Source organism: Alexandromys fortis, unplaced genomic scaffold, assembly GCF_014885135.2.
Source record: "Alexandromys fortis isolate MF-2015 unplaced genomic scaffold, M_Fortis_MF-2015_v1.1 scaffold_24, whole genome shotgun sequence".
NCBI classification, from domain to species: domain Eukaryota; kingdom Metazoa; phylum Chordata; class Mammalia; order Rodentia; family Cricetidae; genus Alexandromys; species Alexandromys fortis.
The window spans coordinates 5132057-5198557 of NW_026067906.1; the positions used below are offsets into that span (position 1 = coordinate 5132057).

Sequence of the window (66501 nt, forward strand, 5' to 3'; positions counted from 1 at the left end):
GGGGGAGGGAAATGGGAGGCTGGGAGGAAGCAGGAATATTTTTTTTTTTCAAAAAAAAGAGTAAGAGTAAGAATCTTTCAAAAAATTTCAGTAAGTAAAATAAAACTGAATGTAAAGATTTGCAAATAGAAGGGGTAATAAGGAAAGCAGCTAACCTTGACTGAACAACAGGAAAACTGAAGCTGCTAATATTTCTTTACACATTTCACAGACTTCAACCAAGTAATTTTCAAACCCGTATTTAGGTTGTTTCCTTTGCAGCTTTAAAGAAAGCCCATAGGATAAAACAGCAGTTAACACTTTGATTTTGAAACTCTCTATCTTGACTGGACATTCATTTCTTTATTTATTAAATGCTCTGCCACAAAATCATGGAAGAGAGACAACAAAATAAGTATGAGAAGAGTTGGGTTCAGATAAAACTTTATGTTTTGTGATACTTTACAGTTATTGATAAGAAAATTTTCCAGGGAAGTGATTGACCCATGCAAGGTTTTATCGTGGGAGAAGAGGGATTCTTTAGGCCTCACTCTTGCTGAGATATTCCGTCAACCATTGTTCTTGTCCAGTGTCTACTCTCACCTACCGCACCTTGACCACTCTTTCATTCATACGTATGTATAAGTTCGCCTATCAAAATGTCCTATTATCTTTAATGCATTCATTCTACTAGGCTGAGATAGCCTGACAAGACAACCATTTTGCACCTTTCATAATGTGAGCCTCCTTTGTGGCGAAAATTGTATTTAAACTGAGGCCGTTGCCATGATGTGGATCTTAATGCTATGCATCTAGAGGAGTCTGGTAAAGCCTTTGAAGTTCTCCTTGTATGTTTTTAAAAATAAAAAAAAAAATTAGATGCTTAGTTCTCATTTTAAAATGGAATGGTTTTGGGGGGCAGGAAAGATGAGTCAGTGATTAAGAGATCATGGTAGGTAAATGTGATTGTCTATTTCCTAAGCTCTGAATTCTATGTGGAAACATGCCCCCACTCTCTTCTCATGTATAAATTATGACCTGTCCTCATGGGGAGCTTTTGAATGTGCGTGGGAAGTGTTCAAAAACTTACAATGTCTCAGCAGCCTGTAGAGGGCTTCCTTTGGCCTTCTACTGGAAAGAAACCTGTTAGGTTTTTATCAGTGAGCACAACTGTTCTGGGTTGTTCTAGTGAACCTTTAAAGTAAGTATCAAAAAAAAAAACAAGAAAGAGAGACTATAAGAATATACTATGCAAAGATGCACATATACCATTTCTGCGCCTCTGGACATAGGAACATACTGTAAACAGTGTTGTGATGAGAGATTCCAGTGACATCATTTGTTTTTAATTTGTAGTTAGGAAATTCAGATGGTACATTTAACTTAGAAAATCAAAGCTATAAATGATGATGGGAATATGATGACTGGTCTTTCTTCTTTACTTATTTTATTCAAGATATTGTTTAGAGACTGAGATGGTTAGGAAAACTTTATTCCGCCCTCTATTATTTGCTCAGTATAACAGAGGCATTAATAAGATCCTATTTTCCAGTTTCACTGGATTTTTTTTTTAACAACAGATTTCCAGGATAAATGATGGTGATGTGTTTAATTTCAAAGGAGACTTAGGAACTGTTTTTTTGGTTTTTTTTTTTTTTTCTTTTTCTTTTTTTTTTTTTTTAAATTCCATGGAACCAATGAGATTGTCATATGAGCCTGGTGACCTCAATTAAGTTGGAAGAGAAAAACAAAAACAAAACAAAACAAAACAAATCAAAAAGTTGTCTCCTGATCTCCACACATGTTCACATATCACGTACACATAGAGACAATTGTAAAACTTCAAAATTATAAAAAAAACCTTCTATTTTGTACTCACTATACTCTGAAAAAAAATACCACATTTAATCAGGTTTTTTCCATTTTTGTCATATAAAAGGGATCCGCTGCACAGTATGTCCCTGTCTTTATTCCCATTATCAGCATCAGTGAGGCTATGTCTTGACTCTCATAAAATATGGATAAAGAACTTAGGGGCTAAGAATAAAAAGATTATTTAATATTCCAATTTATCAAACAGATTCTGTTGCAAATTGGTTAGATTATTCCATATAAAACTTGTGTAGCTATAATAAAATGCAACATGTGTTTTTAATGTCTAATTTCTCAAACTAGAATTGGATTAAAGAAAAGTTACATTTTAGGTAATGAATGTATATTTTCTATTTTAATCTGAAAAGAATGAGAATTTGGCCTAGATAGTAACCCACAAATTAAGATCATTTCTGTCTTCCTACTAAATTAGTAAGGAATATAAGGTATAGTTATTTTTAATAAAGCTGTACGCAATGAAATTATTTATATATTAAATGCTACTTAAAGGGTGAAGGAATGTCAGGATCCCTGATGAATTTTAAAAAATTGAAACTTTAAGCAGTTTATGTGACCACTATAATTTAGTTTTTCGCTTGTTTTCTCTGCGGCATTATTTAGGTGCTGATACAGTACATCTGCAGTATCCACAGACAAACTCATGAATCAGCACTGCATGAACCCAGGGTCCGGCTGTTATCTGTGTTATAGGAGTTTAAACAAGGACCTGGCATTTCCAGATTAGACAATGTGAAGATGGAAAAGAAAACCATCTTTATATAAAGGGTACTAAAACTGGTTGGTGATGATGCACACCTTTAATCCCAGCACTCTGGAGGCAGAGGCAGGTGGATCTCTTTAAGCTCAAGGCCAGCCTGGTCTACAGAGCTAGTTCCATGACAGGCTCCAATGCTACACAGAGAAACACTCTCTCAAATAACCAAAGGGGGAAACAAACAAACAAACAAACAAACAGTACTAAGTGCAATGTTCTCTCACACTGAAGCAAAAGAATCAACAGCAGATGGAGCAATAGAAATAATGCATTGAGGGGCTGGAGAGATGGCTCAGAAGTAAAGAGAAGTTCCTGAGTTTAATTCCCAGCAACCACATAGTAGCACACAACCATCTTTAATGAGATCTGGTGTCCTCTTTTGTACTGCAGGATATATGCAGGAAGAACCCCGTATACATAATAAATAAAAATCTTTAAAACAAAGAAATAAAAAAAGAAAAAGAAATAATGAATTGAAGTAACTTATATACCCAATTTCAAGTTTCCTTAACATTTCATAGGTTAGGTAACTCTCTTAGTCTCCTGAGATATCTTGTCAAAACTAAAGACAAAGACTACAGGACTTTTATTTTTCCACTTTCTTAAGTCATTATATAAAAGAATATACTAGTTCACTTTAATGATAAAAGAGATATTTTCAATATCCACAAACATTTTTTTCTGAATTTCATTTAGTTTCATACTTAAGAACATGACCCTTATAGAAGTTCTCTAGAGATAACATTTCTTATCCTGATGTTCAATCCTTACCTGTTAAGAAAAAAAATGTTTATAAGAAACATCTTTTAAATCACTCACGCAGAAAAAAATTATGTAGAAGAATTAAGTTGCAGGAACCAACATCGAAGAGATAATACTTAAACCGAAAGACTCAATCGCCCATACTGTCAATAATGAATGCGAATCTCCCTCTTTCAGCTGTTAGGTACATAAGCTCAACATTTGCATATACAGTAAGTATCAAGAAAGTAAATGAAGCTTTAATTTCAGTTTAGAAAAAAAAACACAGGAAGGAAGGAAGGAAGGAAGGAAGAAAGGAAGGAAGGAAGGAAGGAAGGAAGGAAGGAAGGAAGGAAGGAAGGAAGGAAAGAAGAAAGGAAGGATATCCAGAGAAGGTGTTTTGCTTCTTAAATTATTTTTCTTTAGCTTTTTCCTCACCTATTAATTCCCAAACTAATTTTTGTATATGGTGGCAATTAAAATATATAATAGAATTTCTGACAGAAGGAAAGCGTGTTAGCTTATTAGCGCTAGCCAGTGCATGTGTGTCTTACTTCTCTCATACAATACGCATCTTGGTTGATGTCATATGCATTAGGCATTTGTCCAGGAAGACTATGAATTCATGAAGGACAGAAACCATCATTCTACCATAGACTTCATTAATCCAAACAGTACTTCAAATCCTTTATATGTGAGCCTCTGATATTATATTTATACAGTATAGCAGAGATAAAACATCAATTGTAAAGTTATTTTGAATTGAAAAAAAGAGCTTCCAAAATTTCAATCTAATTGCTCAATATAATATTAAGAAAAAAATTTAAGAAGTAAAACTAATAATTGGTGTGAAACTCATCCTTCATGCCTTTTGCTTTTCAAATATATGCATGCATGTATATATTATATACATATAATGTGTGTATTATGATGCACAGTCAAATATATGATCTATATATATATATGAAAAGCAAAATACCATATATACATGTATATGTGATGTCATCCAAGAAGTTGCAAGATCTAAATCATAAAAGAAGAAAATAAAATGAACATTGTTAATTTGTGAAATGTTTAGCAACAAAAATTTCAGTTTCTACTTTTAAATTTCCAGTTCCCAAATTCAAATGAACCGCATGAATATAAAAGTCAGTCATTTTCTTCTGCAGCATGAAAGATGGCTCACAGCTGTTTCTAGCCCTCCTTTCACAGGGCTCCTGCATTGGAGCCTAATTCTCAAGGCCAAAGTTGAACGAGTTATTCTTGGGAGCAAAACTAAAAAGGGAAAGCACAAAAGCCATAAAGAATGGAGCCACGGGGAAGTCAAGGAATGTTTGTTTAGGACATCGCTCATCTCCATCATCTGCCTGATTTAAACTTTTATTACAAAAGCTGCCTAATTACTGCAAATATTTTCCCACTAACAAAAGACACTTCGGGGATAAAAGTAACTTTTCATCAAATTTAATTTAAAAAAAAAATATCATGTCTTCCTATTCTCTACCCAAATTAAGGCTTTGCAGAAGATTGTTCAAGTCCATAGGAACCACATAAAGATCCTAACAGAGTACAAAGGTAGAGGATGCTCTGATCTGAGCCATGCAAGCCATCTTCGCTTCAATTAATTGACTTTGCCTTTATGAACTTAAGAATCTTTCAAAGGGGCTGACATTTCACTCATATGAAAAAGCTTGGAATGTGACAGAGGAAAGGGAGGAGAAGTAAATCAAAGAAGTGAGCAATTTTCCAGATGCAATGTATTTTTCTTCTGCCTTCTCTTAAAAAAAAAAAAAAAAAAAAGCTAGAAATGTTGGAGAGCCTCCTGACATCTTAATTCTCTACGCAAAACACAGTAGCAGAAGTGCCTGACCCACAGAGCGTCAGAACCAGACAGGCATGCATCTGAGCATGTACATACCCACAAAGCAAACCTTAGTTCCAAGCTCATGTTCCTTTGGTTGAAAAGTTACCCCGAATTTGCTAGATGTCTGTGTATGTGATTCAATCAACATCATTTTAGCACAAAAACAACATCATATTTGCTACCGTATCTTTGTTTTAATCACTAAGTCGCCATTTTCATGCTGGTCTCTGTACCTAGAAGTTGCATTTATAAAACCTGTCCAGTTGGCTAGACTTTAAATCACACCAGAATATTTCAGTTGTCACCTTTAGCCATATGCTTGCAAGAAACCATCCTCAGATATTTCATGCAAATACCGATCCATTCAGAAAGATTTCCCCCACCCTGCCGAGTAGAAATTCACTAAAACATTGAAAGGTTAAAAAAAAATCTTGAGTCTTGAAGATAAATTCTGAGCAACAGAGTATATGACCATTGTGTCTTGGAGCCATAGAAGGGGAAATGGCGTTAGTTCTCAAAGCCCCCTGGTTCAATATTGCCTTTTTCCCCCAGGGTTTTTCCTCGTTTATCAGGCATCATTTTACAAGGAATTTCTTGTTATCCACAACTAGCATAAATCAATCTATCACAGAAGGATTTGTTTAATACATTTATTCCTTTAAGAAGTTGCATGACCATATTTCATTGACTTGTACAATAGGAAAAAAAATCTTACTACTAAAACAGAGTTTGTGGAGGCTAGTGCATGGTAAACCTATTTAGTCCTTTCAGGGGTCCACTCCTAGATTTTCATGTTAAATAATAACAACTATTCATGTGAGCTGGTCTCACTGTATATCTTGACCTTTAGCCCATCCACACACAGCAGCTTATTGTGGTATCCTTTAAATATGAGAAATAAGAATGTTTTACTCTGCTATTAGAAGAAAAAATAAAAGAGTACTGTATGTTACATGGCCCATGAAATATTGGCGGTGTGCTCCTTCGCCTTCATTCTCAGAACGGCGATACTGGAAGACCTCCTTTCAAACTCTGGCTTTGTTTCGAATGCGTGTCCGTTGGTAGCCCCGGAGAGAAGAGAGTCAGTGAAAAAATTGTTGAGGGGCATGTGACCGAACTGGTTCTGGTGGTTTGAAAACCCCGTGTAACTGGAATCTGTCCGAGGCGAGTGAGAGTAAGGTGCCATGCAGGAGGACGCGTCACGTGGTAACATGCATGAAGTAACCACAGAACCACCACTTGCATTTCCTGCCCACAAATTGTTCTGAATCTGGAATACATGAAACAACAAATATTACATTCACACATTCTCACTTCGGCACCATTACTTTCCTTAGGTTTACAAACTGGGCTTAGCTATTCACTATTTGACCCTATTATAGGAGCTCGGTAATTTCTTTCAAGTATACAAAACAACGACTGGAAAAAAAATTATTGAAAAAGTCTTACAGTTTATTTACTATAATAAGTCAACAAAGCTTCACACAGAAGCACAGAAAAACTCCCAGAAAACAAAGTTTTCGTGAAATTTTTTGTTATAGTCATGATTTAAAATGCACATGAGCTATTTAGTCATGAATCATGGCTTCTTTTCATGCGTTTAGGGAAGGAGCATAAAGCATGATCTTAAATTTAAAGATAATATTAATCTTTCTAAACACAGTGATACGTTGGAAACTATAGCTGACTTTTACACAGTTTTGTCTGAAATGATATTTTTCATTGTATTCATTCAGAAAGTCCTTTTCTGTTTCCTTGCTCCTTGTGTCCTATATCGACCCTTCAAGAAATTGCTCCGAGATTCTGAAATATATGTACTTGAGGCATGTGTCCTACATTTTATATATTACATGGAGAATTCAAAACTGACATGTGTAATGTAAAACACACTTAGAATTCTAAAACATCAACCATGACCAAATAATAGAAGTACAGGTAAAAAAAAATTGCAAATGTTAGAATGTCCTGTGAGAAAAATTAAGGTACTGCACATGTAACAGATGTCCAAAGAGAGGTACGATTTGTGATCAACAAACTCAACATTCATATGAATATATATATATATATATATAAAACAATTAAAGAAAACCTTCAAGCACAAAGTTGTCAAAGTTAATGGCATATAAAAGGAACACTGCAAAGACTTTTTAAAATGAAAATTAAGTAAAAATATCTCATTGATAATAGGCAGAAGCAACAACAACAAAAACAAAAAACAGACACAGACCAAAGAAATTACTGGGATACACGTGGAAAGTCATGACGGGTGAAGAGGGCCAAAGGAGGAGTAGAGACATTTATGTGGTAGAGCCAGGCAGGGAGATGTAGTCTCGAGAGATGAATAAACCAAAAGGAGGTGCCTTTGAAGGGTGCTGTGCTCTTTTGCTTTGTTTTATGAAACAGAGACTGGCTCTATAGTGTAGATATGCCTAGAACTTGCCATGTAATCCAGGCAAGGCTCAAATTCCCAGTTTTCCTGAGTCAGCCACCTGAGTACTGGGATTACAGGAATACACATGACTCCAAGCGTGTTACTTCCAACAGCCTGATTATAATACATTTAAACAAAACATCGCACCAATGTGTATTGTCACCATATCTGGCTTTCTTCTATTTTTTGGCCATGATAAAGAATCATGAATGATTTTGACACATATGAAGTCTTGTAATTTGCATATCCCAGGCTTCTACATATAGCATCTGATATAGTCTTACAAAACCCGAGTTGAATAGCGCTCTATGACAACCTATATTTTTATCAATATATAAAGAGAAAGGTATTCATAAGTCTAGCTCAGACTGATAGACCAGTTACTCTGTGACTCAAAACTGAGTGGGGCATTTGTTTCCCAAACATAAAAAACAATGTACACACATGATTTTAACACTTTTGTAGGTACCTCACAAAAACACTTACTGAACAGCAATACTTATTCCTGTGCTGTTCTAAAATGGACTCCTTATGAAATAAATTTAAATTTTTATTTTAAACATGTATGTCACTTATGTATAAATATAAATTCATAGAGTTGACCGGTGTACCTATGTATAGATGTATATAATTATTTGCATATTGATTAATTCTTAAATCACCATGTGCTGTGTTGTTTTACTGTCTGCTTATTCCTCTCTCCAATTTCACATCAGACACAATGGTTGTTGGGCTATGTATTGCAAACCAACAAGAGGACTGTTTATGTCATTACTCCGTCAAACTAGCTATTCGCAACATTCAGTCGGACATTGTAAAACATTGCACAACCCACAATCACATGGGTGAAAAAAAAAGCTTTCAGAGAGGAAGGTAAACTTGTTTGCTTATTTAAGAATGAATAGTAATGGGAAAATTTACTCGCCTCTCTTTATTAAAGTGTTTCTTAATTCATAATGTCACTAAAATTTATTATATTCCACATGCCTAGAAATGTTCCCAACCAGTTACACAGTAAGAGGAAGGGGTAAAGGCAACTAAACAATCCATAAAGTTGAATAAAGAAAATATTTATTCTGAAAAGAAGTAACATTAATCAACTTGTAAATCTTAAAGAAAATAAGTCTGTAATCTATTCTCGTGAAAAACTAGGGCAAATGATTTTACATTAGCATAAACTTATCTGAATCTGATCAAGCAAATGAATGCATTATTTGTGATAGAGAAAATTTCTAACATGTAGGTGTATTTTCTGAGCAGACCAAAATGACACAGCCAATTACTCACAGCAATAGTTTAGTTTGGATATGCAAATATTCTGAAGAATTTGCAACTTCATCTCCTGCGCAGAGAACACTCAGGAACATTTTCTAATAGTCTTTCTTCACGCTGTCTCTCTATTCCTTTTTACTCCCATCCCCAAAGAGCCTTTGTTTTAAAAATATAATTTCAGGAATCTATTATGTTTCCATAGCAAAACATCAGGTGTAAATTATAAGGTAATATACCATAAGAAAACGTGTTTTTTTCCCCCCTAAAATATTTCCTCCGGGTATTCCCATATCTGACAAGGATGGCTAGGATCTAGTGATTGACAGCTAATAAACGTTAGTTAATTGCCATGTCTGTCATAAACTACAAAGACTTATTTTAGCACAAATACATGGGTGTTACAATCTGTCCTTTTTAGAAGGTAAGTCTAAAAAAAAAAACAAAAACAAACAAACAAATAAAAAACAGAGACCTGAGACTTTTAGCTCAACTGAATGACCAATAAGGTCAAATATGACCCAAAGAAATCAAAGATACTAAAATAATGTGACTATTTTTGAAAGTTATAAGTGCTTATTTATTTGTGCATATCTCCAAGTTTGTAATTCAAAGGTTCTGCTCTATGATAGCAAATTGAATGATTACTGCTCATTATTATTTTACTTCTCTTGGCCTTGAAGACAAATCCTTCATAGAATATACTATATGATTTAAATGTTCCTAAGAAAGTGAAATTTAAACAGACCAAATACTGAAAGTATGATAAAAATTTAGGAATTCCTTGTATTAACATAGCTAATGCACGTTTATGGTTGGAAATCTAAATCGTCATAAAAGTAGAATCATAACCAAGATCATATTCAGAGGCTTCTATCTTGCTATCTATTTTTACCAACTGTATTTTTTGTCATCAAAAGTTATTTCCCATCCCAGGTGCATTTAGGAGGTATTTAATCATTATGTATGTGGTATCAGATCATGGAATCACTGAGCAATGAAAAGACTAACTCAGATAAAAATGAGGACACAACTTGAGTTCCTACTTAGTAGCTCTAATTTTAATTTTAAAACACTGAAAATGGTATATCAAATACAAGGGTTTTTGAGTCAATTTCCATTTCTAATTCTTAAAAAATATACGTATTGGGTATACAATGCAATGGATTGAAGTTAAATTATATATTCACCAGAAAATCCTCTACTAAAATAGTTTCTCTCTTTTTTTTTTAAATTAAATTTCACCTTGGAAATGAAAACAGGGATTTGGAAGTAAGTGTGCTCTCTCCATCTTGAAATCACTATTATATGCAGCAGGATGATACTGACAACATGAGGAAAAGCTACACAACTCTCACGTCACTGAAAACATAACAGCACTGTTTCTTAAGAAACTGAATGCCTAGTAACCTTCAAAGTAGCATCATATAAATGTCTTTAAAATATTACTCTAACAAATTCTCTGACTCAAATATGTAACAGTTGATTCTTTGTCTTTGATTTTTGAGTACATTCTTCTTATCTTTTATAGAATTTGTAATAACTGAAGATGATTATTTATGGGAAATCTTTCCATATCAAAATTATTTCAGTTGTGAAGGAGTAAATAACAGAATTTACTTTCACTATTTTATTTTTATGAGGCAATTATGTGCAGATAGTACATTTTCCAAACATTTCTTATACTGTTTCTTCATCAATTTCGGTGTGTACATGAGTTACTCTGATCTAACTGTACTTAGTTTATTCTTCATAACAATTATTTTATGAAATTCACAATTATGGTAAAAAGCTAAAATGACCATTTATTCAACAAGTTGACTTTATGCAATGTAAAAATCTATAATATGAAACAAGTATGCACGTGCCTTCATTTTTCCATGTTTTCATTCTTATCTACTCCACTTTGGAGTCAAATATTATCATTGAATATATTCATTCGCGCCTGAGCAAGTTTGTTAGTTTTATTTTTTTGCTGGTGGTTTATTTGTTTCATTTTGTTTTCCTTTTTTTTTTAAAATTTATTTATTTATTTATTTATTAAGGATCCCGCGATGGAGCATGGACTGTCCTGTCGCTTCCTATGTAGACCCAAGTTGCCCTCCAATTCAGAGACCCATCTTCCTCTGCATCATGAGTGCTGGTATTCAAGGAATGAGCCACTTGGCGATTATACTTATTTTTGAATTGCTTTTTATTTTATGTTAATATTTTAAAATATTTTTGAGATTAAAAGAAAATACATCACTTTCTTCTTTCCTTTTTCATCCTCCAACACTTTCTATGTCCCATCCCTTGATTCCTCCCAAACTCATTGCTTTTCTTTCATTGCTGGTGTGCTGTCTCCACCCACCACCTCCCCCCCACACATTCACACACTGTACGAAAGACAAATTAAAATTTTATGTTTGTCATTTTTTAATTAACTTGAATTTTTATACAATTATTTTTTAATAGCTATGACTTTCATTTTGAAAAATCTATAAAGACATGAGGAATTAAAAATAGCATTTGACCCACCAGGGCAGCAAGATGAGAAACCATGTCAAAATGATATATACTAATTAAATTAAATATGACATAGGGAAAGTTACAAATCATAAGTGAAGCAATGTTCTCATAGCAGAGAGAGTAAAGTGCAGGTTTTAACCCACATATCTGTTCTAGTAGGCTGACCAAGCTTTATTTCCTATAGAACTATTCTCTGTTCATTTTTATATTTCTTCACATATTTTCCTCATGTATTCTTGTAAACTACTTAATTAATTGTATTTTTTCTTAAGATATACAAGTGGTGAAAATTATTTAAATCTAATGTAATAACTTATTCTAAGCAATAAAGAAAAGCCATAAAATCACATTAAAATATTGTTTGACATTTGAAAAAATAAATGTAATTTTTCATAATTTAAATAGTGTGAATTACTTCTTTGAGTGCTATTTTTCTTATAAATTCAAGTTTTTAATATTTTAACATAATTAAAATAATAAGTTTTTAAATTAAAGATTATATCTCTCGACTTCATGAAAAACTTTTAAATACTAACACTTTGAGGCAGACAATATTGATAAAATATCTAATGAAACTCATAAGTTGTTTTTAGCATATATAAATGTATATGAAATATCCTTCATGTATATTTTTGAAATCTTATATATTTATATATTAAACTTAAACAGTAGCTTCACCCATTATAAAACTATACTTATTTGGAAAACATAGAATACCTTGCATTTTTCTGACTCTAAATATTACAGTTAGTGAAAGTTCTGTACTACCAATATGGTTTGCTGTCATAATGATAATATGCTTTCTCTATATTTGGTTGCTGTATCCTTCCATAACTGACTATCACATAGGTATTTCACAGACTAAAAACACTCATTATCCAATAAACCAAACACAACTTTATAATTAATGATAGTGAAATAAACATGATTTTTTTTCCCCTAAGTCCTTAAGGAGTGATTTTACTCTGAATGAAGTTAAATACTACAGTTTTAAGAGAATAGGTAGGCGCTTAGAAAATAAATATTGACAACTAGTGGCTATAAGATTCACCACCAATTAGTGAGAGTTCATTGTGTGCAAGGGACTGTCCTAAGGACTTTGCATAAACCATTTTGTTCAACGCTCACATATGTCTTGTGAACTTTTATCCTCTTACTCTAAGTGAGGAGAAATGTTCCTAGAAGTTAATCCATTTGCCAAAAATCTGAAAGTGATTAAGAGGCAAAGTCAGGGTTTGAATGCAAACCATTAGGTTAACCCTAAGATCTCCTCACCTCCCAGGATTCAGCGCCAAAAAAAGCAAGTAAGCAAGGGCTTTTATTGTTGTTGTTATTCAGAAATCAATTGAAGCCTCAAGATAAAGGAAATACCATCATCCCTCATGGTGCCAACACCGCCTGCACTAGTCCCCGAAAAACTTCTATGTTTACAAATAAGGACTCAAAAAGAAACCAAGGAATTACCCAAAAGCACCTAGCTACATAATAGATACTTTATAAAGTAAATGTTTCTCTGATCCAAATGAAGCCCAGCAACATGGAAATAGCAACCTTTGTGAGATTAAAGGTTGGCAGAAATTATTTAAACCTCAACAGAAAATACCTCCTTCTTCAAAATTATTATTATTATGTTAATTATAAATAAATGAGGATCTAATGATGATAGGTTCTTTCTTGCTCTAAGGCTAAAGTCATTTAAGTCTCTCGTTAACTGGGTCTAGTTGCTGTGCAGAAATGTGTGTGTCACCTAATTTAAACAATACCTAGCTTGTGATTTACCTATAGATCAGAGAATTTTGACCTAATAATTTACATACCTTCCATGCCTAAACCAGCAACTAACATGGATTTTTTTTTGATAAAATGTAAAGAATATGGGGGAGGGGTCATTATGATGAAAGGGGGTCTGGAAATCTTTCTCGTCTATTAAAGAGAGGAAGCAAGGAGAGGTTAATTGCTTAAACCCAGACGTGCTGCTTCTCACAGAGACTGCAGAAACAATCTGCTTTGCTTAGCACTATTTTTGGTCTAATAATGAAAAATATTGAAGTAAACCAGTACTTGCATTAACATCTACTGACTAATAATTTGTTTACTGTCACAGCAATACAGAGGTGATTAAAGAATGAACTGTATTTTTAAAAGACTAAACTACGGGAAACAAGAAGACCTTCCATACTACATACTTCACTGTCTCTGAGAAGGTTCTAATAGAGAGAGGACTTAAGAGGGTCAAGGAGGAAATATTTCTTGGGTGGGGATGGAATTCTTTTAGAGAAAAAGAATCCACACAAGCAGTGAGACTGTTCTTAGTACAATCATGACCTGAGCACCAAATGATTTAACTTGATCATAATATTCCCAAATGGCAGCTGATATTGTAGTCAAAACCAAGGTACTATATATTTGTCTTTCTTTCTTTCTTTCTTTCTTTCTTTCTTTCTTTCTTTCTTTCTTCCTTCCTTCCTTCCTTCCTTTCTTTCTTTCTTTCTTTCTTTCTTTCTGTCTGTCTATTGTCTTTGCATATGTATATATATCTACATATGTGTGTATGCGTGTGTATATATGTATGTATATAGGTTTTCCTTTTAACCTATGTTTGTGGGTCCCTGTGTGAAGGCATGTACATGTGAGGACAGGTGCCCACATCACTGGCACCGGTGAGTCCTCAATCTTTGATGCTTGGGAATCAATCTCAGGCTCTTACCAAGCCAGTTCTCCAGCTTTGAGCTCACAGAGATCCTATGATCTCTGCCTCCTGAATTAGAGGTGTGTGCACTATGCCTGGTTTTAATGTATGTGTAGTAGTTGGTTGATCAATTGGTTGATTGGTTGGAACAGGGTTTCTTAAAGTCCAGGTTGACTTCAAACTCACAGCTAAAGATGGCCTTGAACTCGTGTTCTTTTGGCTTCCGGATGCTACTCAGTGCTGGGATTATAGGTCTGAGCTGCTATGCTTAGTTTAAACGGTCTGCAACACATTAAAAAAATGTTATCCTAATGTATGTGACTCTCGACATTATACATCATCTTGTTCATTTGCAACAAAAGATAAGCAGATTTTTTTTTTAAAAAAAGAACTTATCACAATCCAAATGGAATCAACATGTTTAAAAAATATTTTGCAATATTGTTCTACTAACTTGAAGTTGAAAAAATATTTTGCTTTGCAAGAAGAAAGTCACATAGATGACAAAAATGACTGCTTTGTTATGAGATGAACTTAGAAGACAAGATTGCAAACATAGTCCTTGGTGCCTAGCCTCAGATGACATGGCCTCGCATGAGACTATGACAAGAAAGAATCCAATTGCCTGGGTTAAAGTAAACCTGGTTTGTTCACTTTTACTGATATTTCTAGAGTGATATTGCTACTAAAAAATAATAAAAACCAATTGAAATAAAAGTTTTTAAAGCATGATACAAGTAAGTGTTAGTTACTGTTTATGTCCTATGTAGACATCTTTCTGTTAAATACAGTGATTTTTGCTTACTTTAAAAGACTACATTTTAAACCATTTTTGTTTCCCTTGTATTTCTGTGTATGGTTTTGCTTCTCTGCCAAATTGTTAATTCTGTATTTCTGCCCTGCCTCCAACATTTTCCAGTTTTCAGCCTTTCTTGCAGTTTGTACATTCCCCCCGCCCTGTAATTAGTAACAGTACCAAATTCAATGCTTTATTGCGCTAAGTTGTTGGGTTCTATTTCAGTGCCTATATCTCCTCTTGTATGTTTCTGTTTTCAAGCTGTATGAGAGAAAACATTTCCTTTAGGCTAAAACTTGGGAGACCTAATTTTCACATAATTTTTTTCAAAGAAACTAGAATACGTCTATTCCATTCTTTATGTCGAAGGAGAATTCTACTCTGGCTTTTGCCAGTTTTATTGTGACATATGCTTCATTCCAGAATTTCTAACCATATAGAAAAAAATAAATGGTTTACCAGTAAGATAGGATAGTATGAGAGGTTGTCACAGTGCTCATTATATAAGCATTTATTAATTTCTCTGGTAAAACAAATTTAGCACAATTCTTCTGTATTCCCATACTATAGTATGGCCAATTTATTTAAATGGCATAGAAGTTTCAAGGAGAATAAGAATAAAATTCCCATAATTTGTGGAAATTGAAAAATAAAACCATTCGGTGTACACCTGGGCATGCATTATTCTCTTCCTGCCTTAGCGATGAGGCTAGCGTATTGATTAACTGATGTTCAAAGCTGTGAGATACAATAAGTCAATGACAAAATAACGCTAGAAGAAAAGATGGTTAGTCAGTTTGTTAGACTCGCCCCAAGATTTTAATTGGTGCCAGGCCCAATTCCAAATGTTTTATGAAACAGCAAATAAGAAAGATGAACCAAAAACACAGTAACCGACAGCCAGGAACGCAAAATAGGAAATATAACTAGGCCAAAGGCAAAGCAATGATGACAATCAGCAGTATTCAAAATGAGGGATTTCAGTCAAGAACTGTGTAGAATACAATTGTTTCAGTTCTACTTGAAAACAGTTCGACAGCTAGTACCTTTCCCTTCTAAAATCTCAAATTTAGTAGCTTCAATATGATGTAAGTTATGTACTGTCATAATTATTTATTATTTTGCTGGCTTGGGGTACATTCCCTGCCTCCCTAAAGAAAATCGCAGATTCTACAATGGAACTCATGGCTCTTTTAGGATTGTGTAGCTGGTAGCTCAAAGACTTTAATGTGTTCACCAGGAAAGACAGTGTGCTGAAAGAGTTAAGTTGAGCCTTAAACCACCATACACACAAGCAAAATTAATGGTCTCAGCAGGCTTTGTGTATGCGTGAGTGTATGCGTGAGTGTATGCATGTGTGTGTGTATGTGTGTGTGTGTGAATAAACGCAACAATAAAAACTCAATAAGAATTTGAGAGTCAATGAGGGACTTGGGAGGAATTGGAGGGCAAGGTAGGAATGATGTACTATAAATATAGCATTCTAATAAATTATTTAAATAATATGTTTTCAGAAAGATCTTGTGCAAATGAGCCGAACATGACTCTGGTTAAATTTGGGTTTTATCACAAGTGAAAGTAAATGTATACTTCCTATTTCACTGCCTCATATTTCCTATGAGAGAAATGAAGAAAACTAATATCCATTATAGATGGCGGTTACTTTGGCTAAATAGGTCCTTATTTAACCCATTTAGGACATGGCCTGGGCAGTACATAAGGGTCAGGAAGTGATAAAAACTATAAGGTATGGCAGAGCTTACAATCCAGAGTAGAAATGTCTTCATAACATTTTGTTAAGAAATCAACTGTCACGTGAATAATAGGAGGTTAATGAAATTTCCCAAGCTCTCTGGCCATAAGAAAGCAAATGATAGCCATGGTTTAAACCAGGAAGTAGTAAGGTAACTGATTTCAGATAAGTTTGGAGGAATGTGGCAATAATTCAAAACATTTCCATAATACTGGCCTCTTGAATCCTGCTGGGGATAGCCTAAGCCATGGCAGTTGCTCACTGCCTGCCCTGTAGGAAACCATCCATGTATTCATGGGCCAACTCCTTGGCACAGCTAGGCTTGTTTTTCCTAACATGAGGGAGCTAAACTTGGCATTCTCTGACACTTTTTTTTAATGTGCAAAGGGACACAATAAATTTAAAGAATTATATGCAAATGTGAAGTTCCCCAAATCCTTTTCAAAGGGATTTTTAAAGACAAAAGAATATTATCACTAGAGGACTGAACTCACATGGGGAGCTGAGAATTTACAGTTGAACAGAATGGCTGTTCTCACATTCCAAGCTGAGATAAACTTGTTCCTGGAGTATCAAAATGTTTATCCAGGATACATCTCATATTGTTTCCCTAGCAGCATCTCACAAAGCATGTATCAATAAGTAACAAGGTATAAAACAACACAGACCTTGCTCCAGACAATCCCCATTACCCCTTTCAAACATGAACAAAGCAGCGTAGAATACCATTATTCCATATTTAAAAATTATAATATGATAGATTTGAAGATGAGAAAACACAGGCATGTATTGATTAAAAAGTGAGAAAAAGAAATACAAATGTTTTTATGAGCTGTGATTAGAGTGTTCCCATTATAAAAAACATCTTATGGATGATGACTTTTATACACATGTCTCCAGATTGTAAAGTACTGAATGTGCTCTTGAAACAATGAATGACATCAAATCTGAAAAAAATAGGTTGGTAAAAAAATAATTTTTTAAAAAAAAATTTTGAGAAGTAAAAGGTCACATTTAACAGCAGTATTTTGTACTTTGCACAAAATTATAGCCAGGGAGATTTTATGACAGGCAACACATTTTTTAAAAATCTAATGAACAAAAATAGCCTGGATAATTAAATTGTTCAATGAAATTAAGATATATCATTAAATATTATTTCTCTTTTATCCAATGTATAACAACCCCCCCCAAAAAAATCCCAAAGGGCACAGATCATGGAATATTTTTCAGTGAATGACTCTGAAAGAAAGAAATAAAAAAAAATCAATAAATCATTTAGTAAATAAAAATGTGTTAAGCATGGAAAGAGTTTTCTGGAGGTCAAAATTCCACTCTTCACTATTGTCCTAGATCTAGTAAACCCTAAGGTCACCCTCTGAGTGAGGTCACACTCACTCTCCTTGATGAGCCTCTGTGCCATTAGCCATACCTGTGGGTAGCTGTCAGTCCTTGGCAAAACTGATATGTCGTAGGTGGCAGCAAAATGGCTTTTAGCTTGCTGGATTTGGCCATAACGTTCTCTTTTCCTCCACTTGGCCCTTCGATTTTGAAACCAAACCTAGTGGTTTTTTTTTTTTAAAAAAAGAGTATAATTTTAGCTGAAGAACATTCGGTAAAGCAAATTTTGACATTAAAATTTTCATGCCAGAAAGGAAAACCAAGTCAGTACAAAACGAAAGCAAAGGAATTTCTTTTCATCAGAACAGGATTCACAGGTTTCGCGTTGTCTTGTATTCTGATAGGAGGCATGGTATGTCCAAGAGGTAATGTAACTTAGTAGAAAAAGTGGGGTTCTAGACAAGCTATTTTATGTATCTGTGCCTGTGTTTTTATTTGTAGAAAATCAAAAAGGAATTTGTGCATATGGTCATTCTTGCTGATATATATATAGAATCCTTTTTTTCCTCCAGCCAATTCATAACCCAATTATGATTTTTGCCTATGGACAAATTTTCTTGAAAATGTGTCATAAACAGAAGACACTCCTGAGATGAAGTTATACTTAAATGATCTTACAAAAGTCAAAGACTGCTATTTTGTCTAAAATGATTGGCAACAGTAATACCTTGATTACTTAGAAATAGGAAAATGAGGTGGCATATGCTGTGGAGTATCGTAGGGCTGACCCGTGAAGTGCAATCAGCTGACGCTAAACTGTGGTTTTAAAACACATAACTGTACTTCTTAGACCCGATTAAAACACTTATAGATTGTAAAATAAATGAGGCAGACAGAACCATATGTCACGAATGCCTGTGAGTTCATCTGCTTCTCCCAGGTCATTAAATGCCTTTTACGGTTTCTCAAATTATGTCTTAGAAATCCTCCTTCACACAACGGTATCCCTGAGAGGAATCCTTACTTCTCAGGTCTTGCTCTTGAATTTTTAAAATTCTAATATTGCAGTATTCTAAAAGGAGAAACAGAAAATTTTATTTTAAATGAAAAACTTTGATAGTTTTGAATAAACACCATCTAGGCAGCATTCAGGAACCACTCAGTCTTCTTTATATAACTACATGCAGGCTCTAAATGGTTTAGAAAGACATTGAAAATCAAGTATAAATAAATATAAATTACAAATTTTTTTTCACTAAATTTTACTTGAAATTTGCATATGCTTTTCAAATACCAAATTCTAATTTTGTATATTTTATACCATCACAGCCTTTGCTGTCTGTTAATATTCGGTTCAAGGCCTACACACATATTGCAGATTATGGTTTGAATAGTGTTCTGAAATCATCAGTCTTTTAATAGCTACCTGTTAAGTATTATTCCCAAGTTGCATTGCTAGTATCAAATAGTGCCCATCATTACTGGGCTATGAGGAAATATGGGGAGAACACATATTTTCCTGGGAAGCACAAAGACTACACTGAAAAGCATAAGTGCTTTCTGTCTCCTCCCCTGCTCTGTGACAGTCTTTAAAATGGGCATCCATTTGCACACGCCTGTAAAATGCACTACCTGCACTAATACGGCCAGGTTGGCTCGCTCTGCAAGTCCTCAAAGAGATATGGATCTGTCCTGAAGGAAAAACATGCAGGCAACAGCTAATCAGTCTGCATGTAAACATATTTTTCTATGGTAACAAGTATAACTAATTTAAATAACAGTCACGGGACAAAATCACATGCAAGACTGCTGCTAATACTAGACAGTTCCAACATTCTTCATTAGTGCAAACTTTAAGATAGAATCACCCTTTGCTTCAAGAATGTTAAGCATAACCTTCTGTCTGTTGTCCCTGACTCACCCCATGTGGTCAGAAATGACAAATGGACCATACAAGTAAAACTAACTTCATTAACAAAGGAAAAAAAAAAACAAAATTTGTTCATCTTTCTATTTCAATAATTGAAGAGAGAAGGAATTCAATAATGTGGTAAAAGTATATAGAAAGGAAAAACGCCTTTTGAATTATTGTTGCCTTTCAAATTTGTACTTATTACTTAACAACTAATAAAGTGTAGTTAAAAAATATCAGCTTTAGCCACAATAAAATACTGCTGAGAAGGCAGGTAACATTTTATCCAGTATAAACTTTTCTTTTAATTCTTTTTTACAAGAACTTTAATGATTTGACTAAATAGCTAAGAAATATAAACAAGTACATAAAAATATTTAAAGTACATTGTTAGTAATTACTCTGAAAAAATGTACACTTACCTAGACCTTAAAAAACAAATATAATGGTATGCACTTAAAATGGTTGGGGCAAAAAATTATAAATGAGTCATTTTACATTTCTTAAATTTTATTATTATACATAATTATTTAGAGTTAGTATTATTATTTCATTTTTTCCATCAGAATAATTCCAACCTAAATAAAGATTTAGATTTATGGGCTAGTATTTGAAAAGTCTGCCAATAATTCATATATAATTAAAAAACAAAATCATAATAGTTGAAAATAAACCAAAGATATAAATTAGATATATTTACTTATTAACTAAAGGTAACTATGAAATTTGGGTTCTGCCTTTTAAGTTTATCCTTTTTTAATCAGAGATATGGTACCATATTCTGTTCTTTTCAATGACCTCATTTTTAAGTTTCTGGAATAGCTCTGGTCCCTCAGCTTAGTGAGGGTCAAACTTAGTACAAGCAAAATGAAATTTTAATGGGCCGGTTTGCTCACACACCACTTTGGTCCAAACAAGATTTCTTATTCTTATATTAGCTCTCCCTGAAAGGCCACCAGCTGGGACCTACCTGGACCCTGGCCTCAGTGAGCTCTGTTCTCAATGCGAGCTGTTCTCTGACATATACATCCGGGTAATGGGTTTTTTGGAAGACCTTTTCTAGTTCCTCCAGCTGCAAACTGGTGAAGGTAGTTCTGTGTCTCCGCTTCTTGCTGCTGGATACATTGCTGTCACATTTGTCCCCAAGTTCATCCAGTTCGCCCTTCTCGGGCATCCCTTTCACCGGAGACATCCTGAGGTTGTTGCAGCTGTCCATGGCTCGGTTCAGCTCGGTGTGAAGGGGCTGGCCTTCCACTTTGGTGATCCCATAGTTTACTGTACTCGGAAGGGAGAACAGGAATTCTCAGGAGAGTGCAAGGTACTTTGATGAAGTAACTAAGGCAAACTAATTTCAAGCACCAGAAAATAGGTTGGCTAATAACTTACCAGTATTCTCTCATCACACGGTGTGCAAGGCATAATTATTAATTCACTGTTGATCAGGCTTAAAAACAGTTATAAATATGTACACGGACTAATCATTTGCTAAAGTCCATAGAACTGTTTTATATGGCAAATGTACTGCTTATGCATATAATTTATAATCAGATTAAAATAGTCAAGTGAAAATTTGCCCCCCAGACTTAAAAAAAATTCTAAACCACCAGGACTTTTGAAATATGTACAAAACATATAGCATATGCTTTTATTTTGTGCATAAGATAAAATTAGACTACTGATTTTTTAAAAAGTGACACTTCAAGTTTAAATAATACCTATCTACTAACACTAGATCTATCTCCCACTCCCCACAAAATGATGCTGAGCAGAGATTTCCGTTAAATATGATTTCTGTTACAATTCACACATTTGAGCTCGTGTCTGAATTTAAATTTCCTGCAGAAAGCGATCTACTAATTTTTTTTAAATCTTAGCTGAAGTTCATTTAATAGAAATGTATAAGATTTAAGTGGACCAACCCATCTTTACATTAAAAACGTCTTGCATCCCTTAAATATTTCATACTTCCCTTCCATTTAACTCCTGTCTGCTTAGGTCAGAAGGTCTTTTTTTTTTTTTCCTCTAAGAACGCTCAGAAATGAAAATTACAAAAATAAAGTAAAATTTAAAACGGCGTTTTGCACTCTGTCAAGAGTTATTTTAATTTCAATGATCTTCTTGAGATCGGAGAGTTCAGGCTTGCAATAGAACAAGAAACTAACTGTAACGCTAAAATTCACAAATACCATGAACTTTGGAAGCAGGAGCGATTTGGGGTTTGTGTTGTTGTTGTTGTCTTGTAAGAAAAACAAAGGCAATCCAACCAGAACACTAATTCCCAACCACTGATTGTACTTTTTTCATTTGCTTCTTTAAAAGGGGGTGGGGGTTGGGTTGGAGGGGTGGGACGCCCCATAACAGTTTGAAGAACCTTTTCATGAGTTCTACAAATGTATTGAATTTTACTGTCTATATAATTTAAATTGCACATTGATCTTAAGCAAAGAAAGAAGCGATGTAAAATTAAATATGAAGAGGGTTATGACTGATGAACAATAAGGTTTTGTCTTAGCAGACAAGAGTTAAACCGGGAACTGCGGCAATTAGAGTTGGGGGAGGGGAAGCCGCAAGACGCTGGGGGCAGGACTGGAGAAAGACTGGCTTTTTTTCTCAGACATAGCCGGTAACCATCCGTGTTCATTTTGTTCATTGTTTCACCGTTAAAACTCTTCCAAACAGTGAGAAGATCGCTTAAAAGTTAAAGAAGCACTCCAAATCAGTCAGGATTGCGCTCTCCCCTTTCCCCGACAATTTAAAAACACTGTGGAATTTATCTAACAGTCAGCGCAGGCCACTATAAAACCATTTGGAAAAATCCTGTCAGTTCAAATGGCTTCACGCACGCATCTGAAAACACAGACGCGTCCGCCGAAATGCAGCCAGGAAGCCAATACTTTCTTGTATGTAAAAATGAGCTGTTCCAGTCTTTCCAGATAATCGACTGAATGCACTTCGGTATTCGTGTTCTCTATCGTATGCGTTTCTTTTTGTTACAACCGAACAAGTGAAACGTCGTCCTCCGCACTGAATAAAATTAGTGGGCTATGAGATTCGTTTAAAATCTGCGTGCAAAGTATCGAACGAGTGAGCTGCCGAAAGAGTAAATGCCTTGCCAGATATTTGAACTTCCATTAAAACAGAAGGCGGAGGCTTGTTGTAAATATTTCACACTTGATTCGTTTGTTATTTTAACGCAGCCCGCTCCTTACAGCTTAGGGGTGGAGTACACACTTTGATAAGGAAAAAGTCCTCTTGGAATCGTAAACCCGTTTTAGCGGTTGGGAAGTGAAATGAGAGGTCTGTACTGAGCTACAAGATAGAAAGAGATAGATGGTTTGTTTTGATAACATTTTGACTTGGGAGAGACTCTGGCATTCAACGTTGAAGACTCTGTCCAGAAGCATTCCAAAAGGCTCTTTAGGTGGCATTTTTATGTGGAGTAAGATAAAAGTAGACTACGCAGAATCCGAATACGAATGATGTTGTCGGGAAGGCTTTGCTCAAAGCCAATGTGACTTGATGTTTAAGAAGAATTTGTGTGTGCAGGTTGCAAACGCAATAAATAAGTAAATAAAATCCGCACAAATCGGGAATGCACACAAGCTAATAAAGAGCAACAGAAATATATACACCATCTTTACAATGAAAATTTCATCACGTCTCAGACACTAAACCCAGTTTTGTTTTTATTTTCTCCCCACCTAAAAGAGTTCAAAGATTTTTGATTTCCAGACCACTGTGACGTCCAGTGATGGATTTTGCGTCCTTGCGCCCTGGCATCCCGGCGGGGCGGGGATCCCAAGGAGGCGCGCTATCTTGACTCAAATACTATCTTTTTACCTATACTGGGGTCCTGGCCCCGTCCAGTTTTAGATTCTTTTGGACAGCAGGATGGGGGGGGGGCGCTCAAGATTTAGCCCTGGACCAGGGTGTGGTGCTGGAGTACCAAAGCGTGAGAAAGTGCGGGGCCCCAGGCTGCCTTCTTTGGTCCCCCCCCCCACAGTCTGGATCCAAGCTCCCCCATTTCTTCACTATGACCCTGCAGCGCACAGCACTTTGGGGAAGGACAACTGAGGCTGGTGCTAAGGCTAGAGCCCCGGCCCGGCCACCCGGAACTAAGGATAAAGGATGGGGTTGGGGCAGGAGCCCGGCCCCAGTGACTTACCGCTGCTGTCCTGACAGGGCGAGGTCCTGTCCAGGCGCACGTGATGCTCAGCTCTCGGCAGCGGCCCGAAGGCCTGCACGCATTTGCCTGCCGTTGCTTTGCCGTAAAAGGACTCATTGTCCAGGGTCTCCATAACGTGCTCCAACGCGCCTCCTGTGCCCATGTAAAAGTCACTGTTTTTACTTGGCGGACTTTTCAGGGCAAACTTCTCACTCAGAAACTCCATAATCCAGGAAGGCTGTTCGCGGCTTCTCGGGGCGCGGAGGCTGGAGGGCGCTGAGGGAGGAGGGAGCAGTGGGCGGGAGGAGGGAGGGTCAGAGAGGAGGGAAAGGGAAGCGAGCCCCGCGACGCCAGGAGCTGCCCAGCTCCCAGCCTCTTAATGCGTCCCGGCTGCAGAAGGGACACCCGAAGTTGCTTTTATATCTTGAAACTCAGCTGGGCTCCTCCGGCAACCTCCCAGCCCTAATGAATATGAAAATAGGCAGGGACTAACTCCACCCCAGGGCTCCCCCTTCTCCCCCCACCCCACCCCCATCTTCCCTACTCACCCACCCAGGGCAGGGCGCGCCCCGGCCTAGTTCAGACAGACAGCTTCATTTCAGACAAATGCCAGGAGAGACAAGGTCCCGACACCCAGAAAACGTAATCGCCTCAACAGTGGACTGGCATTGCAGAAGAGCCTGGTGAGAACGCACAGTGGTTAACCCTCCACTCCCAGCGCCCTGCCGGGCCATCCCACCCTCCACCCCCCAACACCCGCTGTCTTCCCCGCCCCCACGCCAGCCACTCACTCCCAGAAGATTTAGAGGCATCTTAAGAACTTGAAAGGAAGTATTGCTCTAAAGAGCTTTTATTTCATCCCTAAATCGTTTACGTGGAAGATCCACATTAATCTGAGCCCAAGAAGCCGGATACAGGGGCAGCTGTTTAACTGGGTTGCTGGTGGTAGAGGGGCCGAAGTTGCCTCTAACCTAAAAGGCTGGCGTCGTGGCGACAGGAGCGCTAGCCAAGGCCCCGGTCTCCAAGTTTGCTGTGGGATGCTGGGGCTTGTGGATGTGGGTGGCATCGGGTGGGAATGGGAGGTTGTAAGAGTCCTTGAAGAGACCGAATTTTGCCAATACCAGTCAGCGTCCCCACCTCTTCGCTTAATCTACGCCTTAATTACTGAGAACAAAATTATTTCTTCAGAAAATTCATAAAGACATGTGCCTCCGGAAAAGCCCGTTCTTACTGGAGGTCAGAGGAAGGCTCATCACACAAAGTATTGTGATGTGTGTGTGGCGGTGTGTGTGTGTGTGTGTGTGTGTGTGTGTGAAGGCCTTCAGAGTGTTTTTAACAAAACCGTTACTACTTGCAGTTCTCAAGCGTTGGGGAAGCGCCTTGGTAAAGGGGTGGGGAAGTTAGTGGCTCCCAGGATTGCTTTTGGACGCAAGGTTGCAGGCCCAGAACCTTTGGTCCAGCTGAAGGAGATGCTAGGGCGTGTGAAAACAGCGCTTTAGAGCTGCAAACCATTCTGCTTGGCCTTGTGCCCGACTTCAGCTTCTGAGGAACCCAGGGCGACTGGGGAAAAAGTGTTCGTTGCCTTGGCACATACAAGATCACCGAAGCTTACAGATTTGGTGAAGCTCCCCTACAAACTGTGGACGAGGGAGGTCTCTGCTCACCGGTCCTGACGCGGCCTTTCCCATCACAGGCCTTCCCAGCGGGTGTCATTTTCTCCAGGTTCCTTTCGCTAGAGTCATAGACACTTGGGGCAGCCCTGCCGCAGCGGGTGGCCTAGCCCCGTTCAGAAGAATGCCCATTAGCAAGGGTTCGGATTTCCACGTTCTTCGGAGTTCTCCTGACCCACGCCTCACAGGTGAGACTCTCTTGGATGCCCAACCTGGCCAAACTTGGGAAGATTCCCGGCACAGTGTGCGCCAGAACTGCTGATTTGCACTGTGCCAACGGCGTGGCTGGCGATGAAAATGCAAATTCCTTCGAACGAAACCGGAACAGAAGAGTCAGGAGCAGCCTTCATATTCGCAGTGCCTGTGGTCCACGACAGACAGTTCTCCCAAGGAGCGGCTCCTGTGGAGATTTGCTCAAGACACTGTTCTGCCTTTTAACACCGTCTATTAGTTCTTAATTGTTGTCTCGGGAGCTTTAGCACCAAAGGCAAAGTGAGGAATCTCAAGAGTAGTCAAAGAAAAGCCCCCTGGGTACAGCGCTTTAGCGGAAAAGCGAGTCAAGACTCCAAGCTGGGCACTCTCTACCGTGAGAGGCCAGAGTTGCTTCACCTTAGCTGGAACCAGTGGAAGAGGGGAGGAAAGGCCCAGGAAATGTGTGCGGGAAGTCTTGCTTACAAAAAAAAAAAAAAAAAAAAAAAAAAAAAAAAAAAAAAAGATGCGGTGTTCTTCTGATTGTTCCATGTGGGCGGAGGTAGATTGAATTTGTTGGCTTGGCAATTTTGCGGGATATCACCTCTCCCTTTTTACTCTATCTTACCTCTAGGTATTTTCAAATCATGCTTTGCCCTAATAAACACGGGAAAGACGGAAAGAATAGACGTTTGTTGGGTCTTTCAGATATTCATAGCAGCAAGCGCTCCGCTCCCATTACTGATGAAGAACTATGTCGAGAATTCCTAGTTATAAACTTAGCTCTGTCGTACAGCCATGTTGGTCTGTTTATAAATATGCGTTTTAAGGGCTCCAAATCCCCTGAAAGACATTCGGTGTCTTTTAAATCAAAGACATATGATACCAGCTCTCCAGGACTTGTATACCAATAGAAGTCCCAATCCGAGAAAACTGCAATGTAGCCCAGGTCCCCTGGTGTCTTGAAGCCTTTTCCACCACATTACCCAAGCCCACTTCTGATTGAAGAGGTTGAAAGGGTGGGGTAAAGGTGTCACCCTCCCACTTCAGACTCCCGAAACCTCCTGGAAACTCAAATCTATTACACGGAACCCCTTGTGTTTTGTGACACGCAACCACATATGCCTGTAACAGAGGAAAGAGCTAATGGCAAACTCCCATAACGAATGCATAATCTGCAGTTGTTGGCAAGAAGGTGGGTCTTTGGTTGCCAAGCGCTGCATTAAATAGATTTTGAGAAGTTGAGATAGAGTTTACAGAAATGACACAGCCCTAGCCATTAGGTCATTAACATCTATTCAGAATACTAATTAAGGCAATGATAATTGAGTTGTTTCTGGAAGTCACAAGAAGGTGAGATAAAAATGGGACATCATTTTACCTGTTTTTTTTTTCTGCCTGTTGGTTTGAGAGATAATGTTGGAAACAGACTGAAAGTCTTTGATAAATGCAACTACTCCAGACAGATCTAGCGTGGGTGCTAACTCTCTTCTAAAATTGACTACTTCTAGTCTTTGCCTCATCCCAACTCTCCCTGATTTGAACCACCTAATGCCAATGATGGCTGGGAAGGAGGAACCAGTTAATTAGGTCAGCATTTAAGGGGTTATATTTTTCCTCCTCATCCTCCCTGTCATTTCCAGGTTCACATTTCAGGTTCTGCACTTTTCTTTGCACGTTCAAAACTGGTGACCTGAACTCAGGACACACCTTGCTTCTTTTCACTTCACCCAACAAGTCAGTCTGAAGTAGGTTGCTGGGCATCTTTATCTCACCTCCTTTTTCTCATGTTTGAATTTTGAGGGTAGGCTACCAATGGCGATGGAGGACCATTGGTTTTTCTTTCTGAGCCTGAAACCATTCTGGATGGTCTAAGGATTCTAGCACTTTTAGATCCCTGGAAGTTTCATAGTTTCTGATGGAGCCTCAGCACCTGTGGAGGACTTCAGGAAGGAATGTATAAAGTAAAGAAAGCAAGGAGATGAAGGGAGTTAAGAAGACTATTTGGGGTGAAAGTCTGGGCTGTTCTCTCCTCCAGTAACTTAAGATGTGTTGCAGCGAATGGAGATCATTCCTCTGGCATCAGGTGTGGGCTAACACATCTGTGAAGATGACTGCTACTCCCTTCTGAAGTCATACCTAGCATTCATTACTTTTAGAGAGCTAACTGTTGAAGCTGGCAGTTTCCCCTATAGAAATATAATTTGGGTATTTATGAAATTGTCTTTATTTGGCTTTCCTTCGAGGAATAAAAGTCAGAATAAATAGATGAGCTAAAGTATTTGAAAATCCCATTGATAGGATTATTTTACACTCCCCTTCAGGAGCATCTAATTAGAACATCGAGGCGAGTGATTGACCTTATAGGGCAGCCTCATTCACTTTATACTTAAGAAAAGAGAGAGAAGGAAGTCCCACCGGTAAGAGATGCTCTGAGTCATGCTCTTCCACATGCAAATGCATTTTGGGAAAGTTAAGATATTTCTATTTACATAAAAGCTGTAGAAAAGGCAACTTGTGGAACTCTTGTTTCTTTCTCAACTCATTAAATGAAATGCCATGTTTGTATACCAATAATGGGCAGGCCAAGATAAGACTCCAGAAAATTTAGTTTTAGCAAGGTCTTATTGCAGAGAGTATTTGGAACTTATGAGTAAAGCTTGGATTCCTGGGACATGCATGTATGCTGAATCAGGCAAAGTACACCAAATGCAGAAATGCAACGGTCTGTAGAGTGGGGGAGGAGCTGGCAAGAGAGCAACTCTCGTGAAAAAGGACTAAAATAATTGAATGTCATGTTTCATGGCAGGAAGCCAGGGGCCTCCTGTTTGTGTATGCTCTGCTGCTGAGTTTCTTCCCTGGCTCTGTCTTCAGCCTTCCCACAGTTCTGCAGAAATAATTGATACAGAAATATATATTGCATCGGAGCAACTTCGTAGTTTTCACACACACACACACACATTTAAAATATGTGTCTCAAGTTATAGTAGCCCCTGGAACTTGCCTAGAGACCTACAGACAAGTGTGGAGCTTGTGCTATTTGTGAATTGAATCATGTACAACAGTGACCTGAGTAAAAAAGAAATGACTCTTGAAGACTTTCAAATGTGCTGTTACAAAGCCCTCCGACACTAGGGACTATGCTCCTCTTGACTTCAGTGCTAATATTATTTGGTATCCCAAATCAACTCATGAGGTTTCAGAGAGCTGTATATGTTTCTGAGTTGCAGCTGGTTTCAGCAATAGCTTTGCACATAGTTGACTTTTCTTCAAAAAGAAGGGATGGGTCTAAATTCAGTTCTCTGGTTCTACAGGAGCCAAGTCAAGTGTGAAAATCTCAGGAGATGATTTATCCTTAATACAAATGATTTGACTTTTTAGCTACTGGTTATATTAGAGGCATTGTTGATATTCACTAAAAAGTGTGTTTTATTATAAATGCATAAATGGTAGCTGAATCATGATACACTATTTTATTATATAAAATACAATATCTTTGATAGGGATTATAGAAATAACTTTATTTCTCTCTAAAATTGTGTTCATTTTGCTAAATGACTGAATGCTGGAGTTTTTACATCACATCTATATCTTTAAGGGGTAAATAAATTCAACTGAACTCAAGTCACAGAAACTAATTGCACTAGTATATTATTAACTATTTAAAACATACTTCCAAATATCTTCTTATTTGATAAGTATGGTGTTTAAACTTTTATTCAGTATATTTTGAGATTATTTTCCTTACTGATTTCTGGGGTGTATCTTAAAGACAGACCTGCTTATTTTCATGAAGTTGTGTGCACATATCCCATAAGCATTTTATCCTTTCATGTGAAGACTTTTGGTTTTTAAAAGAAATCACAGCATAGATCTTGAGCTCAAGTGACAGATGTTTCTCCTTTGCACTAGAATTAAACTCCGTTAAGTGTAAAGTCCATGGTCATTAAAACAAGTCCAGCAGGGTAAGCCAGATAGGGAAAACCAAGGCAGGTTCAAAGAGTGAGAAACATCATCTTGTGCAAATACCTCACCTACTCTTTGTTCCCCCTTGGTCCTTTGACTCCTCAGCAGAAGAGGACAGCGTTTGGATGTTGAGAGCAGTACTGTTTGCTAGGTGTGGCATTTACACGAAATCTAAGTCTTCTTAACCATGGTACTCGCTCAGCAAGAATAAGAAGAGCACGGTTGTTACAGAAGGATTTATTTCCAGAGGAAGATTGGGGGAAAAAAAGGTGAGTGTAAGAACTCCTTTAGAAAATCAATAAAGAACTTGAGAACAAAGTGAAGCCACCCAGGCACTCCCCCCCCGCCCCCCCCAAAGAGCGCGACNCCCCCCCGGCCCCCCCCCCCCCCCCCGCCGAAATTGCTCTGCCCCTCACAGTAGCGATCCTGGTGTGAATTTGAATAAGTGAGCTTTAACTTGCAAAAAGGGTCCGACGTAGAGTTTTCTGGCAAAGAAAGGTCTCCACGTCTGTGGGAGCCTGATCAAGGACATTCCAGAAAAAAAAAATGCAGCCAAGAGGAAAACCTCAATATCTTAAGTAGAATGAAACTAGCACTTCTTGGGGCTACAGGCAAGGTCTCTCCCGGGCGGCGACTCGCTTGCTGATCCAAGCCCTAACCTCAGCCCGAGAACTTACGGGGTCTATCTGGTTACAGTTCCTTAGACAGCCCTAGAGCTTGTCTGCCTCACAGAGGTGAAGAGAAACCTGGGGCTCACCTGAATGAGACTCAAGGTACAGAATAGAATGCCCTGCCTAGGAAACAGGGAGTGAAGGCGTTAGTGAGCATCTGGGGTGGAGAGGAGGTTTCCAAAAGGAGCCTGAGGTGCTGTAGACAAAGTGACCTACAACCAGACAAGACTCTTTGTGTAAGCATGCGTGCTGGGGTGTCTCTTCTGAGCGAAAGGAGCGAAGTTTCGTTTCCAAATCGAGGCTTGAAAGAGCCTCCTGAACAAGAAAGAAGTTAGTGGTTAACCGATTCGCTGGTAATATTTCATCAGCGGTGCTTTCCCCCCTTTAAAGTCTAACTCTTGGAAAAACAGCATATTTTAAGCTTTCCATACAAATATTGATCTTGGAGGACAGATAATCTGACCGTCCCTTGGTAAGGACAGTGGCCGTTCTGTTTCGTAGATTGGGAATCAGAATTAATCCGAGGTGGTAAAGGGGAGGAGGCAGGTACATTTGACAGTAGCTGCTGAGCAGCCTGTGGTGTGTTTGTGCGTTTATGGGCACAATGAAGGGAACCCCGGATTCCTCGCTTTCAAATCCCTTCTTCATCAGAGAGTGACCCACTCTCTGGCCTTGCGGAAAGTCAGGCTTTCTGTGCCACTGACTGCAAGTCCTGAAGCGAAATGACAGGCCTCCTCCCCATCTCTTCTTAGATTTGGCTATAAAGGAAAAGTTTCTTAACGTCACCGAAAAAAAAAAAATTCTGTCATTTCTCATTCCACAAATCTGACACTTTACCTTTACCAGGTGCCTTTGGAGGTGTCCAGTCATGAAGGGGGGGGGTGCAAAACTTAGGGAAACATGTCATCTTTCAAATTCCAACATCAGATGCTCACAAACACAGCCTTTCTGTCGAGTCAGAGCAAAAGGAACGGATTCTTGCCTTCGCAGGTGCTTTTCAAAATCACAGGACTTCAAGGCACAGTTGATGGTTTATAGTAAGCAATTCCAGTATTTACTGTTATTATAGTAACTACTTATATAAGAATTTTTTAAATTGGAAAGAAAGAAAAAAATCTCCTAAACACTTTTTTTTTTTTTTTTTTTTTTTTTTTTTAGTTTGGTTGTAGAGTCTCACACTCAACCCAAACTCACTATAATTTTAATTTTAAAAGGTACTGTTTGGAGAAAATCTCTTTAATGCAATTAGTTATAGGGAACCTAACTCCAATATTTCCGATTGAAGTTCTTGGAATTCTTTCTTTCACACTGTATTTGGTTCATATGGGCTACTTTTGGGGGAGAAGAGTATCCTGGCATTTTTTCCCCTGTGTTAGAATTGGCTCAATAATTGAATTGAATTTAGCAAATCTAAGTAACTCATTACTCTACTTTGAGTAAGAATGCCCTTTAATCTTACATCCTTTCTAATGTTAATAAAACTTTGAATATTGTCTCAGCATTCTTAAAGAAATGTAAATCTTGGCAAGATGAATTAAGGAAAAGAACTTTAACGTAATTTTCATTTTTTAAACATTGAAAGAAAGTGGGTTTTGTCTCCTTCAGGTTTCTTTGAGTAAAGAACCATTTGGATCAAAGTTGAAGGGAACCCTGTCAAGAAGCAAGGACATCCTGGGATTTCTTCACTCCAGGAGTGCTGCTGAGTCCTGTAAATCACGTGGTGTGCTCCAGGTGTCTGGTGATGATGAGCATTAACTTAAAACTTCCACTGAAACTCAAACGATACTCCTTTTTAATGCTATTTAAAATTTTGAGGATTAAAAAAAAAGGTCTTTGGAAAGGGAAGGGTGAGGGAATTAAATCCAGTCCAGAGAAACACAAAGTTGTACATTGCAGTTAAAAGAGAGGAAAACAAAGCTTGTAAGGATTTGAACGAGGAAGATCCTTGGATACTCTGAATCTACTGTTTGGCTTAGTGGCTCAGATAAAACAGTTTTCACTTACCCTACTGACGGAACTGAAATTGGTCAACCAAAAAGCTCAGATCCACTCTGTAAATCCTGATACTTTCGAGACTAATTTTGTAGATGAGAGTAAGGTTAAAAAAATTTTTTTTCTCATAGTGACGGAGCCAAAAAGAATTTAAAAGTCATAGAATGGTTGAAACAACCTGTGATCTTTTTACCTAAGGGAAGATATATGAATTGATGATTAAATGCAATCAGTTTAGACCCAGAAACAGAAATGCTGACAGCATTGGATCAGAAAAGAGACTTGTGTGTATGTTAAAAAAGTTTTTAAACAATTATTGCTCCTATGGCTATAGTGGACTGGTTCTCCTAGTTACACACTGCTGGAAAAGAGATGTTGTGGAGATACATATTGGTGGTGCAAATGTATCTAAGATCAAAGCTTTCAAATGACATTAACTCTTGAAGGAGCTTCCATCTCTGAAATGACTTTGGCAAGAAAATCAGAGTGCACTTGTTTTCTAAATTAGAAAAATAAAGAGAAAAAGGTTGTCATTCTGCCATTATGTTCATTTTGTTTTGTTTTATTTTATTTGGCTTTTTGAAATAAGTTTGTTGTGTGTGTGTGTGTGTGTGTGTGTGTGTGTGTGTGTGTGTGTGTGTGTGTATGTGTAGCCTTGGCTATCCTGGAACTCAATCTGTGTAGGCCAAACTTGCGTCAACTCAGAGATCCACCGGCCTCTGCCTCCCAAATGTTGGTACTAAATATGGGTGTTACCACTTCCTGGTTAAGTTATTTTTCCATTAATGATTTCAAAGTATATAATATTTGGATTTCCTACTGGCAGATTTGCAAATCTGTATTCATACAAATTTTGATCGTAATGTATATTCATATCTATTTATCCATAGTGCTAAAATAATAATGTGTAGATTCAGACTCATAGTATATATGTCCAGATTTTAGCTCCTGTTTGCTGAGGGCGAAGGAAAAGGGATGTAACAACTCTGATTCTGTATGTCAAATATAGGCAATTTCCATCACATGGTAGGAAGTAAATATAGAAATAGCTAATATACTTAGCTATGTAGACAGTACTTGGTCATAAATTTAAATGTCATTTCAAAAATTAAGGGTGTAAAAATCACTCAATGACTATAGGTCATTGGGAAATACACTAATGGTGCTATGAAATAAAAAGGGAACACTAAAAAAGCAAAAGAATTCAACCACTAAAAAATAAAATAGATAATTTTGATTAATTAAGATATGAAAAGGATCAAGAACAATATGTAAAAAAACAAATTTCATAATGCTGTTACATCCTGAGGTATGTGTACCCATCATGCTGTTCAGTTCTGAGGTATGTGAACCACTAAGGTAAGTATATAATACCCTACATATTATTCAGTTAGCATATTAACATGGGTATTGTTTGTTACCATTCATTTTCCAAGATCTTAGTCACTTAAGGAACTAGAGTTATAGTCTTAGTTTTGTCGTTAAGTAACTGGATAACCTAAAACAAATGGAGTTACCATTCATGGACTCAGTTTCTGCCATAAATTATAAAATTGTAGAGAAATATTTTATTAAAATTTACAGGAAAAAAATGGATGACTTTAAGAAGTTTCTCAGTAGGGGTGTCTTCTCTCTCCCAAATATATGTTTTGGAGGAAGTTCATCAATAGGTAGCATTTAGAAATGGAGTCTTTGGAGGAAAGCAAAGTGAGATTAGGTCAAGAAGGGAGGTCTCTTGATGAGATTACTGGCCTTAAATGGGATGAATGATTGGGAAAATCTTTTCCCAACATATGTAACACACAACCAGAGAATAGCTTTTTTATTTTTTTAAATATTTTATTTATTTATTATGTATACAACATTCTGCCTCCATGTATGCCTGAATGCAAGAAGAGGGCACCAGATCTCATTACAGATGGTTGTGAGCCACCATGTGGTTGCTGGGAATTGAACTCAGGACCTCTGGAAGAGCTGCCTGGGCTCTTAACCACTGAGCCATCTCTCCAGCCCCCGAGAAGGTCTTTCTTTAAATCATAACCAAGAGTTCAGCAGAACTAGCACCACAACTCTCAGAACTCTAACTTCCAGAACTATGAGAAGACAGTTTGCTGTTTCAGTCATTCAGTCTGTAGTACTTGGTGTTTGAGGTAAATCCTTCCCAGTGCTTGAAAACATTATTAGAAACTCTAGGTTTCCCCAGACATCCTTGGGTTAGAGAAAGCACAGAATGCTGGAAGGAGTTAGGGGAGTTGTTCATGGGGCAGAGTTCCTAGGACCAAAATCATCCATCTTGCTAGTCACATCTCTCCGACAACTCCTTGCTGTTTCTCACCAGGCTCCCTTACTTCTATCCAATAATCATTTCCCTTGTTTGCTCTACTCTTTGCATGCACCAAATTTATTGGTCTTCAGGTATTTACTTTGGCCATGTCCCAATGCCTAAAATGAGTTCATTGCATCAACTCATTCTTCAAGGTCAAATAGAATATGAAAATGCCCTTTCCTTGATGATCCTCACTTGAAACTAATCTTGTCTCCAGTGTTAAGTCCCCATTTACATATAAAATATAATTCTTTAGAGTATTTATTAAGTGTATAGTGATACTAAAAAGCTAATGCCTGAAAAAAAAGGTTTCCGTCAACATAAAAAATAATGGAAAACTTAAATACCAAGTAAAAATTAAAAATCAAACCGAAGGGTGTATGTTCTTTGTTTTGCATGCCTAGAGATGAACCAATATTATTTTTATTTTAAAAGGAAGGAATAAAAAGAATACAAAGATTCCAGACACTTACCTTGCACAGCCTTTGGGATGTTGGTGGTGGAAACATTTTATTGGTTTATTTTGTAGTATAAAATATTGCCTAGAGAAGTAAGGGGCTGATAATCACTTTCTTATAAATACAATTTTATGAACAATATTTAGATAAGATATGCAGAGTTCATCCACCTTTCAGTAAGTCGGCTTAGTGAAAAATTTGCTTTAATATTGGAAGATGATCCTGGAATGGTTTACTGTGCTGTGTTAGTATTTATTACTGACATCACACAACCAAGATCCTAAGCCTTTCACATACTTTGTTATTTGACCTTCCAGAATCCTATAGCTCCATATTATATTGTTAATATAATGGTAAGAAGAGAGCCTCTGAAAGTTTGTCACTGTTCAAGATGACTCATTAAAGTGATGGATATCACATGAGCCAGTCAGATTATATAAAACATGTTCTTTTCACTTTCTTCCACATGCTTCATACCAAAATATGTACTTAGCATGGTAGAACTGCTGGGCTGATTTCTTACTTTGTTCTACGTATCATATTGAGTTATTCTAAACATTGGTTTCATTTTGAAGTTCTTAGAAACTCCATGGTTAGACCAAATCTGAGTGATGCAGAGAGATGAGAAACAGACCCAGACTTACAATGTCTCCTAGTAATTTTCTGTTGCTACATAAAATTTGGAAGAGAAGTCTAGCATCCAGTAACTTTCAATAGAAACCTCAAATCCACATCAAAGTTTAAAAGAATAATGTGGTATTTATGGATTTGATTTGGAATATATTTGGTGACTTGTTTATTAATAGTTAAGCATTTATAAATGTGTAAATTTAAAATTTCTTTTAATCCATACCTTTTATTATCTTGTAATATTAATGGATAACATGCTTAAAGTTTTCCACTGTAAGACAAGTAAATTCCCCTCGCCAACGTTACCCACACATGCTGATCCTGCACATAGAGACCTGATAGAAGTGACTAGAACATGTTACATGGTTATGCAATACAGGACTTAAAACCAATACCTTGTGAACACTGAGGAAAGACCTATATATTATATATATGACTAAAGAAAATAAAAAGTAAATTCTTTCTATTTTTCCATGTTTACTGCAGCTGTCAGAAACTTTAAAGTTACACATACATCTCATAAGGCAATTGTATTTCCCAGTGACAGACTAAGGTAGTGCTATTAAGATCCTAAAAATAATTCTGAAAGTCTCGATAACAGACGTTATACCCAATCTGCCCTTTTCATTGATTCCAGTGGTCTACTCATTATGGATAAAACTACTCCATTTACTTGCTCAGTGACATCTAGCATGTGCCATGCTTCTATAAATTACTGATGGATTTGCAGTGGGCTTAAGCTCTGACTCTCAAATGTAAAGTGCTGTGAAGATACCTACAGTCTTGCAACGTTGATGCAGATGGTGGTCTCTCAGCAATTGTAAACATAAGCCAGGAAGAATAAGAGGATTTTTTTTTCTAATTTATTAGCTGAAACGGTTCAACAGGGTGAGGTGACATAAATACCTGATAGTCTCATGGAGATTGAGGCTAGTTAATTGCCCTGAGTTCAAAGTTGGGCTACTTGAACCTAGACTTTAAAGGGCTGTATATAAGGATACTGGCTAACTAAAATAAGACGCTTCCTAAAAAGGATGGGCTGACAGCATTTTAGTTAGTACTTAGTTGGGAGGAAAGATTTGGTGACATAGTAGACTTGGCAGAGTAGCCCACTTTTCAAGTTGCTTCATGACAACTTCCTCATTGAGTACTGATGAGACCTCATGATTTCATTGCTCAGGTCTGTTCAACATCTAGTAGAAAATTCTTGAAACTCATTTGTCCTTTGCCCTAAACTGCTTATGAGGACATACGTTCTAAGGAAATCAAATGAAAAGTTTTGCTTTAAGAAAAATCTTGGAGACAGTTTGGATGTTCACCTTCCTAGACATGGACGGAGGGGGAAGGACCTTGGACTTTCCACAGGGCAGGAAACCATGACTGCTCTTTGGATAGGAGAGGGAGGGGGAGAGGAGTAGGGGGAGGGGGAGAAGAGAGGGGGGACGGGGAGAAGAGTGGGGGGAGGGGGAGGGAAATGGGAGGCTGGGAGGAGGCGGAAACATTTTTTTTCTTATTCTCAATAAAAAAAATTTATAGTAAAAAAAAAGAAAAGAAAAAAAAAAGAAAAATCTTGGATCCCATCAATAGTGGATCAAATGAGTTATGTGGGCGGGAGGGAAGAAGGTTGGTGGGAGGTATCACACAAAGCATGTGCTGACCATATACTCTTTAGAATTTATAGCCACAACTCATTCATGAAGTCAGGGAGGAAATGGGGTGCAAAGCTATAATGAAGTGGAATGTTCTGCAACAGACTGAAGAAGACCCCTTGTTGTTTACTATGTTCATGAAGGTGGTGGTACTAGCCCAGACTTTGAGAAGGGACCCTTGTTATAAGCCAGTGTATTGACTCTCATACAAAAACATTCTGGGCTTTCAAAATGACCTTTCCTGAAGGGTGATTCAGGTTGCCAGTCTTACCAAAACAAAAGAAGATAAGAAGACAAAACTTGTTGAGTCTTCTGCACTAGAACTGGGAGACAGAAAGGTATTAAAGATCAACTATGTTTATTTACGCAACAGTTAGTCCTTCCATGTATTTAACTTAGAGTGAAACTTCATTTATGGGCTGAAGAGATGATTCCATGACTAACAGCACTGGCTGCTCTTCTACAAGACCACAATTCCACTCCCAGCATCCACATGGCAGATCATGGGAGTCACAGGGAATCTCATGTCATTGTCTACCCTCATGGGCACCAGACATGCTCAGAGTTCATAGACAAACATGCAGACAATATAGCCACAAAAACAAATTTTTAAAAAATAAAAGTTCTTTATAATGTCATAGAATGTCTTTCATTATGAGAATTTATTCATATAAGATTTCATTTTATTTGAAAATTCAACTGTTCTCTTTACATATATGAATACATACATGTGAAGATATAAAGATTGATGTATCATGGTTAGGAATGTGGGTGCTAAGCCAGTAAGACAAAGGGCTTCAACTTGACTTTGTAAGATGATCTCTATTAGAAAATCAAATCAGATTAAAAAAATACAAAAATGAAGAGATCGAATCAGTCATTTCAACGTTAAATGTGAGTATACAACTGAAAGTCTAGATCCACAACAGAGTCCCCTTCCTACCTCATCATATTCACTGTGTTTAGCAGAATCAAAGTTCTTCCTCTTAGTATGTGGGATATGTATGGAGTTTTTTTTTTTTGTAGTCTCTGTCTATCCCTTATCAGATCAATGGCTTTCTGAATTATCTCAAGAGCAGTCTCAAGATCAGAACCACCGAAGATAAATGGAATGTTAGCCAGCTCTGCAACTTTATGAGAACAACTCATAATTAAAAAGAAATGTCATATTTGTTACACTAAATCTTTGAGACACAATAGAGAATTTACAACCGCATCTAAACAGAAATTGTTTTGTGGACTCAATAATATATAGGTCTAGTCTGTTTTCTTGAAAAATGCCTACATCTGAACATCATAGTCAAGGCAGTTCCATATAGACAGACAAAAAGATCTTGGCAGCTAGTATCATCAAATATTTAAATGAAAAGTAGAATTACATTTCATGTCAGTAATTACTTTAGAAATTAAATTTCATAACAATTGTAGAATACATTAGAAATTTTCTTAAAATTAATATATTCATTAAATTTTCTCTTTGTTATAGTCATGAGAAGAAAAATGTATGATAAAATTTTCTCATCTTTAAAAATATGCAAAACTCCATTTGGCATGATAATGAAGGAATATAATGTATTAAGGAATCCTTATTCACTAATCCCTATTATGTCAATGACATTTTTTGCTTCTTAAAATTAGTAAAGATGTGTCTCTTTGCAGGACTATTTATTACAGTTACTTTGATTAGACTACACTGTCAGTTAAACATTTTCAAAATATAATTTAAAATTTTTAGTCTAAATTTTAGAGCACTCCAGAGAAAATATGAATTAATTATAAACTAAGAGAAAAATCAAGGAAATGGCCAATCTAATAAGTATACATTATAGTTGCTTAAATATAAGAAGAATATTTTATGGTGTTGATATTAAGATTTGTAATAACTACCCTATAAAAGATTTTTATTTATTTTTATAAATATCAGAAACACTTTAATACTTGTATGTTGCCTTCAGCATATTCTTCTTAAGATAAATTCTCTCCTGCTTTCGGTCAAAAGGAAAAAATATCCACCTTCCAGGAGTCTTGGTATTTTATCATTTTAGTGTCTAATGTAAAATTATAATACTTACAACCATATTCTGATTTTTGTTACATACTTATTTTTATTTCCTTCAAATGAGATTGGCATACCTTCAACTCATTCATGAAGACAGTGAGGAACTGGGGATCTACTCTTGATTACTATGTTCCAAAAAGGGGTGATGGTAGCGCAGACTCTAATAAGGGACCCTTGTTATAAGACAATGTGTTGATTCTCATATCAAAAAATTCTGAACTCTCTAAATGACCCACCTAATCCTTCTAACAGGCCTTTTGTGTATAATGGTTCAATTTGCCATTGTTACCAAAAAATAAAATAACACAACCCCGCCTCCTCTCCCCCCCCCCCCCAAAAAGAAACCTGATGAGTTTTCTGAGCTGGAAATGGGAGACAGTAAGACATAGTATCCAGAAAAGGCAGTCAGGTGGGATAATGTCCTTGAATAGCACCAATGACGATGTCTACTACTGTCATTGGGAAATGCATAGTCAGCTACATGATAAGATAGCCTTACGTGTTTTTCTTCTTGAACGCTAAAGGCAAATAAGGCGGTTAGGAAAGTAGAGGCACTTATGCTGTTTTGACGAGTTGAGTTCCATCTTGGATCCCACAAGGTGGCAGGAGTGAACTGACGCCTGAGAGCAGTTCTCGGACTTCCTCACGTGTGTCCTGGCACAGAACCTCTCCCCTGGTCTCTATCTCTCCACGCATCACACCACTACATACACACACACACACACACACACACACACGCACGCACACACACACACACACACACGCACACACACACACACACACCAAATAAACAAATGAACAAACTTTTAGGAGTGTCTCTTAAAAAAAAAAGAAAAAAAAAACAATTCTTCGTTCAAATACTCGGGCGTTTTATTAAATTTTAAAAATAGCAGTTGGACAAATATAAATGTATGACTGGTAATACAAAGTTACAGGTTTGAAACTATAAGGGTCTTTAGACAATCAGGTTCAGGCTAGGCAGAAATAAATCACACTATAAAGAACTTCTGATTTAAACACCATAATTCAGGAACAGCTTTATTCGCATTTAGCAATCCTCACCTACAAATTTAAGAACATCAATAGCAATTATCTTCACAGCTAATATTATGAAAAAAATAGCAAGCGCTATAAAAGAAAAAAAAACTATGAAGTTTCTTTTACATACTAAAACAGTTTAATAATAAACATCTCGTTTCTCATACTAGCCTTTCCGCTTCATTGGGTAGGTATACGAACCATAAAACCCTATCAATGTCAGCTTTAATGTGGTTTTCTCCTTCAGAGTTGAAAATAAGCTGAGATAAAATATTTTCCATCATTACATTATGCTGATTTGTGGATGTTGTTAGCAAAGGGATGACCTAACAGTGCTCACAAAACAAGTACATGTGGACCTGGGTTTCTAGGTTGAAGCATAGAAATCCATGTTTTCTTTATAGACTGACAGCTCGAGGCTCGTTAACGTTTCCATCTCCATCAGGTTAAAAGAGATTTACAGGTTTGAAATGCAACAGGACTCCAAACGTACACGGGGGATAAGAACTAAACAAATGCATCTTGAAATCTGGTTAGTCATCGCTGGATGAAGAATTTCACTAGAGAGCAGGAAAACAAAGGGAAAGATGAAGTTCACTGGATCCTGTTACACAGAGTGCGCTAAGGAGAGTCACTGGAGAACCCTGGCTTTAGCTTCGTAAAAGACTTTCCAGATGCAGATTAATAGATCCCTGAGCCCTGAACCGAATGCAACATTTTGCATACTGTATTTGCTAAGATAATAGGAGAAAATTATCCTCATACTAGTAAGACCTTAGTGAGACCTGCCTGTGATTTAAGCAAATATACTAATATTTAAAAATGTTGGTTTTCAGCTTGGCAAATAATTTTTAAAATGGCAATTTAAGGCCATTTGAAAGCGTTTCACATCGACCTGTTATAAACAAGGATAAACTACACTTGAATGAAATATTACAAATAAACTTCCAAATTAATAGGATGATAATTATTTAAATTTGTTTTTGTTTTCATTTTAACTTAAATAGTATATGTATTTTTTTAACCATAATCCTCTAAGGCGCTTTAAAATAAAATAATGGTGATTTTTCACTATCTATTTTGAATTGCCATATGTAGTTTATCTTTGAGATACCTAACAAATACAATTTAGTACATTCAAACTTGTCAATGGAGCAATTATTCACTGATATTTGTCTAAGCAACATCACTACATTTATACTCCTTTGCATATTATATTAAATTTGTAAAAAGAATAATCTTGAGTATATGTGTCATAAAATATAAGCCCAATGAGAAAGTATATGTACAAATTGCCCTGCAATTTTGGGTGGGACCATTCCACAAGAACACAGGAGGAACTGAAAACTCTAGCAATGAATGAGAAGTAGGTAACTGCACAGAAAATATGAAATATTACAACTAAACATAAAATACATCACATGAAAACATCTTTTCCAACTCATAACAAGACCAGATATCCATAGACTTAAATAAATCATGGGCCTTGCATTTGGAATGATGAAGCTGCAAGTATTAGGTGTAGTTTTTGGCCTTCTTTTTGCCACTTCCCCATCCACCACTGAGTTGAACAGGATGGTCACGGAAGGATATGCGCTCTTTAATAGAAGGTCTTGTATTTGTTATCATTGGTGCAAGTATTCTCTTGCTTGAACAACCTAGACAGTGATATTAAATACACTTTTACTTATCATTCTCCAATCAAATCATATTTTAGAATAAAAAGCATTCCTTTACCAATGACATGCACTTGAATATTTTATAATCTCCAAGCTTATAAAAATATATTTGCTGAATTTTTGTTTATAAAGTGACATGATAAAAATTTGACATAAATTGCATTTAGGTTAAATAAGAGAAGAGGTCTAAAACATGTGTTAGATGTCACTATTTCTTTCTATACAGACTTCTTTGTTTTTTCAAGTTGTAGGTTCAATGTTACTATGCAAACATTAAACATTTTAATGAATCACATTTCTATGTTCAGAAGCTTAACAATTAAAGGTTTCTGTCTTATAAGAGAAAGCATATGCTAAATTTTCCTTGAAAGTTGAATTATTAAATTATTTCTCCATAACAAAGAACTTTGGGTACAATCAAAAGTACATTAAACCTAGAAGTTAAGAACTTCCATGGGGCCCAATCTAGTAAAACCCACACAGGGAGATACATACATACCCCACAGCTGTTGCTGAGAACCTTGGTTTTATGAATGGAGGAGACTACACATGCACTCTGGGCTCGTGTGAGGAGTGTCTTTTCAGCTGGATTTCAACGACAGCAAATTGGGGGGCTATTTTGTGCCCAGGTGCTATAAAATGGGCGGGGGGGGTGGATGAAGATTTGCTTATCTGGATCAAGTTATAGATTACCTACAGAGAAGCAACGGCAACTGCTAGAGGGTAAAACAAATGGTGGTCAAAGCATTGGGTGAGTGGACAAAGCGTGCTTTGTTCCGTGAGACCCAAAGGGGCCATATCAAGAATACTATTAAAAACTTGTGCTCATCTGCTTCAAATCTCCTGGGGATTAAGCAACGGGGCTGGATTTGTGGGGGAAACCACTGTAAAAGCGGCAGAAAGACACATTCCAGGGCTTCCTCACTATCGGCTTGAGGCAAGGGTTCAAACCACATGACTCTCCACCGTGATGCTTTTGTGTCTAAATAAGTTTAAGCAAAACAAAACAAATTCCAAACCCCCTTTTTATTTAGGCTAATCTAGTCTAATGAAAACTTCAATATATTTTAAAACATTTTAGAAGAATTAGCACAAGGGTAGATCATTTGTGGACAGTGCGTTTGATTTAAATATGACAGCAAGTATGAGCTTCAAAAGCTTATTTCATATTTAAAATATTCTCATAATTAGAGTGTTACACTTTAGTTTCTAGTGTTAATACTGTGATTAAACAAATTCAAAGACATTACTGAATGTATGCAAAGGGGCATATTTAACTGAGAGTCTAAAACGAGTATTTCTGAAAAGCCTGTGTGCAGGGAATAAAACCTATTGTTTCAGGAAAGAGTGTTTGTGATATAAAGCGATTACCACCTAAGGGTCAAAGATTGCTGGAGACAGAGTACTGTTCAGAAGTTGAGACGTCTCCGCTGGCACTCCCTGAATGCAATTTCAGCAGAGGAAATAAGGGAGAGAAAATGACAGCCTAAGTTGGCTTCCACATGGGGCCAGATTTACCCTGCCTTACTCTATCCCTGTTAGGGAGAGTGCAGAAGAGGAGAATGCATTAGGCCAATAGGGATGATGGACCAAAGCAGAAGCAGAGATTTCCCAGATGATAAACCAGTGGCCTAAACGGTGCCAATGGAGCTTGCTGACAGAACAGCCTCTTTCTCGCTATTATATGCTACACAGCTCTAATTTAATTTTTCCTCAATAGCTAAATGAAATGTCTACTTCAGACTTTTTAAAAAACAGTAAGAGCAAACCCTCATTACACTCCAGCAGTTAAAACTCTCTGAACAAACTATGCAGGCATTTATGAAAATGTATATATATGTGTGTGTATGTGTGTGTATTTGTATATACACGTATGCATTTCCATATATAAATATGACTAAGGGAGTATAAGGCACCTGAGAAAAATATATTTATATTACAATATGTGACTAGCAAACAGTGAGTAATTTTCACAAGTGTCCAGCCAAACCTGCTGCTCAGCTAGAGAGAGTTAAATCAAGTTGTTACAAGCAGTATTTAAAGTATAGGTAGAAAGAAGCAGGCGCTTTGAAACTGAAGTCAGTAACAGCTCACTACTAGTAGGATCCTTCATGCAGCCATCTCTTACGTGTGTTGTTCAAATACTGTGTCCTTAATAAAATTTCTTAACCAAAATATTAAGGAGTATGTAATTGGAGAAGCACTTTATGTCCACATTAGGAAATAGCTATAGATAATTTTACATACTTCCAGAAGAATTTAAAATGAGATCGAAATGAATTGAAACAACTCCAATTACAACAGTGTTTCTGCAACCTGGAGGATTCTTCCACTAAGAATTTACCATCTGGCCTATGTGTTCTCCTATTACTGCTCTGTCGCCTTTGTTGTTCTGGATCTGCGGATGGCTCTTCACATCTTATTGTGTTTATCCTTACTCTGGTCCTATGTTTATGAAGGCCATTTATAAATTTTCCCTTCTTTAGTGCAGTTCATTCGGGAAATAATAACTACAATTTAGAAGACATTATGGGACGACTTCACAGCAATTGTGAAGTCTGCTGTTCAGTGAATTGACAACCAGGGAATTAGGCTTTAAAATAAGCAATACTGTAGCAAACCCAGAGTTTTCTGTAAACCATAGTTTAGGGGTGACCACGTGCCTGAGTTTATCCTCTTGCTGTGTGTAAATGAACAATTTAAGCAGGAATCTATATGGCTTATTTTCTCATTGCATTAGTGCGAGGCATTGTTATCATATGAACTCTCAAATCACTAGATACATTAAAAACAAATCGAGGAGTAAAAACACATCTGTGAAGGAATCACATATTGGCACTCATAACAAAGTCATTACTTCATCCCATGATTACGCTAAGAATGAAATGCAGAAATAAAAAGCAATTTAATACGGTCAATGTATAATCATTCTAAAATTACTTACCCACACGAAAATATAACAGGCAAAGGTTCTCGCTTCAAAAAATTGATATTGGAGTTAGACACACCTTTACGAAGAGAGCTCCAGGAACAGAAAAAAAATATGACCAAAGGGATTTGAGCAGTACTCTTCTGCAGTGTTAATGCTATGGATTTTATTTTTTTAATAATAATCTGCTGCATATTTGCATGTGATTATAGAAACCAGGCAATAGGCCTCTCACATTTATGCTTAAAAAGTGTCCTTGCGAGTGTGGTATATTTCCCATGAAGCCACTTTTTTGCTACATGATCTATGTTTTGCTCAAGATTTGTTCTGGTCTTAAAAAAAATTTCTCTTAAAGATTTAATCCTTGGTTCCTTAACAAATGTCAAGGTCTATATATACAGTGTTTTGATAAGTAATTTAATATGTAAAATGCTTTGAATGACTCTCCTGGTATGTATAAAAAACCTGTTAAACAGGTCGTCAAAATAAAAATCTCATGATGTATAGTAATACGTCATCGGATTTTCATCAATATACCCAACACTAGGTGCCTGGTTATAAAAACCTTTGCAAAGGCCTTTCCATATTGTATTACTTAACAGCAGATACAGCATAAGTAAAGCATGGAGAAAAAAAATTTAATGAAAGTGACCAGAACAAATTTTTAGCAGCAAAGCATTTACATCAATTTAAGTGTGATGAATTAGTTACATTGGTCAAGTTTGAAGCAGGGCAGGTAGGGCAGACTTCAAATAACAACCCTCTCTAGCAACCTCTGCTGTGTTTGATTCTGAATAAAATTCAGGTAGATTAATTTAAAAACAAACACCAAGAATATAAATAAATAATACACAAGTTATTTATGCTATGGGTAGATATTATTTTTCACTGTCCTTGAGATTTTAAATTTTGTTTACAGAACAAAAGGTTTTTATATAGATTATAAATTAACAGAATTTCTCTCATTCTCAAAATTGCAATTGAAAAGTGGAAATTATATTTCTTTCTATTATTTTCCTTTTGAAAAAAAGTGTATTCTGTAACTTTGACTTGACTCGGGAACTCACTATGTAGACAAGGGAAGCCTGGAACTCATAGAGATCTACCTGCCTCTGCCTCATGAGTGCTGGCCTTAAAAACATGCGCTACCATATCCAGCTAACATTTATTTTTCTTACTATTTAAGATACACATAAATAAAAAATGATAGATTGAGTTCCCTTGATAATTGCTAAACTATCCATAGTGTTTGCTCTCAGCATTAGGATAAATATATCTATATTTGCTTCTTACTTTTTATTTTTGGAGGTGAGTTTTTAAAACGTCAACTTGTATAATACAAATATTTAGCACTTAAAAAGCATATTTATTTTGAAAAGAATACAATACACATAAAAGTTAAAATTCATCACAGAGAAGAACTCATTGTATCGTATATCTTTTATTTTACCCCTTTAGAACTTCTAGAATAACTCCATGTATACTTGACTTAGTATCTTCTATACTATCTTACAGTATACACCGTTTTCCAACTTTTGGCATGCTGCTGTGGAATTATCCCCTGCTATTCTTTACAGTTGTCTTGTGGACATACAAGGATGGGTAGAACATGCAGCAAACATGGGGTGCTAAAGTCTTGTCTTGTTCCTATGTGTCCAGTGGTTATTACTGGGCAACACTGATCTTTTTCCTCCTGGAGGTCTTTGGTGATTTGAGCAATAAAATACACATGCTGGGTGATTTGTTTTAGAAATAGATTATCACTCTCATGTGACTCTAACTTACCCCAAATCCTTTCCATCAGCAATTATTTTGCATAATCTTGATTACTGTGTTTTTATCAAACTAGATTTAATATTAGATAATTATTGGATTTTTAAACTTATAATATTAACCAGGTGATCAAAAGTGTGTCTCAGTATTCAAAGAGTGAGATTTAGTAACTATCAAGCAACTTCCATCATTCACAATCTCCTAGATACTGTTTGTCTTAAATGGAATTTTAGAAGTCAGACCATGCCTTATGCTAATTTGGGAGAAGCCTCTTTACAAAACTTCCCAATCACTTTTTAGAAAACATTCTCCTCAGAATTGTATTCTGTCTCATTGAATAACATCTAAGTGTCCACAAGTGTCTGTAACCAAGAAACTGTCCTAGGTAGGGTAAATATCTAAAAGTTTATTTTTATCTTAGCTTGACATGTGCATTCATTTGATGCTATCTAGTTCAGATGTAACACTGCATTTGAAAATTGAATTATCTCCTATCTTCTTTGCCTCATGTAATTTTGCCAAAGTAAATTTGTAGCAAAATTATGCATTTTAAGTAATCTCTCAAATGCTTGTTGCATCCTTTAAAACGTGAACTTTTCCAACCCCAGTTGGGTTTTCAAGTTCACTTGCTGTCTTTGCAGGCTTCAATGGACAACATTGCTTCGGTTCACACATTCACTCATCATGGGTGTGGGTTTATGCCTCGTGGAGCAGACACTGTCCTATTACTGCTGTTCAAGGAAATATTCTCGTCAGTTTCCTCCTGTGAACCAAAGACTATCAGGAACTGCTATACCATAGTGGTTTCCCATGTGACTCCTGTCTCCAAATTTCATCTTTACTGTCCTCATATGGAACTCGTAGAAAACAAATACTTATTTCCACCCTTTCAGATAGTGAGGACTTGTGGAGAGGTTTCCCAAAAACGTTTCATGGAAACTTTCATTATCCCTTTTCATGCTTATTAGTTCTTAGCAGAGAGACATTTGGCAACAATAAACATGGCTAGCCTGAGGATTTATTATATTATTGCACTTCAGTTTCATTCATTTGACAAATGCATTTCACATTTGACCATACCCATTTATTTTTGTACCACATTAACTGGTGTAAGAAATTGGGTTGAAAGCAACAATAGCAATAACACAAAAGAAAAAATAGAGTAGAATAATTTATTTAAGAAAATTCTCATGAAAGAAAAGCCTAAGAACTAAAATATTATGCTTAGAAATATTATACTTTAACAATTATCAATATAGCATGCAAGGATCTTGTCCTCAAAAATGTTATTTTTTAATCTATGAAGAATAAATTAGCTGACATGGTCAGCGATTTCTCTCATGTAAAGGCAGATGAAATCTGTCTTTCTTTGGGTTGCCTCTATGCATGAAGTAGCTACATTTTCAGAGATGAAAATGTTATTCTGTAGTTCCTAATAACTGTCCTATTTAACTCTACTTATAATCACTGCACACTACTTCCTTATGCTGTCTCAGACCTTGGATAGGATCAACTGATTCAACAATATTAAGGCAACAGAAAATTATCCTGTGTCTCCTTTCTTAATAAGAGAACTTTAAATATTATTTATATTAGAGCAGTCTACTAATCATATAAGCATGGTCTTGGTAGTGCATTAACAATTAATTTAATTATACAGCTTTTGTTTCTGGACTATTCTAGGATCTGAAATGTAAATGTCACTAAGTTTGTTCAATTAATTGTCATGTACTTCAGAGATAAAATATCAGTATGTAATAAGTTTATATATTTTAATGTTCCTTCCCAATAATTTTAGACAACAATAAAGATAAAACAAATCGCAACAACAAAAAACAGACCTCCCTGCCTTTGAAGCAAGAATAAGGAGGAGCCTTGGACTAGTAACATGGACCAGTTGGTTACAGTAGGTAAAGGAACTTGGGTTCAAGTCTACTGACTGAGTTGCTCCAGACGAACATGATGGAATGAAAGAATCAGCTCTCACAAGTTATCTCGTGACCTCTACAAGAATACCCTGTATTGCATGTGCATGTGTTAATGCATACATGCATGCACACACACAGGCACACACACACACACACACACACACACACACACACACACACACATNTACCTTGGCAGAGACCAAATATAACAGTAATAGTCTTTGTGGTATCAGTGTAGCATTTTTCTATTCTTACATAAGTATAAAATAAAAACAGGAGTAAAGATCTCAGATTTTATTGTCCAGAATAGAAGTTTGACTTAGTGAGAAACATTTTTCAAATTATGCTTACACTAATTTATTTTGTGTGGGGAGTGGGAACTTGCACACATCACAGCACTCATGTGGAGGTCTGACGACAACTTGAAGGCATTGGCGCTCTCCCTCTATCTTGTGGTCCTGAGTCCGGAACTCAGGTACTCAGCCTCGGTGGCAACTGTCTTTACATATTGAACAATCTCAACAGTGATTATGAATATTGATAATATCTAAGCTTAAATTTAAATCTGGGAAAAGTAATTTTTTTAGGAAGGATTATAATTCAAATGCTTTCCATGGACAATATGAAAAAGTCAACTAGCATTTCTATTGTGAAGTTTTACACTTTTCACAAATTGTGCACATCAAAAGTAGTTGTTTTAGTAGATGGGGCTTTTACTATTAAAATAAATTTTATTATTCAATATACTAAAAATATTTAAATTTTTCTGCATACTTTCATCATCCATTTGCTTTTTAATCTGTCAAATCAAATTCTTTCATGCCATCACTGTAAACATCATACTAAAGAAATAGCATGTAATAGGAATCTATTGTCTCAAGCTATTACTTGAGGCTTCTACTATTACAACTCTGTAAAATATAGATTGCCACTCTCAGGTGTAAATTGGAAAGCATATGCAATGTGGTAAAGTATTGATTGCCCAAAGCACAATGATGGTGATAGTATAAGAATTTAGCTTTGTATGACTAGAGATTTTTTTCTTATTTCCTTCTTGCCTGCCTGCCTTCGTTCCTTCCTTCCTTCGTTCCTTCCTTCCTTCGTTCCTTCCTTCCTTCCTTCCTTCCTTCCTTCCTTCCTTCCTTCCTTCCTTCCTTCCTTCTTTTCCTTCTAGTGATAATTACTACAACTACCCAGATGATAACTTACAAAAATAAGACATTGACGAGCATTGCCCAGAGAGATAGGTTGCTGGGCTTGGTGGAGTCTTTTGAAAAACACTAGCTCGACTTCATTTTTTTTTCAAGCATCCTCACTGGTTGAAAGACCAAGCTGCAAGCTACATGTGTCAGTTATTGAATCATAAAAAATACCATTTTGGAACAGTAGAACATCTTTGTTTTAGATGTATTATTTTTGATGCATTCAGAGACAAAACAAAAGGTATTTCACATCAAAAAGAAAACTAGTTTTGAAATTCCTTTGAGATTTTCTTAGTTTTGAAAGCAAATTGGAGCTCTATTCTCTATTCCAAAATCATAATATCCACTGTGGTACGTATAATCATGAGGTAGAGAACAGAGATTTTCTAATATTTTTAAAATATCAGAATTTAGATATTTAATTTAATGTGAAATTATATTTATAATTCATAAAATCATTGATTTATACTTGATTTTCAATAAATGTTTGTTTAATGATAAAGCTTTTTTTCAATATTGTTCCTAAAATACTATGCTAAAATATTAATACTTAATATAATCCAAGCTGTGGTCTTTTGTAAAGAGAACTGTGCCCAATTTAGTTTTTATTCAAATGTTCTTTGCATATACTGTTCAAATAAAAAACATGTTATTCTATCCAAAAAGCCATAATTAATACATGAAATTATGCTCATTATCAAGGTATTACAAGTTACCAATGAATGCACCCTAACAATATGATTTGTGATAAGGATGTTTATATAGGCATTTCTCTTTTAAAATGAAATTCATACTCAGTTTATTCATTAAAGGTTTTAAGAGAGGCATTGCAGGAGGATGAGGCTTTGGAATTTTTGCCATAGTGATAGTAGAGTGTGCCCTCCGATAAACGTTGATTCTGAGTTACAGGACCAAATTAGGAGCCCAAATTCACAGCAAATATTTATATAAATCAAAATTCCATGATGCATGGCAAGGTGGTCTTGCCTGTAGTCTTCCTTCTGTGATTTACTAAGGTACCAAAGTGCAATTCACTTCACATTCCCTTTTGAATAAACAACTGAAGGATCGACTTCGTATAAGTTGGAACTACAGAAATTTGTGTCTCGTGATAGGGTTCACCTGGAATGAAATCCTCCATATGCTGAGCGATTGTCCTCAACGAATGCTTACAGATATGAGGATTTGAGCATGGCAGATACTCTTAGACACTAGAGACTCTACTGATGAATTTCTACCAAAGCTTTTACCTTCCTTAGTCAGCATACCCTGCCTCCAGTGAAGGAATAAGAAAATGTCATATACTCTCCTTCCTACCTATAATGCATTCTAGGGAATTCTCCTCTATTTGTCCATCCATCCATCCATCCATCCATCCATCCATCCATCCATGCATGCATGCATACATACATACATACATACATTCACACAGCCAATATATGTGAAAAGCCTACCATATACCAGGGTGCTTTTTCTGGAAACTAAGAAAATTTCATTAAATTCCCTGATGTGGAACATTATGGTTATGGAGGATAACTATAAATCTTTGAAACTAGTATGGCATGACTATTGTCAGTAGAATCTTTTAGCTACTCCGAGAGAAAATTTTCACAGCTATAGAGGCTAAATCCTTACAAAACTCATATTAATGTTTATTGAAATGTATCACTGAATTCTGTTCTAATATATAAAACTTTTTTATTATCACTCTTAATTGCACAACATTGTGTTAGAGAGTTGTATACAGATATTTTCATTTGGCAACAGAAAATAATGACTATAAGATAAAGTGATAAAAATATGATATTATAGCAGTAAATCTGTATTCTAAATGTGTCTTCTTTGTGTAAGGCATACAAAAGTCAACTTCTTATGTATTAATGGCTTGTAGAAATGACCTGCACACTGTATATATCTGAGATACTATCATGATTTTTGGTTTATATAACAACTCACACACACACACACACATATATATATATATATAATATTTAAGCCTTAAATTCATTCACCATAGGGTTATACAAACAGTTTAGCCTAAAATAGATACTCAAACGTGTGTACTTCATCAAATAAACAAGCATCAATATGCAACATACCAAGAATTCTTGATTTAAAATTTGAAAGTACATTATGAAAATGTGCTCATCCCATGCTATTGGGCATGATATTAACAACTGCATTTCATGCTCTTAAGATAAGAATTCTAAAATTCTGGTCAATATATTGGAGTCAGAACATAAACAGAATACTTTTCCTTCCTAACCTTAAGCCTTGAAAGCCCATAAATGATTTTCTGAAGTCTTCATTAGCTATTCATTACCAGAAGAAAAGTTGAGCTTTCTACCTGAAGACTTACCCCAAAACTAGGTTTCCTTTCCCACCCCATCTTATTTTACATTGCTTTGGTAATTGAAGGCATTTGTTTTCTGTTCTATTCTTCAATTTCCAGAGCCTCTGACCCAGAAAGACTACATTGGATTTTACTATTGGCTTCTGTTTAAAGGCTTTCTTTCCACTGCTATTTCCTTCCCAGTTGTCATTCTCAGTACAAGCGAAGCACACTGCATACCAGAGGCATTCTATTCTCAACACAGCTAGCTACATTAACTGAGTCCCTTCTGAACAATACATACTTCCATATTCAGGAAGATGAATACCTCAAGAGAAAAGTTATCACGTCATGAGAAGATCTGTGTATCCAAATGAGGACATGACTTGAGGTTTATATTTCCTATTATAGAACCATTGAGGCTAATTCTTAGCTAATTATAAAAATAAAAGGCTATCCAGAAAGCTCAGTTATGATTAGAGGTCGCCATGGTAAGTATGCAGAGACAGTGAGCAGTAATAAATGGCTTGAAAGTTTTACATTCTACTTTTTGTCATCTAAGTTATGACTTGGAGGATTCAAGTAGCTGCTTTCTCTTTTTTTGTGGGATGAATTTGTTAAGTTCTTCAATATTATTTATGTTAGTTGTCAAAGAAAACTCATCATGAAGTAATTTTCTTTTTTGTTCATTTTTGAGAAATTTTCTCCCTGTAACCTTGACTGTTCTGGCATTTGTTCTGTAGACCAAGCTGGCCTCAAACTAACAGAGATTCACCTGCCTCTGCCTCCTGAGGGCTGGGATTAAAGGCATGTGGCAAAACACAATGCAATAAAAGTAATTTTCAAAGCTTTATATTGCATTTATAGTAAAATTATTATTGGAATTCATATTAGATAATATATTAAATGAGAAAAATAGACAAAGCAAAAATGATTAATAAAATAAGATATTTTGTATAAACATTATTTAAATAAGAAACTCACTTGACACAAGGTTTTATAACAAAGAAAACTCCATTCTTTCTTTGCAAACTTTATGATGGTTCAGAAATTTAGAGAGTGACTGTGATCTGGACTTCTTTTAATGAGAAGTAAAGATGAAAAGAAATGGAAAACAAATTAATAAATTCTCTATACCAAGATACAAATGCTCGTAACAGCTGTCATAGTAAAAGAAAGGCATCTGCTTTTAGAAAGAAAAAATGCATTTTCTTTTTAGAAAAGAAATCCATTGGTGTGGATTCATTCTAAAATGATGCAAGAGGACCCAAAAGATACAACAAAAGAAGAAAACAGTAGGTCCTGTTGTTTAAGCCTTTACAATATTCTAAGTAATATGTCACATGATTTACACATTTTACTCATTTATTCATTGTAACTTGTGAGAGAAACATTCTTGCCCCCATTTTACAGATAGTAAGCGTATGCTTAGAAGCTAATTAATCATCAGTCTTATGACTTGTCTCAGATAGTAGACCTGGGATGTTAAGCCAGAATCTATCTAATCACAAAGAACACATGTAATGCTATTAGAGAAACAGGGCAGGATAGTATCTGGAAGAACCCAACGACGCACAGAGCGTTTCACAGCTGTGGCTCATAAACTACTCTCTAGATTTGGCTTACAAAGTAAAAAGAAATGTTTTAGCTTTAACAGGGTGACAAGTTTTGAGAGAGAGAGAGAAAGCTCAAGGAAAAAGCTTTCAAAGCTATAAGTGGTTGGCCCAGGGCCATGAAAGCACAGTTTGTAAAATCTTTGAAGGTTAAAGGATCTCTTTGGACTAAAAGGCAAAACCAACTTTTTTTTTTTTGTCAAGTTGCTAAGAGTAAAGGTTCGTATACATAAAGAACCAATTAGCCCATTTATCGCTGCGCTTGAGATCTGTATAATAATTCAGCTGCCATGCCTAGGTTGTAATTATATAACACTTCCTCATCACTGACTTTGACCTGAATTATTCTAAATGCTTTCTATTTGACTCCTGCAGCAATTCCATAAGAAGCACTGCCATCATCTCTTTTGGGGGGACTCGGTTATGTCTGGCATCAGAGCTCATGGTCTTTACAATTATTTTGTGCAGATGTCAGAGCAGATAAATAATTACAACTAAGTATCTTGCCCAATCACTTTGATATTTGATATAATCCTTTTCTAAAATGGCCTACCTTAAAATTTCACTTGTTAAACATATTTAAAGATTGTTAGTGTTTTCAATACAGTCAGTCATCTATCATCAACTAATTATTGTATTAGGTTGAGAAGGAAGCCTTCAGGCATTGGGCTGGATAAGAGAAGGTAAGGGGTACTCAGGTATGTTCACAACACATTTATACCGCATTGTTAAAATTAAAAAAATATAATGTAAGCATAAAAATAATCCAAATAAAATAAAGAAACACATAAATTCTATTTAATGATCTTTATATACTCTATAAACTCTAGTTCAATGTCATAGAAATGAAACACAAAGCTGTGTGTTACAGTATAGTGACTGATTTTTTGAGCCATTTAAGATTTAACCTCCTGATGGCATATAATGATCAAAGTTTCTTGTTAGTGTTGTTTCTTTCTTCCCTTTATTTTTTATTTTCAGTATGGGGATGGAATTCAGGCTGTGCTTTCTAAGCAAGTTCTCTACCAATTTACTAAACACAAGGCCTGAAGAAAAGTTTTGATACTGTGTACTGTGAGCAAACATTATTGTGCTTTTGTATTTCATTCTAGATTTTTCATTTTTAGCTACAGTGATTGAAATTGATATTAAGTGCATAATAAGGATAGCCTTGCTCATATATGTGTGTGTGTCACAAGCTGAAACCAATGTAGCTATCATATTCTCACAAGTTATGCCAGTAAATATAAAATATTCTAAAATCATACAGAGAGGCTAACCAGATTCTGTAATCAAGTAATAAAATGTAAGAATAGAAACAAATATATTCTAAATCTTAAATATGCACAAGTTAGAGCTATTGAAATAATTATTGTAAAACTAAACTAACATTTATCACAGTTAAGTTTCATATATAAAGGGATGTAAATTCTTATAATCTACTGATGATGTCCAAGTACTTGGATGAAAAGTAAGGACCCCAGAATTATTTTCATGTTTGATTTTATCTGGAAAGCAGTAAGGGGATTATTGAGTTTTTCACATGCAGCAGAATATCAATTTGTATGGATATAAGATCAGAATGAATAATGAGAAAACGAGAAAGCTGCATAAACTTCTGTGTAGACTTGAATTTCACTGTTTTGGAAAATTACCATATATAATATGAAATGAAACACTTTTTATATTAGTGTATCATGACGTATTACAGGGTATTTCAAATTGTATAGGATAAAAATTCAATGAAAACTTATAAAAACAGGGTTCACTACTATAAAATGCCACAAGATGCAGAGATTTTTCCATATTTACTTTTTTCAGAGTTCATAACTGATATATATTTTTTCAGATATAATTTTATACCTGGATATCAGGCTGTTCCACCCCTCAATTAAAAATGACAGATAATAGACATATGAGATAGGCGTGGCTACAAAGTCACCTGTCACAAACACAATCAGAATGATATTTTTCAAATTAGAATATTTTTTAAAAGCATGTCCATTCATTACTTTATCATGTATAATTCTGCTACATTTGGAATTTTTCTTTAGAAGGTAAATTTCTTTAACATATTTATTAATGACAAAGATCTAAATGCTCTGGCTTAATACACAAATTCTACTTTTAAAAGTTATCCTAAAAATCTTTAGGGAAAAAAAAAGATCAAAGAATTCAACATGATCAAGGGCATGGATGAGGGAAGAGCCTGAACTGACATAATGTAATTCAAGAAATACTGATGCTGTTAATTTTAGTAATAATTTAATTTGGTCCATATCAAAGAAGCCATGTAATGGAAGAAAAGAGGCCAAAGGCACGTCTGTGGGGAGCACTGATGGTTGGTACCCTAACCCCTATCTGTAAAAGAACGTTCGCTGGCATTAGCTTCCGTCAATTCGTCTGTGATTTTTAGATTAATTCTGAAGGAAACCATAGCTTACTTGAGGATCCCGATGAGTATCTGTGTGCCTGGCTTTTTTTGTCTTTGTTTGTAGACAAAGAACTCCCACTGGTCATGGAAAAAAGGTCTAAATCCGTGTCTTCTCTGCTTACAAGTCTTGCCTGGGAGCAACGAGAGAGAATGTATACAATCATGAAACAAAATATGGCATTTTCTGAATGCAGCTCACATTACCCCAAATAAACAAACAGGCTCTGTCAAACAACCTTCTTCAAAATGATACCACAATCCTTTATTGCTGCCCAGCCAGAACAAATGCACTATGTCAAAGGATGTTTTGCAAATAAGAGCCGATTTTAAAATTGAGGTTTGCTATTTGAGTCTGTACAGCAAAAGAAAACATTTTAGTACAGTAATTTTGATGAAAATCAATCTTAAAGGCAATGGGTGAAACTATAAACAGCTTAACCTTACTTACTGACCAAGTATATTATTTAATAGTTAATTAAATGTTAAAGATGTCATATTATATTATTTTTTAGTATTTTTTATTAAACTGGCTATAGCATTATTTTCTATCAACAATCCTTGAAATGGATTTTGCATATTTGTGGACCACTGCATCACAGACTGTACATACCCTTTCATTATAACCATTATCAGTGTGAAACATTACACATCAAATGATCTCATTTTGATATATTGTTAAATATATAGTAATTTCAAGGCATATTTATGCACCCAATGGATTATTCAGTTATCTGAAATTACTATTGTACTTTTATTACTATGGGATATTGATACTTAACATCAAAAGAATTGCTTGTCACCTATAGAATATTCTCTTACAGAATGTCTTGTATCATTAGGAATTTATCAAGACTGAGCTGTGAAGTGGAGAATATGCTGTTATGAAAACCAAAGCAGTCTCTAAGTGGATAGGATCTACCCCAAACCACTCTATAATTGGATTCCTGTGAGAGAGTATTGCCCTAAATGTTTGATGGGAGGAAAACTTAAGCACAGGGAAATAAAGGGAAGAAACCACCATTGTGGTTTAGAAAACTATCTCTGTGTAATGAGTTATATAGACTCAAGGAATCAGAATTTAAATACATTCTTTCACATTTAGATATCACCACCTTCTCTCTTCTCTCCTCCCTCTCCTCTACTTCCTTCCCCCTCCTCAACCTTCCTTGATGTCACCATCTTCCTCTCCCGTCCCCTCCTTCTCTTCTATTCCTCGTTCTCCTCATCCCTCCCTATTCCTGTCCTCTTTTCATTGAATTTCTGCTCTCTTCCTGGCTGCCCTGGAGCTCTCCAGTGATAAGACTATAAACATACACCATATCTGGTTTGTCATTTTTTTCCTTTCTTTTCCCACCTTTCCATTCTCACTCACAAATGAATACAAATATTTGTTTTTCTGAAATAAATATAATTTTTAATCTACAAAATTTGTGCACATTATGTTGTATAACACATTTGAAATTTGTATACACAATGGAATAGCTCCCCCCCCCCGCAAAAGCTATAGACATACGAATTAATGAGCAAACTTTTCTAAACTTCCATAAACAAACCTGTGGGCCATATCTCAAATTTAAACCATAAAACATAAAATAAAAATTTAAAGTGCGATTTACCAGGAACATTTGACTTCACAAAAGTGCCATCTAACAGTTTAAATTTAAATGTTCAAAGATTTTTGCTTTACTTCACAGAAGACAAAGTAGTTGGACTCTGGCAGACTTCCTCAGACACCTAGAATTTCATATATAGGCTCAATCCACGGCTTTCAGTGAATCTAGCATAGCTCATGGATTATTAATGTTTAAATTATATATCTAAAATATTGGCTTTAGCACTATTTTATCAGTTAACAGAAAAATTATAAAGGAAAAATATATCTTTTCTTCCACATGCTTGTTATCATTGAGATATGAGGCATTTCCACAAAAGGCTTATAATTGGAAGACTTTGTCTGAGCTAGTAGATCTGATTTGCATGATTGGAACATGAGATCTCACAGAGTCTGTGGATTACCCCACCGAGGAACTAAAAATCTTTTGGCATAAATGGAATATGAGGCAAAAATTGGAGGTAAGGCTAAGTAAAAAGCAATACAACACTAGAGTCCATGTCTTTTCTTGGGGCCTCTTCCTGTTTCTCTCCAGCTCTTAGCTGCTATCACCATTGTCCCAGAAACACAGATTCCAGTGACTATGGACTTATGCTTCTGTAACAGTGGATCGAAAGAAATTTTTCTTTAATGGAGTTTTTTTTTTATGTATTTGCCACAGTGACAAAAAATCAGACTGAATATGCAAATATACTTATTCAGTAATTCCTTTGAATCCCTTGATTCCAGGACCATGTTGACTACTGAGGATGGCAAGTCATATATGTCAAAAGATGCAGTGTTTACATGGAACTTAGACAATCCATCCCTATTACTTAAATCATTTATCCCTTACAAATAACAACTAACGCAATATAAATTCCATGTGGGTAGACGTCCTAGTGCATTGCATAGAAGAAAATAAGAAATACATATTTACAGGTTTACTACACAGGGTATTTTTCCAAATACCTCATTCTTATATTAAGTCCATCAGGAGGGGTTCAATGAAGACAAAAGGATAACTATCCTTCAAATAATATAAGTAAGCACAAATTTAATATTTACATTACAGAAATATATGAATAGTGGGACCGGTAGACTCAATTAAGATAAGAGTATTCTAAATGGAGTACAATATCATCAATTATTTACCAAATGGTAACTTTGAAAAGAGTTTTTTAAGGTTTTGTTTTCTGGACATTTTCTTTTGCCGTTCACCTATGCAGTCGTAAAGCCCAACTGCATCTCACTAAAAGGAAGAGAATTTGGAACAGAAATCTATAAATACTTAGAGTTTGATCTATCTACAACTACCACAACTTAATTAACGATAAAGCTTTACATAAATTAGTAAGGAACATGGACCAATGTTTAATCAATATGATGTTATGAAATATTTACATGCTTTGTAATTTTTAAGTGAAGTCATAATAATAACCTACTTTAAAATTTTAATTGTTTCTCAGTGTGCATGTTTTGCCTATGTATGTCTGAGTATTATTTATGTGCTGACATTGGAGGGGCCAGAAAGAGTGTTGGCTCTCCTGAAACTGAAGTTACAGATGGGGTGAGACTCAATATGGGTTATGGAAAATGAACTCAGGTTTTCTGAAAGAGCAACCAATGAGTTTAAACACTGGACCATGTCTCTAGTCTCCTATTATCATACTTAAAAAACATACCCTGTTATATCTTGATCAGGATTTAAAGGTAATTTCTGTTTTGGTTGTTGTTTCATTACTCTTCATTACATTGCAATAACTTCCATTGCAATCAAGTCTAAAAACTGCTTCATTATTCCAAAGAAGGACGTTTATGCTCCTGCACCCTTAGGCTAAGCAACTACTGATATGCTCTCTATTGAGTCAGCACTATGATTTTTCAGAATGTGAAATGATTGACACTTACAATATTTTACAATAATATGGGTAAACTCTATTTAATATCATGTTATGTGTGCATGTTAATAGTTTCTTGCTTATTACCATGCATTGATTGCATTTTACATCCACTTCACCTTTCTTCCACTGTTATATTTTCACGCACTAAGTGGACTTTGGTTGCGTTAAGTTTTGCAGCTATTATGAACAAAACTATTCTAAAAATATTGTATAATATTTAAAATGAATGTGTGTTAAAATTCTCTGAGAATTTTAAATATTGAGTATCTATTTTAATTATATCCAACCTCCCTTGTACTATTTTTTTAATGAATGTTCATTACTTTAGGAAAAATGTTTAGTAGCTCATCTGTTGCATATATGTTTCTAAATTTTCTTCATTAAAGTTTTTTAATTAAAAATAATCAAAATATAATTACACTTCCCCCTCTACACTTTTCTGTTTATAACCACTCCATACCACCCCGACTAATCGCTCTTCAAATTGATGGCCTCTTTTTTGTTGTTATTGTTACATATATGACATTATTATATTGTTAGATATATTTACATGTAAATACATAACTACCGTCTGTTGAGTTGTTCAATCTTGTTTGTGTGCATTTGATTTCAGGGCTGACCAGTTGTTATTGGATAATCAATTCGGGGGATCATCCCTGGAAGAGACAGAACCTCCTTCTATCAGTGGTCATTAGTTGTCTGTATTTGCTTAGGGGTGCATAATGTGCAATTTCCCCCTCCTACATCAGCGTGAGTCACAGCATGCCCAGCAGGCCAAGATATCACTACAGGTTCGAGAGTGGCTTTCATAGCGTGGTGGTAAAGCAAGAGCTGTCTAATTAGACTTAACGTACATTCAGTAGGAAGGGAATCACATCTGGAACTAAAAACCTAATGAACGTCCTGGGACACATAAGATCACAGAGTAGAAACTACTACCACTATGTTACTAGATCAGCAGAATTCTAAACTGTATTGCAAAACTTATCCTTACACCCACAGATAAATGTAGTTCTCACCCTATTCAAGACAGACAAAACAAAACCTCACTTTGCAGCAAATGGTCCACTACAGAAAATCACAGCTGATCATAATTCAGTGGTTAAGTCGCCATGGTGAGCTCAGCAGGGATGGATGCATCTACAATAAAACTCCTAAACCTAAGCCTCTGTAAACATCATGGAAGAGGGTATAGGAGTATTACAACAGCAGAGGAACAGGATGTCTTCTGTACAATTATGTATCCTAGAAACAACAGAGGACTTACACAAAATACCGCAATAATATGGTTACCTAGCAACTCTTGAATGATTACAATACCAACCAGTATGCTAACATGGAAGGGGTGATGTCATAGACAACATATTCTCAAATTTTAAAATCTGAATAATTTATAACCTGAAACATGGTTATTCTCTGGAAAACCCCAGAATTTGCTTCATTTATCAATTTAATTCAATTATCAACATACTTTTATATATTGTTAACATATTTTCTTATATATTTTACACTATAAATATTTTACAATATTATAAAATGATATCTTCTATTTTTCTCAGTTGCTTTGCCCTTGCTCCTTTACATGCAGAAATTAAATTTGATTATAGCCTTGTGCTATAATACTGAAGTATAATAAGAGGTATAAAAATGGTTTTATCTACATTATTAATAATTTGTTGCCATTTAATGTTTTTTTCCTTCCTTCCTATTGGCCGCATGTGGTCATTGCCAGGCAGTGATAGCACACGCCTTTAATCCCAGCACTCAGGAGGCAGAGGCAGGTGGATCTCAGTGAGTTTGAGGCCAGCCTGGTCTACAAAGCAAGTTTCAAGGCAGCCAGGAAGGTTACACAGAGAATTTCTGCGCTCCGCCCAAAAAAAAAGGAAGGAAAAAGAGTGACCATTAATAAACTTGTGCAAAAATATAGTCAAATATATATATATATATATATATATATATATATATATATATATATATAACAGACTGATGTTCTAAAATTCCTAGGATAATATGCATGACACCCTCACAGAGGAATTTTATTAGAATATAGGAAAATATTTAATGAGTAATAATTTTTTTGTCTTGTTTTTTCGAGACAGCGTTTCTCTGTGGCTTTGGAGCCTGTCCTGGAACTAGCTAGGTAGACCAGGCTGGTCTCGAACTCACAGAGATCCGCCTGCCTCTGCCTCCCGAGTGCTGGGATTAAAGGCGTGCGCCACTGTTGCCCGGCAATGAGTAATAATTTTAAATAGGGACATAAAGTTATCTTGCCCTTTTATTCTATCTAAATGCACATATTTATGTATACAAATATATACTACACACCACACACACACACACATAAATTATTGCTCAAATTCAGGAAAGTCTTTGGAAAAAGTGTTCAAGAAAATGGCATGGAAGTGCTCTTACAGCCATAATATTATTTTTATCTTAAAGAAAAGTAACTTTGGTTGTTAAATTCTCACTGGAAAACAAAATAATAATCCATTTTCTTGGTCTATGTAGAATCTGAGCTAGGGAGATTTGTTAGTCTTTTATAAAGGGAGGTGTTCTCCACTGTAATCAGTCACGATTCCCTCCTCCAAACTTCTGAGACAACACTGAAAAGTTTCCTTTTTATGAGATCTACTTTTCTAGATCCCAATGTTGGCCATAGTCCTCTATTTACAAAGTCTTTCTTCAAGTAGCTTACAGCAAAGTGAATTTAACAAGCATATGCCTTCCATTTTCTAGACGACACTCTTATTGAGATGATTAGAATGTGGCCTTAAAGCTCAAATAATACTTACCAGAGTACCATTGCACTCCATAAAACTTGGAGGGGTTAAGCTGCTAATCACTTGTTACTTTTAATACAGTTTGATTTTCCAAGCTGGAAACTCATATTGCTGTTTCTTTCAATTGTAATCTTTATATTTGGCTCTTAAAATTTTCAAGAAAATAATCTCATTAAACAATTTCCCATCCAGAGTAATTTTGTTTTAAAATGGTAACAGGTTAATATTTTTACATCTGTCAAATAAAATTATTATTTTAAACAATGTCATATTGTAACATTATATTTTAAGTCAAGAAAATATGTTATTATTTTAGCACACGGCATTTGAGGTTTCCCCAAAATAGATACAGTTGTGATATTCCATAGTTTAAACATATTATGAGTATATTTTAAAGTGTTACTTATTGAGTATGTGTGTCTATAACATTTTTCTCTAACTTTAAACATATTTCTTACCACAAGTTGAACTCTTCCACCATTGAGTACATCTGGATCTAACTCAGGCAAGAAGTGATTGCTTCATGGTGGCAAGAAAGGAAAGAAAGTTACAGTATAAATATAGAGAAAAAATATTAAAAAATGCCCAAACATCTTTATACACAAAATAGAGACAACAGCTTTAATCTATGTTACATATAATAAATGCACATATCATATATATATGATTCAACTGTTATATATTAAGTTTCACAAAAATTAATATCTAAATAATACTTCAATAGTAATCTCTTTTTAAAATATAAATGTTAATGAGCAAACATCTGAAAGAGCTAACAGTGATATTTAATAAATTATAGAAAATCTAAGTGTATTTTAATGACATTTACTTAGTTTGTCCCCATTTTTCTTTAGCTTTTTGAGACAGTGTTCCACGCAGTCCAGGCTTGACTTGAACTCACCATGTAGTCAAAGGCAAGCCGAAACTTGCCACTTTATCTCCACCTCCAAGGACTGGGCTTACAATCCTGAATCATCACTTGTTTTTACTGTCTTAAACTTTTCTTTGAAGCAAGCGAAGTTTTCTACTTTAGTGTTCTACTATGTTTGATGCACCCTACAAATATTCACAGTGCAGTTTAATTTTACTCTGGTAAAATATTCTGATATCAACCCTTTTCTTTAAATTTTTGTCTTTGGGAGCTATAGAGATGGTTCAATAATGAGAATTTAAGGCATGGTGCTCTGTGCTTAGAATCAAAGAACTGTGGGTTGGGGGGTGGAGAGAAAAACATATCCATAGAGTTTGCTGGGAAGCCAACCTAGCCTAAATCAGTGATTCCCAGATATGGCTTCAGACTTCAAAATAACATACACACTTGCATTTACACACATATACATGCACTTCCCCCAAAATCTACACACACACACACACACACACACACACACACACACACACACAGAGGTTTTCTACATATAATTTTTTGGAATATATTTCAAAATAATATTTTATATCTAGTTAATAAAAAATCTGAGGGATTGATTGATTGTTTCATCTACTAGATACAGATTTTATTACCAGTAAGTGGTAATATTAAAAGTTTAGGCATTTAAAATTTACCTTAAAATATTTTTTATATTTTCCACTGCATCACATCTATATTAACACTTTAACTTTGAAACAAAATCTCTCATATCTAGTTAACAGAGATAACTAATAGACTTTGTTGCATTTGTTATAATTATAAAGATGATATTCCTATGAATTCAGTTAACCTGATTAATGTGAACGTGAAATAAATGTATGGTTTCTATAGTTATAATACTTCATATTAAAACCTGAGAATTATCAATGTCTTTATTTCATTCTTTGATCACAGTAAATATGTCAAATAGCAAAATACTTCTATTTTAAGTTTTGTTTTCATATGATGTCCACGTTTTGTAAGAAGTTAAATGGGCTGAAGTCCTCCAATATGAACGTTCACGTCACATATAACATCGTAAAACTTTAATCCACAAACGTAGCTGTCAATTTCACAAGTGACTAATTTTTAAAACAAATCTATATACTGACATGACCGACAGTTACAAGATACCACACGTTTTCTTGATGAAGTAGAGGAGACTGCGGGATTCGTGTGTTGGTTTTAAGCATAACAGAGTAAAGCTCTTCCCAAACACTTTTGGTGAGAACTGTAAAGAACAATTAAATCCACGCTGTATGAAAGCCTCTGGCGATGTGATGTATTGGCTTTTGGCTAAGAAGTTGTATTTGTTTTAGCACAATTAACCCAGGTTTCACTTTTCAAGATTTGTTTACGATACAAAAATCTAATTTGAAGGAAATGACCTCACCATTTCAGGGTTCTGGAACTAGTTGTTTCTGGAAAGCCTGCTTGTGTATGAAGCCACTGGTAGGTGTACTCCTTACTCTTTTCTAACTTTTCATCCACAGTGGTTGGCTTGGAGAGGGCATCTTCCTCTTCGCCTTGGGAAGAAATGTGTAACATTCAAAGAATTAAAACCAGGGCAGGTAGCTGAGATGATGCTAGGAATTTCACTATAATGAAAGAGTTTTGACAAAGCGTGGTGACTAATAAATGGCAGTTATTAGGAGTTAAACATCTCCCATTTCAGTCTCAATTGCATCTACTTTGAAGAATAAAGGAAAAAAATTAATTCAGTTACCATTGTTTAAAAATAGCATCCATTAGAAAACTCGATTGTTTCAGAGAGACAATAGACCTTTCTTATATGAACAGCCTTGTTTTTAGACTTATTGTAAGACCCAAATGTCCTTATACCATCCTCATATACAATAGAATTTATAGATTATAGCAAAGGTATTTAAAACAGACTTTTGATTTTACAGAATTAGCTTTGTGTAAGCTATTATTTTCAATTATCAATAGTTTATACTAACTATTCAAAACAATGAATTTCATTGTGAAATAGAGGTAGAGGAGGGAGCTGATTCTCAAAAGTTATTCGCTGACCTTCACAGACCACATGCTGTGGCATAGGTGAGCTCACATTCAACACATACCCCAAAGAAAGTGTAAAAGTACACAGCATGCTGAAAGCAATATTGATGTTAAATTACACAAATCTCTGTCTCTGTTTCTCTCTCTCGGTGTGTGTTTGTGTGTGTGTGTATGTGGTGTGTTTAGAAAACCATGCAAACATTGCTGCCGTGTGAGTGTCACACATTATTCGTATGACACCATTGCTTTCCACCATTGTTTAGCTTCGTGGGCTTGCTCCTTCACACTGCTTCTTTTGTGGATCCCTCTCATAAATGTTAAGGGCTTGCTGGCTTTGTAAGTTTGGTCGACTGCATGTTTCTAAAGTTAGTTCATGGCAACTATGCACACAAGTCCATAAAACTTTAAAATCTGATGGTTAAAAACGCCAACTTTTCCAGGTGCAGCAGTAAACACAGCCTTTGAATGTGCTGACTCTCTGAATATGGAGGACAATGAGGGCTGCTGAGAAGCCAAGGACAATGGCACTGGGTTTTGTTCCTACTTCATGTTCTGGCTTTGTGGGAGCCTAGCCAGTTTGGATGTTCACCTTCCTAGACCAGGATGGAGCGGGGAGGACTTTGGACTTTCCACAGGGCAGGGAACCCTGACTGCCCTTCAGACT

The 66501-nt window shown here is 35.8% G+C and overlaps 2 protein-coding genes across 10 annotated transcripts in view; both read right to left on the reverse strand.

The window, feature by feature from the left end:
• Nucleotides 1–5984: 5984 nt before the first annotated feature.
• Alx1 (ALX homeobox 1) lies at nucleotides 5985–24351 on the reverse strand. Its single transcript, XM_050135601.1, has 4 exons — nucleotides 24099–24351; nucleotides 20904–21208; nucleotides 18113–18241; nucleotides 5985–6501 (listed from the first exon to the last, which is right to left on the reverse strand). The coding sequence occupies exons 1-4, from the start codon at nucleotides 24322–24324 to the stop codon at nucleotides 6181–6183; spliced, it is 981 nt and encodes a 326-aa protein (XP_049991558.1). The 5' UTR covers nucleotides 24325–24351; the 3' UTR covers nucleotides 5985–6180.
• A 16223-nt stretch (nucleotides 24352–40574) lies between these two features.
• Lrriq1 (leucine rich repeats and IQ motif containing 1) overlaps nucleotides 40575–66501 on the reverse strand; it is a 146716-nt gene continuing 120789 nt past the window's right edge. For 5 of the 9 annotated variants that reach the window (XM_050135597.1, XM_050135591.1, XM_050135592.1 and 2 more), the window contains 4 exons: nucleotides 65209–65341; nucleotides 63370–63430; nucleotides 56647–56767; nucleotides 40575–42404 (listed from right to left, as the gene is read on the reverse strand). In XM_050135597.1, coding sequence (XP_049991554.1) covers nucleotides 42262–42404; nucleotides 56647–56767; nucleotides 63370–63430; nucleotides 65209–65341 — 458 coding nt within the window. In that variant the 3' untranslated portion in view covers nucleotides 40575–42261. Of the gene's footprint in view, nucleotides 42405–51713; nucleotides 56768–63369; nucleotides 63431–65208; nucleotides 65342–66501 lie in introns of those variants that run through there. The other 4 variants (XM_050135594.1, XM_050135593.1, XM_050135595.1 and 1 more) reach the window with 4 other exon arrangements.

What these genes read in the sequence shown, in the direction of transcription:
- Alx1 (XM_050135601.1), bottom strand. Translation starts at nt 24,324, where the DNA reads ATGGAGTTTCTGAGTGAGAAGTTTGCCCTGAAAAGTCCGCCAAGTAAA. An exon ending in GCCCTGTCAGGACAGCAGCG is followed by an intron (nt 21,209 to 24,098) that starts GTAAGTCACTGG and finishes TTCCGAGTACAG; the next exon opens with TAAACTATGGGATCACCAAA. An exon ending in GGACTGACAGCTACCCACAG is followed by an intron (nt 6,502 to 18,112) that starts GTATGGCTAATG and finishes CATGTATTCCAG; the next exon opens with ATTCAGAACAATTTGTGGGC.